Below are 72,089 nucleotides of genomic sequence, written 5' to 3'. Positions count from 1 at the left end.
CATTTCTTCATGTTTGTTCATTCTATTGATGCCAATATACTTGGATTCCATTGACGCTTATGTAAGTTGATACCATTGACGTCCATGGACGTCCAAAATTTTTCCCATTCATTTTCAATGGGAATTTTTTTTTTTTTCCCCAAATCAACAGAAAATGACTAGATATCAATAGGACGTTTCCCCCAAATGTGCCCCATTGCATTGCTGCTTATGGAGGGTGATGCCATTGACGTCCACGGACGTCCAAACTTCCCATTAATTTCCAATGGCATTTCTTCATGTTTGTTCATTCTATTGATGCCAATGTACTTGGATTCCATTGACGCTTATGTAAGTTGATACCATTGACGTCCATGGACGTCCAAAATTTTTCCCATTCATTTTCAATGGGAAGTTTTTTTTTTTCCCCAATTCAACAGAAAATGACTAGATATCATTAGGACGTGTCCCCCAAATGTCCCCGATTGCATTGCCGCTTATGGAGGGTGATGCCATTGACGTCCATGGACGTCCAAACTTCCCATTCATTTCCAATGGCATTTCTTCATGTTTGTTCATTCTATTCATGCCAATGTACTTGGATTCCATTGACGCTTATGTAAGTTGATACCATTGACGTACATGGACGTCCAAAATTTTTCCCATTCATTTTCAATGGTAAATTTTTTTTTTCCCCAAATCAACAGAAAATGACTAGATATCATTAGGACGTGTCCCCCAAACTTCCCCGATTCCATTAACAATTATGAAAGGTGCCGCCATTGACGTCCATGGACGTCCAATTCTCCCATTCATTTCTAATGGCTTTTACTTTGTTTTGTGCCAATGACTGGCATTATGATCCATTCTATTGATAGACCTGAGTGGGGCTAAGATCTGTATCTCCACAGAGGAAAGACCAAGGTGTGTAATTTCTCCCGAAATTGCAGTTTCTAGTTATTATTATTATTCATCTTATTCTCCGCGTTTTTTTGAGCCAACGCACAGCCCAAACCGTAGCACCGATCGGCACCGTTCAAGTATCGGCACGACCGGATTTTTCGTGTGACGATGGGAATTTTTCAAACCGCCACGAAAAATTTTCCGTTCGCCCGTAAACGGCAATTTTCCGAAAAATAAAAAAAGTTTAAAAATGTATCTAGTCCTACAATTTTTGACCAAATCACATAATTTGGGCATCAAAAATTCCGGGACGGTGAGGGGCATAAAAGTTGTATACAGAATTTGGCAAAAATTTACGGTTCCCCGGAAATTTGCCAAAAACTTTCCTATTCATTTTGAACGGAAAAAAAACGCGCGCTTCACAGCCCGAACCGTTAGACCGATCGGCACCGTTCAAGTATCGGCACGACCGGAATTTTCGCGTGACACAGGAAACTTTACAAATGGCCCCGAAAATTTTTCCGTTCGTCTGTAAACGGCAATTTTCCGTGAAAAAAAAAAAAGTTTCAAAATGTATCTAGTCCTACAATTTTTGACCAAATCACATAATTTGGGCATCAAAAATTCCGGGACGGTGAGGGGCATAAAAGTTGTATACAGAATTTGGAAAAAAATTACGCTTCCTCGGAAATTTGCCAAAAACTATCCCATTCATTTCGAATGGGAAAAGTCCCATTCACTTCCAATGGGATTTCCAATGGAATTTACATTGCATTGATGCCATTGACGGCCATGCATGTCGAATCTACTGATGCCAATGTACTTGGATTCAACTGACTATATAGATGTCGATGCCATTGACTGCCATGGACGTCCAAAATTTTTCCCATTCATTTTCAATGGGGAAAAAACAAAATTACCCCAAATCAACAGAAAATGACCAGATATCAATAGGACGTGTCCCCCAAACTTCCCCAATTCCATTGACGCTTATGAAGGGTGCCGCCATTGACTTACATGGACGTCCAAAATTTTTCCCATTCATTTTCAATGGGGAAAAAACTAAATTTCTCCAAATCAACAGAAAATGACCAGATATCAATAGGACGTATATCCCAAACGTCCCCAATTCCATTGACGCTTATGGGGGGTGCTGCCATTGACGTCCATGGACGTCCAAAATTTTACCCATTCATTTTCAATGGGAAATTTTTTTTTTTCCCCAAATCAACAGAAAATGACTAGATATCAATAGGACCTGTCCCCCAAATGTCCCCGATTGCATTGCTACTTATGGAGGGTGATGCCATTGACGTCCAGGGACGTCCAAACTTCCCATTCATTTCCAATGGCATTTCTTCATGTTTGTTCATTCTTTTGATGCCAATGTACTTGGATTCCATTGACGGTTATGTAAGTTGATACCATTGACGTCCATGGACGTCCAAAATTTTTCCCATTCATTTTCAATGGGAATTTTTTTTTTTTCCCCAAATCAACAGAAAATGACTAGATATCATTAGGACGTGTCCCCCAAATGTCCCCGATTGCATTACCGCTTATGGGGGGTGATGCCATTGACGTCCATGGACGTCCAAACTTCCCAATCATTTCCAAAGCCATTTCTTCATGTTTGTTCATTTTATTGATGCCAATGTACTTGGATTCCATTGACGCTTATGTAAGTTGATACCATTGACGTCCATGGACGTCCAAAATTTTTCCCATTCATTTTCAATGGGATTTTTTTTTTTTTTTCCCAAATCAACAGAAAATGACTAGATATCATTAGGACGTTTCCCCCAAATGTCCCCGATTGCATTGCCGCTTATGGAGGGTGATGCCATTGACGTTCATGGACGTCTAAACTTCCCATTCATTTCCAATGGCATTTCTTCATGTTTGTTCATTTTATTGATGCCAATGTACTTGGATTCCATTGACGCTTATGTAAGTTGATACCATTGACGTCCATGGACGTCCAAAATTTTTCCCATTCATTTTCAATGGGAAATTTTTTTTTTTCCCCAAATCAACAGAAAATGACTAGATATCAATAGGACCTGTCCCCCAAATGTCCCCGATTGCATTGCTACTTATGGAGGGTGATGCCATTGACGTCCAGGGACGTCCAAACTTCCCATTCATTTCCAATGGCATTTCTTCATGTTTGTTCATTCTTTTGATGCCAATGTACTTGGATTCCATTGACGGTTATGTAAGTTGATACCATTGACGTCCATGGACGTCCAAAATTTTTCCCATTCATTTTCAATGGGAATTTTTTTTTTTTCCCCAAATCAACAGAAAATGACTAGATATCATTAGGACGTGTCCCCCAAATGTCCCCGATTGCATTACCGCTTATGGGGGGTGATGCCATTGACGTCCATGGACGTCCAAACTTCCCAATCATTTCCAAAGCCATTTCTTCATGTTTGTACATTTTATTGATGCCAATGTACTTGGATTCCATTGACGCTTATGTAAGTTGATACCATTGACGTCCATGGACGTCCAAAATTTTTCCCATTCATTTTCAATGGGATTTTTTTTTTTTTTTCCCAAATCAACAGAAAATGACTAGATATCATTAGGACGTTTCCCCCAAATGTCCCCGATTGCATTGCCGCTTATGGAGGGTGATGCCATTGACGTTCATGGACGTCTAAACTTCCCATTCATTTCCAATGGCATTTCTTCATGTTTGTTCATTTTATTGATGCCAATGTACTTGGATTCCATTGACGCTTATGTAAGTTGATACCATTGACGTCCATGGACGTCCAAAATTTTTCCCATTCATTTTCAATGGGAAATTTTTTTTTTTCCCCAAATCAACAGAAAATGACTAGATATCAATAGGACCTGTCCCCCAAATGTCCCCGATTGCATTGCTACTTATGGAGGGTGATGCCATTGACGTCCAGGGACGTCCAAACTTCCCATTCATTTCCAATGGCATTTCTTCATGTTTGTTCATTCTTTTGATGCCAATGTACTTGGATTCCATTGACGGTTATGTAAGTTGATACCATTGACGTCCATGGACGTCCAAAATTTTTCCCATTCATTTTCAATGGGAATTTTTTTTTTTTCCCCAAATCAACAGAAAATGACTAGATATCATTAGGACGTGTCCCCCAAATGTCCCCGATTGCATTACCGCTTATGGGGGGTGATGCCATTGACGTCCATGGACGTCCAAACTTCCCAATCATTTCCAAAGCCATTTCTTCATGTTTGTTCATTTTATTGATGCCAATGTACTTGGATTCCATTGACGCTTATGTAAGTTGATACCATTGACGTCCATGGACGTCCAAAATTTTTCCCATTCATTTTCAATGGGATTTTTTTTTTTTTTTCCCAAATCAACAGAATATGACTAGATATCATTAGGACGTGTCCCCCAAATGTCCCCGATTGCATTACCGCTTATGGGGGGTGATGCCATTGACGTCCATGGACGTCCAAACTTCCCAATCATTTCCAAAGCCATTTCTTCATGTTTGTTCATTTTATTGATGCCAATGTACTTGGATTCCATTGACGCTTATGTAAGTTGATACCATTGACGTCCATGGACGTCCAAAATTTTTCCCATTCATTTTCAATGGGATTTTTTTTTTTTTTTCCCAAATCAACAGAAAATGACTAGATATCATTAGGACGTTTCCCCCAAATGTCCCCGATTGCATTGCCGCTTATGGAGGGTGATGCCATTGACGTTCATGGACGTCTAAACTTCCCATTCATTTCCAATGGCATTTCTTCATGTTTGTTCATTTTATTGATGCCAATGTACTTGGATTCCATTGACGCTTATGTAAGTTGATACCATTGACTTCCATGGACGTCCAAAATTTTTCCCATTCATTTTCAATGGGAATTTTTTTTTTTCCCCCAAATCAACAGAAAATGACTAGATATCATTAGGACGTGTCCCCCAAACTTCCCCGATTCCATTAACAATTATGAAAGGTGCCGCCATTGACGTCCATGGACGTCCAATTCTCCCATTCATTTCTAACGGCTTTTACTTTGTTTTTTGCCAATGACTGGCATTATGATCCATTCTATTGATAGACCTGAGTGGGGCTAAGATCTGTGTCTCCACAGAGGAAAGACCAAGGTGTGTAATTTCTCCCGAAATTGCAGTTTCTAGTTATTATTATTATTCAATAATTCTCCGCGTTTTTTTGAGCCAACGCACAGCCCAAACCGTAGCACCGATCGGCACCGTTGAAGTATCGGCACGACCGGATTTTTCGCGTGACGATGGGAATTTTTCAAACCGCCACGAAAAATTTTCCGTTCGCCCGTAAACGGCAATTTTCCGAAAAATAAAAAAAGTTTCAAAATGTATCTAGTCCTACAATTTTTGACCAAATCACATAATTTGGGTATCAAAAATTCCGGGACGGTGAGGGGCATAAAAGTTGTATACAGAATTTGGCAAAAATTTACGGTTCCCCGGAAATTTGCCAAAAACTTTCCTATTCATTTTGAATGGAAAAAAAACGCGCGCTTCACAGCCCGAACCGTTAGACCGATCGGCACCGTTCAAGTATCGGCACGACCGGAATTTTCGCGTGACACTGGAAACTTTACAAATGGCCCCGAAAATTTTTCCATTCGTCCGTAAACGGCAATTTTCCGTGAAAAAAAAAAAAGTTTCAAAATGTATCTAGTCCTACAATTTTTGACCAAATCACATAATTTGGGCATCAAAAATTCCGGGACGGTGAGGGGCATAAAAGTTGTATACAGAATTTGGAAAAAAATTACGCTTCCTCGGAAATTTGCCAAAAACTATCCCATTCATTTCGAATGGGAAAAGTCCCATTCACTTCCAATGGGATTTCCAATGGAATTTACATTGCATTGATGCCATTGACGGCCATGCATGTCGAATCTACTGATGCCAATGTACTTGGATTCAATTGACTATATGGATGTCGATGCCATTGACTGCCATGGACGTCCAAAATTTTTCCCATTCATTTTCAATGGGGAAAAAACAAAATTTCCCCAAATAAACAGAAAATGGCCAGATATCAATAGGACGTGTCCCCCAAACTTCCCCAATTCCATTGACGCTTATGGGGGGTGCTGCCATTGACTTCCATGGACGTCCAAAATTTTCCCCATTCATTTTCAATGGGGAAAAAACTAAATTTCTCCAAATCGACAGAAAATGACCAGATATCAATAGGACGTATACCCCAAACGTCCCCAACTCCATTGACGCTTATGGGGGGTGCTGCCATTGACGTCCATGGACGTCCAAAATTTTTCCCATTCATTTTCAATGGGAATTTTTTTTTTTTCCCCAAATCAACAAAAAATGACCAGATATCAATAGGACGTGTACCCCAAATGTCCCCGATTGTATTGCTGCTTATGGAGGGTGATGCCATTGACGTCCATGGACGTCCAAACTTCCCATTAATTTCTAATGGCATTTCTTCATGTTTGTTCATTCTATTGATGCCAATGTACTTGGTATCCATTGACGCTTATGTAAGTTGATACCATTGACGTCCATGGACGTCCAAAATTTTTCCCATTCATTTTCAATGGGAATTTTTTGTATTTCCCCAAATCAACAAAAAATGACCAGATATCAATAGGACGTGTCCCCCAAATGTCCCCGATTGTATTGCTGCTTATGGAGGGTGATGCCATTGACGTCCATGGACGTCCAAACTTCACCATTAATTTCTAATGGCATTTCTTCATGTTTGTTCATTCTATTGATGCCAATGTACTTGGTATCCATTGACGCTTATGTAAGTTGATACCATTGACGTCCATGGACGTCCAAAATTTTTCCCATTCATTTTCAATGGGAATTTTTTTTTTTTTCCCAAATCAACAAAAAATGACCAGATATCAATAGGACGTGTACCCCAAATGTCCCCAATTACAATGATGCTTATGGAGGGTGCTGCCATTGACGGCCATGGACGTCCAACTCTCCCAATCTTTTCTAATGGCATTTCTTCATGTTTGTTCATTCTATTGATGCCAATGTACTTGGTATCCATTGACGCTTATGTAAGTTGATACCATTGACGTCCATGGACGTCCAAAATTTTTCCCATTCATTTTCAATGGGAATTTTTTTTTTTTTTCCCAAATCAACAAAAAATGACCATATATCAATAGGACGTGTACCCCAAATGTCCCCGATTGTATTGCTGCTTATGGAGGGTGATGCCATTGACGTCTATGGACGTCCAAACTTCCCATTAATTTCTAATGGCATTTCTTCATGTTTGTTCATTCTATTGATGCCAATGTACTTGGTATCCATTGACGCTTATGTAAGTTGATACAATTGACGTCCATGGACGTCCAAAATTTTTCCCATTCATTTTAAATGGGAATTTTTTTTTTTTCCCCAAATCAACAAAAAATGACCAGATATCAATAGGACGTGTCCCCCAAATGTCCCCGATTGTATTGCTGCTTATGGAGGGTGATGCCATTGACGTCCATGGACGTCCAAACTTCCCATTCATTTCTAATGGCATTTCTTCATGTTTGTTCATTCTATTGATGCCAATGTACTTGGTATCCATTGACGCTTATGTAAGTTGATACTATTGACGTCCATGGACGTCCAAAATTTTTCCCATTCATTTTCAATGGGAATTTTTTTTTTTTGCCCAAATCAACAAAAAATGACCAGATATCAATAGGACGTGTGCCCCAAATGTCCCCAATTACAATGATGCTTATGGAGGGTGCTGCCATTGACGGCCATGGACGTCCAACTCTCCCAATATTTTCTAATAGCTTTTACTTTGTTTAGTGCCATTGACTGGCATTATGGTCCATTCTATTGATAGACCTGAGTGGGGCTAAGATTTGTATCTCCACAGAGGAAAGACCAAGGTGTAATTTCTCCCGAAATTGCAGTTTCTAGTTGTTCTTATTATTACCTTGGTCTTTCCAAAGGAAAGAACAAGGTAATGATATTCTACAACTTTATTGTACTTATTACCTTGGTCTTTCTGAAAGAAAGAACAAGGTATTGTTATTCTGCAACTTTATTTTTTATTATTATTACCTTGGTCTTTCCTATGGAAAGAACAAGGTATTGTTATTCTGCAACTTTATTCGCCTTATTACCTTGGTCTTTCCTATGGAAAGAACAAGGTATTGTTATTCTGCAACTTTATTCGCCTTATTATTATTATTTATTATATCTTCATCTTATTCTCCGCGTTTTTTCGGCGCGCCGCGCAGCCCGAACCGTACCACCGATCGGCACCGTTGAAGTATCGGCACGACCGGATTTTTCGCGCGACGCAGGGACTTTTTCAAAATCCCCCGAAAAATTTTCCGTTCGCCCGTAAACGGCAATTTTCCGAAAAAAAAAAAAAGTTAAAAAATGTATCTAGTCCTACAATTTTTGACCAAATCACATAATTTGGGTATCAAAAATTCCGGAACGATGAGGGGCATAAAAGTTGTATACAGAATTTGGCAAAAATTTACGGTTCCCCGGAAATTTGCCAAAAACTTTCCTATTCATTTTGAATGAAAAAAAAACGCACGCTGCACAGCCCGAACCGTTTGACCGATCGGCACCGTTCAAATATCGGCACGACCGGAATTTTCGCGCAACGATGGGAATTTTTCAAACGGACCCGAAAAATTTTCCCTTCGCCCGTAAACGGCAATTTTCCGGAAAAAAAAAAAATGTTTCAAAATGTATCTAGTCCTACAATTTTTGACCAAATCACACAATTTGGGCATCAAAAATTCCGGGACGGTGAGGGGCATAAAAGTTGTATACAGAATTTGGAAAAAAATTACGGTTCCTCGGAAATTTGCCAAAAACTATCCCATTCATTTCGAATGGGAAAAGTCCCATTCACTTCCAATGGGATTTCCAATGGAATTTACATTGCATTGATGCCATTGACGGCCATGCATGTCGAATCTACTGATGCCAATGTACTTGGATTCAATTGACTATATGGATGTCGATGCCATTGACTGCCATGGACGTCCAAAATTTTTCCCATTCATTTTCAATGGGGAAAAAACTAAATTACCCCAAATCAACAGAAAATGACCAGATATCAATAGGACGTGTCCCCCAAACTTCCCCAATTCCATTGACGCTTATGAAGGATGCCGCCATTGACTTACATGGACGTCCAAAAATTTTCCCATTCATTTTCAATGGGGAAAAAACTAAATTTCTCCAAATCAACAGAAAATGACCAGATATCAATAGGACATATATCCCAAACGTCCCCAATTCCATTGACGCTTATGGGGGGTGCTGCCATTGACGTCCATGGACGTCCAAAATTTTACCCATTCATTTTCAATGGGAATTTTTTTTTTTTTCCCCAAATCAACAGAAAATGACTAGATATCAATAGGACCTGTCCCCCAAATGTCCCCGATTGCATTGCTGCTTATGGAGGGTGATGCCATTGACGTCCAGGGACGTCCAAACTTCCCATTCATTTCCAATGGCATTTCTTCATGTTTGTTCATTCTATTGATGCCAATGTACTTGGATTCCATTGACGCTTATGTAAGTTGATACCATTGACGTCCATGGACGTCCAAAATTTTTCCCATTCATTTTCAATGGGAATTTTTTTTTTCTTCCCCAAATCAACAGAAAATGACTAGATATCATTAGGACGTGTCCCCCAAATGTCCCCGATTGCATTGCCGCTTATGGGGGGTGATGCCATTGACGTTCATGGACGTCCAAACTTCCCATTCATTTCCAAAGGCATTTCTTCATGTTTGTTCATTTTATTGATGCCAATGTACTTGGATTCCATTGACGCTTATGTAAGTTGATACCATTGACGTCCATGGACGTCCAAAATTTTTCCCATTCATTTTCAATGGGATTTTTTTTTTTTTTCCCAAATCAACAGAAAATGACTAGATATCATTAGGACGTGTCCCCCAAATGTCCCCGATTGCATTGCCGCTTATGGAGGGTGATGCCATTGACGTTCATGGACGTCCAAACTTCCCATTCATTTCCAATGGCATTTCTTCATGTTTGTTCATTTTATTGATGCCAATGTACTTGGATTCCATTGACGCTTATGTAAGTTGATACCATTGACGTCCATGGACGTCCAAAATTTTTCCCATTCATTTTCAATGGGAATTTTTTTTTTTTTCCCAAATCAACAGAAAATGACTAGATATCATTAGGACGTGTCCCCCAAACTTCCCCGATTCCATTAACAATTATGAAAGGTGCCGCCATTGACGTCCATGGACGTCCAATTCTCCCATTCATTTCTAACGGCTTTTACTTTGTTTTTTGCCAATGACTGGCATTATGATCCATTCTATTGATAGACCTGAGTGGGGCTAAGATCTGTATCTCCACAGAGGAAAGACCAAGGTGTGTAATTTCTCCCGAAATTGCAGTTTCTAGTTATTATTATTATTATATCATCAAATTATTCTCCGCGTTTTTTCGGCGCGCCGCGCAGCCCGAACCGTACCACCGATCGGCACCATTCAAGTATTGACACGACCGGATTTTTCGCGCGACGCAGGGACTTTTTCAAAATCCCCCGAAAAATTTTCCGTTCGCCCGTAAATGGCAATTTTCCGAAAAAAATAAAAAGTTAAAAAATGTATCTAGTCCTACAATTTTTGACCAAATCACATAATTTGGGTATCAAAAATTCCGGGACGATGAGGGGCATAAAAGTTGTATACAGAATTTGGCAAAAATTTACGGTTCCCCGGAAATTTGCCAAAAACTTTCCTATTCATTTTGAATGAAAAAAAAACGCACGCTGCACAGCCCGAACCGTTTGACCGATCGGCACCGTTCAAATATCGGCACGACCGGAATTTTCGCGCAACGATGGGAATTTTTCAAACGGACCCGAAAATGTTTCCCTTCGCCCGTAAACGGCAATTTTCCGGGAAAAAAAAAAAGTTTCAAAATGTATCTAGTCCTACAATTTTTGACCAAATCACACAATTTGGGCATCAAAAATTCCGGGACGGTGAGGGGCATAAAAGTTGTATACAGAATTTGGAAAAAAATTACGCTTCCTCGGAAATTTGCCAAAAACTATCCCATTCATTTCGAATGGGAAAAGTCCCATTCACTTCCTATGGGATTTCCAATGGAATTTACATTGCATTGATGCCATTGACGGCCATGCATGTCGAATCTACTGATGCCAATGTACTTGGATTCAATTGACTATATGGATGTCGATGCCATTGACTGCCATGGACGTCCAAAATTTTTCCCATTCATTTTCAATGGGGGAAAAAACAAAATTACCCCAAATCAACAGAAAATGACCAGATATCAATAGGACGTGTCCCCCAAACTTCCCCAATTCCATTGACGCTTATGAAGGGTGCCGCCATTGACTTACATGGACGTCCAAAATTTTTCCCATTCATTTTCAATGGGGAAAAAACTAAATTTCTCCAAATCAACAGAAAATGACCAGATATCAATAGGACGTATATCCCAAACGTCCCCAATTCCATTGACGCTTATGGGGGGTGCTGCCATTGACATCCATGGACGTCCAAAATTTTACCCATTCATTTTCAATGGGAATTTTTTTTTTTTCCTCAAATCAACAGAAAATGACTAGATATCAATAGGACCTGTCCCCCAAATGTCCCCGATTGCATTGCCGCTTATGGAGGGTGATGCCATTGACGTCCACGGACGTCCAAACTTCCCATTAATTTCCAATGGCATTTCTTCATGTTTGTTCATTCTATTGATGCCAATGTACTTGGATTCCATTGACGCTTATGTAAATTGATACCATTGACGTCCATGGACGTCCAAAATTTTTCCCATTCATTTTCAATGGGAATTTTTTTTTTTTTCCCCAAATCAACAGAAAATGACTAGATATCAATAGGACGTTTCCCCCAAATGTGCCCGATTGCATTGCTGCTTATGGAGGGTGATGCCATTGACGTCCACGGACGTCCAAACTTCCCATTAATTTCCAATGGCATTTCTTCATGTTTGTTCATTCTATTGATGCCAATGTACTTGGATTCCATTGACGCTTATGTAAGTTGATACCATTGACGTCCATGGACGTCCAAAATTTTTCCCATTCATTTTCAATGGGAATTTTTTTTTTTTTCCCAAATCAACAGAAAATGACTAGATATCAATAGGACGTGTCCCCCAAACTTCCCCGATTCCATTAACAATTATGGAGGGTGCTGCCATTGACGGACATGGACGTCCAATTCTCCCAATCTTTTCTAATGGCTTTAACTTTGTTTAGTGCCAATGACTGGCATTATGGTCCATTCTATTGATAGACCTGAGTGGGGCTAAGATTTGTATCTCCACAGAGGAAAGACCAAGGTGTGTAATTTCTCCCGAAATTGCAGTTTCTAGTTTCCAATGGCATTTCTTCATGTTTGTTCATTCTATTGATGCCAATGTACTTGGATTCCATTGACGCTTATGTAAGTTGATACCATTGACGTCCATGGACGTCCAAAATTTTTCCCATTCATTTTCAATGGGAAATTTTTTTTTTTCCCCAAATCAACAGAAAATGACTAGATATCATTAGGACGTGTCCCCCAAATGTCCCCGATTGCATTGCCGCTTATGGGGGGTGATGCCATTGACGTCCATGGACGTCCAAACTTCCTATTCATTTCCAAAGGCATTTCTTCATGTTTGTTCATTCTATTGATGCCAATGTACTTGGATTCCATTGACGCTTATGTAAGTTGATACCATTGACGTCCATGGACGTCCAAAAATTTTCCCATTCATTTTCAATGGGATTTTTTTTTTTTTCCCAAATCAACAGAAAATGACTAGATATCATTAGGATGTGTCCCCCAAATGTCCCCGATTGCATTGCCGCTTATGGAGGGTGATGCCATTGACGTTCATGGACGTCCAAACTTCCCATTCATTTCCAATGGCATTTCTTCATGTTTGTTCATTTTATTGATGCCAATGTACTTGGATTCCATTGACGCTTATGTCAGTTGATACCATTGACGTCCATGGACGTCCAAAATTTTTCCCATTCATTTTCAATGGAAATTTATTTTTTTTCCCCAAATCAACAGAAAATGAGTAGATATCATTAGGACGTGTCCCCCAAATGTCCCCGATTGCATTGCTGCTTATGGAGGGTGATGCCATTGACGTCCACGGACGTCCAAACTTCCCATTAATTTCCAATGGCATTTCTTCATGTTTTTTCATTCTATTGATGCCAATGTACTTGGATTCCATTGACGCTTATGTAAGTTGATACCATTGACGTCCATGGACGTCCAAAAATTTTCCCATTCATTTTCAATGGGAAATTTTTTTTTTTTTCCCAAATCAACAGAAAATGACTAGATATCATTAGGACGTGTCCCCCAAACTTCCCCGATTCCATTAACAATTATGAAAGGTACCGCCATTGACGTCCATGGACGTCCAATTCTCCCATTCATTTCTAATTGCTTTTACTTTGTTTTGTGCCAATGACTGGCATTATGATCCATTCTATTGATAGACCTGAGTGGGGCTAAGATCTGTATCTCCACAGAGGAAAGACCAAGGTTTGTAATTTCTCCCGAAATTGCAGTTTCTAGTTATTCAATAATTCTCCGCGTTTTTTTGAGCCAACGCACAGCCCAAACCGTAGCACCGATCGGCACCGTTGAAGTATCGGCACGACCGGATTTTTCGCGTGACGATGGGAATTTTTCAAACCGCCACGAAAAATTTTCCGTTCGCCCGTAAACGGCAATTTTCCGAAAAATAAAAAAAGTTTCAAAATGTATCTAGTCCTACAATTTTTGACCAAATCACATAATTTGGGCATCAAAAATTCCGGGACGGTGAGGGGCATAAAAGTTGTATACAGAATTTGGCAAAAATTTACGGTTCCCCGGAAATTTGCCAAAAACTTTCCTATTCATTTTGAATGGAAAAAAAACGCGCGCTTCACAGCCCGAACCGTTAGACCGATCGGCACCGTTCAAGTATCGGCACGACCGGAATTTTCGCGTGACACAGGAAACTTTACAAATGGCCCCGAAAATTTTTCCGTTCGTCCGTAAACGGCAATTTTCCGTGAAAAAAAAAAAAGTTTCAAAATGTATCTAGTCCTACAATTTTTGACCAAATCACATAATTTGGGCATCAAAAATTCCGGGACGGTGAGGGGCATAAAAGTTGTATACAGAATTTGGAAAAAAATTACGCTTCCTCGGAAATTTGCCAAAAATTATCCCATTCATTTCGAATGGGAAAAGTCCCATTCACTTCCAATGGGATTTCCAATGGAATTTACATTGCATTGATGCCATTGACGGCCATGCATGTCGAATCTACTGATGCCAATGTACTTGGATTCAATTGATTATATGGATGTCGATGCCATTGACTGCCATGGACGTCCAAAATTTTTCCCATTCATTTTCAATGGGGAAAAAACAAAATTACCCCAAATCAACAGAAAATGACCAGATATCAATAGGACGTGTCCCCCAAACTTCCCCAATTCCATTGACGCTTATGAAGGGTGCCGCCATTGACTTACATGGACGTCCAAAATTTTTCCCATTCATTTTCAATGGGGAAAAAACTACATTTCTCCAAATCAACAGAAAATGACCAGATATCAATAGGACGCATACCCCAAACGTCCCCAACTCCATTGACGCTTATGGGGGGTGCTGCCATTGACGTCCATGGACGTCCAAAATTTTACCCATTCATTTTCAATGGGAAATTTTTTTTTTTCCCCAAATCAACAGAAAATAACTAGATATCAATAGGACCTGTCCCCCAAATGTCCCCGATTGCATTGCTGCTTATGGAGGGTGATGCCATTGACGTCCAGGGACGTCCAAACTTCCCATTCATTTCCAATGGCATTTCTTCATGTTTGTTCATTCTTTTGATGCCAATGTACTTGGATTCCATTGACGCTTATGTAAGTTGATACCATTGACGTCCATGGACGTCCAAAATTTTTCCCATTCATTTTCAATGGGAATTTTTTTTTTTTTCCCCAAATCAACAGAAAATGACTAGATATCAATAGGACGTTTCCCCCAAATGTGCCCGATTGCATTGCTGCTTATGGAGGGTGATGCCATTGACGTCCACGGACGTCCAAACTTCCCATTCATTTCCAATGGCATTTCTTCATGTTTGTTCATTCTATTGATGCCAATGTACTTGGATTCCATTGACGCTTATGTAAGTTGATACCATTGACGTCCATGGACGTCCAAAATTTTTCCCATTCATTTTCAATGGGAAATTTTTTTTTTTCCCCAAATCAACAGAAAATGACTAGATATCATTAGGACGTGTCCCCCAAATGTCCCCGATTGCATTGCCGCTTATGGGGGGTGATGCCATTGACGTCCATGGACGTCCAAACTTCCCATTCATTTCCAAAGGCATTTCTTCATGTTTGTTCATTCTATTGATGCCAATGTACTTGGATTCCATTGACGCTTATGTAAGTTGATACCATTGACGTCCATGGACGTCCAAAATGTTTCCCATTCATTTTCAATGGGATTTTTTTTTTTTTTCCCAAATCAACAGAAAATGACTAGATATCATTAGGACGTGTCCCCCAAATGTCCCCGATTGCATTGCCGCTTATGGAGGGTGATGCCAATGACGTTCATGGACGTCCAAACTTCCCATTCATATTCCAATGGCATTTCTTCATGTTTGTTCATTTTATTGATGCCAATGTACTTGGATTCCATTGACGCTTATGTAAGTTGATACCATTGACGTCCATGGACGTCCAAAATTTTTCCCATTCATTTTCAATGGGAAATTTTTTTTTTTCCCAAATCAACAGAAAATGACTAGATATCAATAGGAAGTGTCCCCCAAACTTCCCCGATTCCATTAACAATTATGGAGGGTGCTGCCATTGACGGACATGGACGTACAATTCTCCCAATCTTTTCTAATGGCTTTAACTTTGTTTAGTGCCAATGACTGGCATTATGGTCCATTCTATTGATAGACCTGAGTGGGGCTAAGATTTGTATCTCCACAGAGGAAAGACCAAGGTGTGTAATTTCTCCCGAAATTGCAGTTTCTAGTTATTATTATTATTATTATTTATTCATCTTATTCTCCGCGTTTTTTTGAGCCAACGCACAGCCTAAACCGTAGCCCCGATCGGCACCGTTCAAGTATCGGCATGACCGGAATTTTCGCGTGACGATGGGAATTTTTCAAAACGCCACGAAAAATTTTCCGTTCGCCCGTAAACGGCAATTTTCCGAAAAAAAAAAAAAGTTTCAAAATGTATCTAGTCCTACAATTTTTGACCAAATCACATAATTTGGGTATCAAAAATTCCGGGACGGTGAGGGGCATAAAAGTTGTATACAGAATTTGGAAAAAACTTACGGTTCCCCAGAAATTTGCCAAAAACTATCCCATTCATTTCTAATGGGAAAAGTTCTCATTCACTTTCAATAGGATTTCCAATGGACTTTACATTGCATTGCCATTGACGGCCATGCATGTCGAATCTATTGATGCCAATGTTCTTGGATTCAATTGACTATATGGATGTCGATGCCATTGACGGCCATGGACGTCCAAAATTTTTCCCATTCATTTTCAATGGGGAAAAAACTACATTTCCCCAAATCAACAGAAAATGACCAGATATCAATAGGACGTGTCCCCCAAACGTCCCCAACTCCATTGACGCTTATAGGGGGTGCTGCCATTGACGTCCATGGACGTCCAAAATTTTTCCCATTCATTTTCAATGGGGAAAAAACTACATTACTCCAAATCAACAGAAAATGACCAGATATCAATAGGACGTATACCCCAAACGTCCCCAACTCCATTGACGCTTATGGGGGGTGCTGCCATTGACGTCCATGGACGTCCAAAATTTTACCCATTCATTTTCAATGGGAAATTTTTTTTTTTCCCCAAATCAACAGAAAATGACTAGATATCAATAGGACGTGTCCCCCAAATTTCCCCAATTGCATTGCTGCTTATGGAGGGTGATGCCATTGACGTCCTGGGACGTTCAAACTTCCCATTCATTTCCAATGGCATTTCTTCATGTTTGTTCATTCTATTGATGCCAATGTACTTGGATTCCATTGACGCTTATGTAAATTGATACCATTCACGTCCATGGACGTCCAAAATTTTTCCCATTCATTTTCAATGGGAATTTTTTTTTTTTCCCCCCAAATCAACAGAAAATGACTAGATATCATTAGGACGTGTCCCCCAAATGTCCCTGATTGGATTGCCGCTTATGGAGGGTGATGCCATTGACGGCCATGGACGTCCAATTCTCCCAATCTTTTCTAATGGCTTTTACTTTGTTTAGTGCTATTGACTGGCATTATGGTCCATTCTATTGATAGACCTGAGTGGGGCTAAGATCTGTATCTCCACAGAGGAAAGACCAAGGTGTGTAATTTCTCCCGAAATTGCAGTTTCTAGTTATTATTCATCTTATTCTCCGCGTTTTTTCGGCGCGCCGCACAGCCCGAACCGCTGCACCGATCGGCACCGTTCAAATATCGAAACGTCCGGAATTTTTGCGCGACGATGGCTTTTTTAAAAACGGCCCCGAAAAATTTTCCGTTTTCCCGCAAACGGCAATTTTCCAGAATTTTTTTTTTTTTTCAAAATGTATCTAGTCCTACAATTTTTGACCAAATCACATAATTTGGGTATCAAAAATTCCGGGACGATGAGGGGCATAAAAGTTGTATACAGAATTTGGCAAAAATTTACGGTTCCCCGGAAATTTGCCAAAAACTTTCCTATTCATTTTGAATGAAAAAAAAACGCACGCTGCACAGCCCGAACCGTTTGACCGATCGGCACCGTTCAAATATAGGCACGACCGGAATTTTCACGCAACGATGGGAATTTTTCAAACGGACCCGAAAAATTTTCCCTTCGCCCGTAAACGGCAATTTTCCGGAAAAAAAAAAAAGTTTCAAAATGTATCTAGTCCTACAATTTTTGACCAAATCACATAATTTGGGTATCAAAAATTCCGGGACGGTGAGGGGCATAAAAGTTGTATACAGAATTTGGCAAAACTTTACGGTTCCCCGGAAATTGGCCAAAAACTCTCCCATTCATTTCTAATGGGAAAAGTTCCCATTCACTTACAATGGGATTTCAATGGAATTTACATTGCATTGATGCCATTGACGGCCATGCATGTCAAATCTATTGATGCCAATGTACTTGGATTCTATTGACTATATGGATGTCGATGCCATTGACTGCCATGGACGTCCAAAATTTTTCCCATTCATTTTCAATGGGGAAAAAACAAAATTTCCCCAAATCAACAGAAAATGACCAGATATCAATAGGACGTGTCCCCCAAACTTCCCCAATTCCATTGATGCTTATGAAGGGTGCCGCCATTGACTTCCATGGACGTCCAAAATTTTTCCCAATCATTTTCAATGGGGAAAAAACTAAATTTCTCCAAATCAACAGAAAATGACCAGATATCAATAGGACGTATACCCCAAACGTCTCCAACTCCATTGACGCTTATGGGGGGTGCTGCCATTGACGTCCATGGACGTCCAAAATTTTTCCCATTCATTTTCAATGGGAAATTTTTTTTTTTCCCCAAATCAACAGAAAATGACTAGATATCAATAGGACGTGGCCCCCAAATGTCCCCGATTGCATTGCTGCTTATGGAGGGTGATGCCATTGACGTCCAGGGACGTCCAAACTTCCCATTCATTTCCAATGGCATTTCTTCATGTTTGTTCATTTTATTGATGCCAATGTACTTGGATTCCATTGACGCTTATGTAAATTGATACCATTGACGTCCATGGACGTCCAAAATTTTTCCCATTCATTTTCAATGGGAATTTTTTTTTTTTCCCCAAATCAACAGAAAATGACTAGATATCATTAGGACTTGTCCCCCAAATGTCCCCGATTGCATTTCCGCTTATGGGGGGTGATGCCATTGACGTCCATGGACGTCCAAACTTCCCAATCATTTCCAAAGCCATTTCTTCGTGTTTGTTCATTCTATTGATGCCAATGTACTTGGATTCCATTGACGCTTATGTAAGTTGATACCATTGACGTCCATGGACGTCCAAAATTTTTCCCATTCATTTTCAATGGGATTTTTTTTTTTTTCCCAAATCAACAGAAAATTACTAGATATCATTAGGACGTGTCCCCCAAATGTCCCTGATTGCATTGCCGCTTATGGAGGGTGATGCCATTGACGTTCATGGACGTCCAAACTTCCCATTCATTTCCAATGGCATTTCTTCATGTTTGTTCATTTTATTGATGCCAATGTACTTGGATTCCATTGACGCTTATGTAAGTTGATACCATTGACGTCCATGGACGTCCAAAATTTTTCCCATTCATTTTCAATGGGAATTTTTTTTTTTTCCCAAATCAACAGAAAATGACTAGATATCATTAGGACGTGTCCCCCAAACTTCCCCGATTCCATTAACAATTATGAAAGGTGCCGCCATTGACGTCCATCGACGTCCAATTCTCCCATTCATTTCTAACGGCTTTTACTTTGTTTTTTGCCAATGACTGGCATTATGATCCATTCTATTGATAGACCTGAGTGGGGCTAAGATCTGTATCTCCACAGAGGAAAGACCAAGGTGTGTAATTTCTCCCGAAATTGCAGTTTCTAGTTACCTTGGTCTTTCCAAGGGAAAGAACAAGGTATTGTTATTGTGCAACTTTATTATTATAATAATTATTATTATTACCTTGGTCTTTCTGAAAGAAAGAACAAGGTATTGTTATTGTGCAACTTTATTGTACTTATTATTTATTCATCTTATTCTCCGCGTTTTTTTGAGCCAACGCACAGCCCAAACCGTAGCACCGATCGGCACAGTTCAAGTATCGGCACGACCGGAATTTTCGCGTGACGATGGGAATTTTTCAAACCGCCACGAAAAATTTTCCGTTCGCCCGTAAACGGCAATTTTCCGAAAAATAAAAAAAGTTTCAAAATGTATCTAGTCCTACAATTTTTGACCAAATCACATAATTTGGGCATCAAAAATTCCGGGACGGTGAGGGGCATAAAAGTTGTATACAGAATTTGGCAAAAATTTACGGTTCCCCGGAAATTTGCCAAAAACTTTCCTATTCATTTTGAATGGAAAAAAAACGCGCGCTTCACAGCCCGAACCGTTAGACCGATCGGCACCGTTCAAGTATCGGCACGACCGGAATTTTCGCGTGACACAGGAAACTTTACAAATGGCCCCGAAAAATTTTCCGTTCGTCCGTAAACGGCAATTTTCCGTGAAAAAAAAAAAAGTTTCAAAATGTATCTAGTCCTACAATTTTTGACCAAATCACATAATTTGGGCATCAAAAATTCCGGGACGGTGAGGGGCATAAAAGTTGTATACAGAATTTGGAAAAAAATTACGCTTCCTCGGAAATTTGCCAAAAACTATCCCATTCATTTCGAATGGGAAAAGTCCCATTCACTTCCAATGGGATTTCCAATGGAATTTACATTGCATTGATGCCATTGACGGCCATGCATGTCGAATCTACTGATGCCAATGTACTTGGATTCAACTGACTATATAGATGTCGATGCCATTGACTGCCATGGACGTCCAAAATTTTTCCCATTCATTTTCAATGGGGAAAAAACAAAATTACCCCAAATCAACAGAAAATGACCAGATATCAATAGGACGTGTCCCCCAAACTTCCCCAATTCCATTGACGCTTATGAAGGGTGCCGCCATTGACTTACATGGACGTCCAAAATTTTTCCCATTCATTTTCAATGGGGAAAAAACTACATTTCTCCAAATCAACAGAAAATGACCAGATATCAATAGGACGTATATCCCAAACGTCCCCAATTCCATTGACGCTTATGGGGGGTGCTGCCATTGACGTCCATGGACGTCCAAAATTTTACCCATTCATTTTCAATGGGAAATTTTTTTTTTTCCCCAAATCAACAGAAAATGACTAGATATCAATAGGACCTGTCCCCCAAATGTCCCCGATTGCATTGCTACTTATGGAGGGTGATGCCATTGACGTCCAGGGACGTCCAAACTTCCCATTCATTTCCAATGGCATTTCTTCATGTTTGTTCATTCTTTTGATGCCAATGTACTTGGATTCCATTGACGGTTATGTAAGTTGATACCATTGACGTCCATGGACGTCCAAAATTTTTCCCATTCATTTTCAATGGGAATTTTTTTTTTTTCCCCAAATCAACAGAAAATGACTAGATATCATTAGGACGTTTCCCCCAAATGTCCCCGATTGCATTGCCGCTTATGGAGGGTGATGCCATTGACGTTCATGGACGTCTAAACTTCCCATTCATTTCCAATGGCATTTCTTCATGTTTGTTCATTTTATTGATGCCAATGTACTTGGATTCCATTGACGCTTATGTAAGTTGATACCATTGACGTCCATGGACGTCCAAAATTTTTCCCATTCATTTTCAATGGGATTTTTTTTTTTTTTTCCCAAATCAACAGAAAATGACTAGATATCATTAGGACGTGTCCCCCAAATGTCCCCGATTGCATTACCGCTTATGGGGGGTGATGCCATTGACGTCCATGGACGTCCAAACTTCCCAATCATTTCCAAAGCCATTTCTTCATGTTTGTTCATTTTATTGATGCCAATGTACTTGGATTCCATTGACGCTTATGTAAGTTGATACCATTGACGTCCATGGACGTCCAAAATTTTTCCCATTCATTTTCAATGGGATTTTTTTTTTTTTTCCCCAAATCAACAGAAAATGACTAGATATCATTAGGACGTTTCCCCCAAATGTCCCCGATTGCATTGCCGCTTATGGAGGGTGATGCCATTGACGTTCATGGACGTCTAAACTTCCCATTCATTTCCAATGGCATTTCTTCATGTTTGTTCATTTTATTGATGCCAATGTACTTGGATTCCATTGACGCTTATGTAAGTTGATACCATTGACGTCCATGGACGTCCAAAATTTTTCCCATTCATTTTCAATGGGAATTTTTTTTTTTTCCCCAAATCAACAGAAAATGACTAGATATCATTAGGACGTGTCCCCCAAACTTCCCCGATTCCATTAACAATTATGAAAGGTGCCGCCATTGACGTCCATGGACGTCCAATTCTCCCATTCATTTCTAACGGCTTTTACTTTGTTTTTTGCCAATGACTGGCATTATGATCCATTCTATTGATAGACCTGAGTGGGGCTAAGATCTGTGTCTCCACAGAGGAAAGACCAAGGTGTGTAATTTCTCCCGAAATTGCAGTTTCTAGTTATTATTATTATTATTCAATAATTCTCCGCGTTTTTTTGAGCCAACGCACAGCCCAAACCGTAGCACCGATCGGCACCGTTGAAGTATCGGCACGACCGGATTTTTCGCGTGACGATGGGAATTTTTCAAACCGCCACGAAAAATTTTCCGTTCGCCCGTAAACGGCAATTTTCCGAAAAATAAAAAAAGTTTCAAAATGTATCTAGTCCTACAATTTTTGACCAAATCACATAATTTGGGCATCAAAAATTCCGGGACGGTGAGGGGCATAAAAGTTGTATACAGAATTTGGCAAAAATTTACGGTTCCCCGGAAATTTGCCAAAAACTTTCCTATTCATTTTGAATGGAAAAAAAACGCGCGCTTCACAGCCCGAACCGTTAGACCGATCGGCACCGTTCAAGTATCGGCACGACCGGAATTTTCGCGTGACACAGGAAACTTTACAAATGGCCCCGAAAATTTTTCCGTTCGTCCGTAAACGGCAATTTTCCGTGAAAAAAAAAAAAGTTTCAAAATGTATCTAGTCCTACAATTTTTGACCAAATCACATAATTTGGGCATCAAAAATTCCGGGACGGTGAGGGGCATAAAAGTTGTATACAGAATTTGGAAAAAAATTACGCTTCCTTGGAAATTTGCCAAAAACTATCCCATTCATTTCGAATGGGAAAAGTCCCATTCACTTCCAATGGGATTTCCAATGGAATTTACATTGCATTGATGCCATTGAAAGCCATGCATGTCGAATCTACTGATGCCAATGTACTTGGATTCAATTGACTATATGGATGTCGATGCCATTGTCTGCCATGGACGTCCAAAATTTTTCCCATTCATTTTCAATGGGGAAAAAACAAAATTACCCCAAATCAACAGAAAATGACCAGATATCAATAGGACGTGTCCCCCAAACTTCCCCAATTCCATTGACGCTTATGAAGGGTGCCGCCATTGACTTACATGGACGTCAAAAATTTTTCCCATTCATTTTCAATGGGGAAAAAACTAAATTTCTCCAAATCAACAGAAAATGACCAGATATCAATAGGACGTATATCCCAAACGTCCCCAATTCCATTGACGCTTATGGGGGGTGCTGCCATTGACGTCCATGGACGTCCAAAATTTTACCCATTCATTTTCAATGGGAAATTTTTTTTTTTCCCAAAATCAACAGAAAATTACTAGATATCAATAGGACCTGTCCCCCAAATGTCCCCGATTGCATTGCTGCTTATGGAGGGTGATGCCATTGACGTCCAGGGACGTCCAAACTTCCCATTCATTTCCAATGGCATTTCTTCATGTTTGTTCATTCTTTTGATGCCAATGTACTTGGATTCCATTGACGCTTATGTAAGTTTATACCATTGACGTCCATGGACGTCCAAAATTTTTCCCATTCATTTTCAATGGGATTTTTTTTTTTTTCCCCAAATCAACAGAAAATGACTAGATATCATTAGGACGTGTCCCCCAAATGTCCCCGATTGCATTGCCGCTTATGGAGGGTGATGCCATTGACGTTCATGGACGTCCAAACTTCCCATTCATTTCCAATGGCATTTCTTCATGTTTGTTCATTTTATTGATGCCAATGTACTTGGATTCCATTGACGCTTATGTAAGTTGATACCATTGACGTCCATGGACGTCCAAAATTTTTCCCATTCATTTTCAATGGGAATTTTTTTTTTTTCCCAAATCAACAGAAAATGACTAGATATCAATAGGACGTGTCCCCCAAACTTCCCCGATTCCATTAACAATTATGGAGGGTGCTGCCATTGACGGACATGGACGTCCAATTCTCCCAATCTTTTCTAATGGCTTTAACTATGTTTAGTGCCAATGACTGGCATTATGATCCATTCTATTGATAGACCTGAGTGGGGCTAAGATCTGTATCTCCACAGAGGAAAGACCAAGGTGTGTAATTTCTCCCGAAATTGCAGTTTCTAGTTATTACCTTGGTCTTTCCAAGGGAAAGAACAAGGTATTGTTATTGTGCAACTTTATTATTATTATAATAATTATTATTACCTTGGTCTTTCTGAAAGAAAGAACAAGGTATTGTTATTGTGCAACTTTATTGTACTTATTATTACCTTGGTCTTTCCAAGGGAAAGAACAAGGTTATGTTGTTGTACAACTTTATTGTACTTCTTTATTATTATTCTTTATTATTATTATTATTCAATAATTGTTGACGTTTTTTTCGGCGCGCCGCGCAGCCCGAACCGTAGCACCGATCGGCACCGTTCAAGTATCGGCACGACCGGAATTTTCGCGCGACGATGGGAATTTTTCAAACGGCCCCGAAAAATTTTCCGTTCGCCCGTAAACGGCAAATTTCCGAAAAAAAAAAAAAGTTTCAAAACGCTACTTGTCCTACAATTTTTGACCAAATCACATAATTTGGGTATCAAAAATTCCGGGACGGTGAGGGGCATAAAAGTTGTATACAGAATTTGACAAAAATTTACGGTTCCCCGGAAATTTGCCAAAAACTTTCCTATTCATTTTGAATGGAAAAAAAACGTGCGCTTCACAGCCCGAACCATAGCACCGATCGCCATCGTTCAAGTTTTGGCATGACCGGAATTTTCGTGCGACGCAGGGTCTTTTTCAAACGGCCCCGAAAAATTTTCCGTTTGCCCGTAAACGGCAATTTTCCGTAAAAAAAACAAAAGTTTCAAAACGCTACTTGTCCTACAATTTTTGACCAAATCACATAAATTGGACATCAAAAATTCCGGGACGGTGGGGGGCATAAAGATTGTATACAGAATTTGGAAAAAAATTACGGTTCCCCGGATATTTGCCAAAAACTATCCCATTCATTTCTAATGGGAAAATTTCCCATTCACTTCCAATGGGATTTCCATTGGAATTTACATCATTGATGCCATTGACGGCCATAAATGTCGAATCTATTGATGCCAATGTACTTGGATTCAATTGACTATATGGATGTCGATGCCAATGACGGCCATGGACGTCCAAAATTTTTCCCATTCATTTTCAATGGGGAAAAAACTACATTTCCCCAAATCAACAGAAAATGACCAGATATCAATAGGACGTGTCCCCCAAACGTCCCCAACTCCATTGACGCTTATAGGGGGTTCTGCCATTGACGGCCATGGACGTCCAAAATTTTTCCCATTCATTTTCAATGGGGAAAAAACTAAATTTCCCCAAATCAACAGAAAATGACCAGATATTAATAGGACGTATACCCCAAACGTCCCCAACTCCATTGACGCTTATGGGGGGTGCTGCCATTGACGTCCATGGACGTCCAAAATTTTTCCCATTCATTTTCAATGGGGAAAAAACTAAATTTCCCCAAATCAACAGAAAATGACTAGATGTCAATAGGACGTGTCCCCCAAACTTCCCCAATTCCATTTACGCTTATGGAGGGTGATGCCATTGACGTTCATGGACGTCCAAACTTCCCATTCATTTCCAATGGCATTTCTTCATGTTTGTTCATTCTATTGATGCCAATGTACTTGGATTCAATTGACGCTTATGTAAGTTGATACCATTGACGTCCATGGACGTCCAAAATTTTTCCCATTCATTTTCAATGGGAATTTTTTTTTTTCCCCAAATCAACAGAAAATGACTAGATATCATTAGGACGTGTCCCCCAAATGTCCCCGATTGCATTGCCGCTTATGGAGGGTGATGCCATTGACGTCCATGGACGTCCAAACTTCCCATTCATTTTTCCAATGGCATTTCTTCATGTTTGTTCATTCTATTGATGCCAATGTACTTGGATTCTATTGACGCTTATGTAAGTTGATACCATTGACGTCCATGGACGTCCAAAATTTTTCCCATTCATTTTCAATGGGAATTTTTTTTTTTTTCCCCAAATCAATAAAATATGACCAGATATCAATAGGACGTGTCCCCCAAACTTCCCCAATTCCATTGAAGCTTATGGCGGGTACCGCCATTGACGGCCATGGACGTCCAAATGTCCCATTCATTTCTAATGGCTATAAATTATGTTTTTTCATTCTCTTGATGCCAATGTACTTGGATTCCATTGACGCCTCTATAAGTTGATACCATTGACGTCCATGGACGTCCAAAATTTTTCCCATTCATTTTCAATGGGAATTTTTTTTTTTTCCCCAAATCAACAGAAAATGACTAGATATCATTAGGCCGTGTCCCCCAAATGTCCCCGATTGCATTGCCGCTTATGGAGGGTGATGCCATTGATGTCCATGGACGTCCAAATGTCCCATTCATTTCTAATGGCATTTAATTATATTTTTTCATTCTATTGATGCCAATGTACTTGGATTCCATTGACGCCTATGTAAGTTGATACCGTTGACGTCCATGGACGTCCAAATTTTTTCCCATTCATTTTCAATGGGAATTTTTTTTTTCCCCCAAATCAACAGAAAATGACAAGATATCAATAGGACGTGTCCCCCAAACTTCCCCAATTCCATTAACAATTATGAAGGGTGCCGCCATTGACGTCCATGGACGTCCAATTCTCCCATTCATTTCTAATGGCTTTTACTTTGTTTCGTGCCATTGACTGGCATTATGGTCCATTCTATTGATAGACCTAAGTGGGGCTAAGATCTGTATCTCCACAGAGGAAAGACCAAGGTGTAATTTCTCAAGAAATTGCAGTTTCTAGTTTATTCATCTTATTCTCCGCGTTTTTTTGAGCCAACGCACAGCCCAAACCGTAGCACCGATCGGCACAGTTCAAGTATCGGCACGACCGGAATTTTCGCGTGACGATGGGAATTTTTCAAACCGCCACGAAAAATTTTCCGTTCGCCCGTAAACGGCAATTTTCCGAAAAACAAAAAAAGTTTCAAAATGTATCTAGTCCTACAATTTTTGACCAAATCACATAATTTGGGCATCAAAAATTCCGGGACGGTGAGGGGCATAAAAGTTGTATACAGAATTTGGCAAAAATTTACGGTTCCCCGGAAATTTGCCAAAAACTTTCCTATTCATTTTGAATGGAAAAAAAACGCGCGCTTCACAGCCCGAACCGTTAGACCGATCGGCACCGTTCAAGTATCGGCACGACCGGAATTTTCGCGTGACACAGGAAACTTTACAAATGGCCCCGAAAATTTTTCCGTTCGTCCGTAAACGGCAATTTTCCGTGAAAAAAAAAAAAGTTTCAAAATGTATCTAGTCCTACAATTTTTGACCAAATCACATAATTTGGGCATCAAAAATTCCGGGACGGTGAGGGGCATAAAAGTTGTATACAGAATTTGGAAAAAAATTACGCTTCCTCGGAAATTTGCCAAAAACTATCCCATTCATTTCGAATGGGAAAAGTCCCATTCACTTCCAATGGGATTTCCAATGGAATTTACATTGCATTGATGCCATTGACGGCCATGCATGTCGAATCTACTGATGCCAATGTACTTGGATTCAATTGACTATATGAATGTCGATGCCATTGACGGCCATGGACGTCCAAAATTTTTCCCATTCATTTTCAATGGGGAAAAAACAAAATTTCCCCAAATCAACAGAAAATGACCAGATATCAATAGGACGTGTCCCCCAAACTTCCCCAATTCCATTGACGCTTATGAAGGGTGCCGCCATTGACTTCCATGGACGTCCAAAATTTTTCCCATTCATTTTCAATGGGGAAAAAACTACATTTCTCCAAATCAACAGAAAATGACCAGATATCAATAGGACGTATATCCCAAACGTCCCCAATTCCATTGACGCTTATGGGGGGTGCTGCCATTGACGTCCATGGACGTCCAAAATTTTACCCATTCATTTTCAATGGGAAATTTTTTTTTTTCCCCAAATCAACAGAAAATGACTAGATATCAATAGGACCTGTCCCCCAAATGTCCCCGATTGCATTGCTGCTTATGGAGGGTGATGCCATTGACGTCCAGGGACGTCCAAACTTCCCATTCATTTCCAATGGCATTTCTTCATGTTTGTTCATTCTATTGATGCCAATGTACTTGGATTCCATTGACGCTTATGTAAGTTGATACCATTGACGTCCATGGACGTCCAAAATTTTTCCCATTCATTTTCAATGGGAAATTTTTTTTTTTCCCCAAATCAACAGAAAATGACTAGATATCATTAGGACGTGTCCCCCAAATGTCCCCGATTGCATTGCCGCTTATGGGGGGTGATGCCATTGACGTCCATGGACGTCCAAACTTCCCATTCATTTCCAAAGGCATTTCTTCATGTTTGTTCATTCTATTGATGCCAATGTACTTGGATTCCATTGACGCTTATGTAAGTTGATACCATTGACGTCCATGGACGTCCAAAATTTTTCCCATTCATTTTCAATGGGATTTTTTTTTTTTTCCCAAATCAACAGAAAATGACTAGATATCATTAGGACGTGTCCCCCAAATGTCCCCGATTGCATTGCCGCTTATGGAGGGTGATGCCATTGACGTTCATGGACGTCCAAACTTCCCATTCATTTCCAATGGCATTTCTTCATGTTTGTTCATTTTATTGATGCCAATGTACTTGGATTCCATTGACGCTTATGTAAGTTGATACCATTGACGTCCATGGACGTCCAAAATTTTTCCCATTCATTTTCAATGGGAAATTTTTTTTTTTTTCCCAAATCAACAGAAAATGACTAGATATCAATAGAACGTGTCCCCCAAACTTCCCCGATTCCATTAACAATTATGGAGGGTGCTGCCATTGACGGACATGGACGTCCAATTCTCCCAATCTTTTCTCATGGCTTTTACTTTGTTTAGTGCCATTGACTGGCATTATGGTCCATTCTATTGATAGACCTGAGTGGGGCTAAGATCTGTATCTCCACAGAGGAAAGACCAAGGTGTGTAATTTCTCCCGAAATTGCAGTTTCTAGTTATTATTATTATTTATTCATCTTATTCTCCGCGTTTTTTTGAGCCAACGCACAGCCTAAACCGTAGCCCCGATCGGCACCGTTCAAGTATCGGCATGACCGGAATTTTCGCGTGACGATGGGAATTTTTCAAAACGCCACGAAAAATTTTCCGTTCGCCCGTAAACGGCAATTTTCCGAAAAAAAAAAAAAGTTTAAAAATGTATCTAGTCCTACAATTTTTGACCAAATCACATAATTTGGGTATCAAAAATTCCGGGACGGTGAGGGGCATAAAAGTTGTATACAGAATTTGGCAAAAATTTACGGTTCCCCGGAAATTTGCCAAAAACTTTCCTATTCATTTTGAATGGAAAACAAAACGCGCGCTTCACAGCCCGAACCGTTAGACCGATCGGCACCGTTCAAGTATCGGCACGACCGGAATTTTTGCGTGACACAGGAAACTTTACAAATGGCCCCGAAAATTTTTCCGTTCGTCCGTAAACGGCAATTTTCCGTGAAAAAAAAAAAAGTTTCAAAATGTATCTAGTCCTACAATTTTTGACCAAATCAAATAATTTGGGCATCAAAAATTCCGGGACGGTGAGGGGCATTAAAGTTGTATACAGAATTTGGGAAAAAATTACGCTTCCTCGGAAATTTGCCAAAAACTATCCCATTCATTTCGAATGGGAAAAGTCCCATTCACTTCCAATGGGATTTCCAATGGAATTTACATTGCATTGATGCCATTGACGGCCATGCATGTCGAATCTACTGATGCCAATGTACTTGGATTCAACTGACTATATAGATGTCGATGCCATTGACTGCCATGGACGTCCAAAATTTTTCCCATTCATTTTCAATGGGGAAAAAACAAAATTACCCCAAATCAACAGAAAATGACCAGATATCAATAGGACGTGTCCCCCAAACTTCCCCAATTCCATTGACGCTTATGAAGGGTGCCGCCATTGACTTACATGGACGTCCAAAATTTTTCCCATTCATTTTCAATGGGGAAAAAACTACATTTCTCCAAATCAACAGAAAATGACCAGATATCAATAGGACGTATATCCCAAACGTCCCCAATTCCATTGACGCTTATGGGGGGTGCTGCCATTGACGTCCATGGACGTCCAAAATTTTACCCATTCATTTTCAATGGGAAATTTTTTTTTTTCCCCAAATCAACAGAAAATGACTAGATATCAATAGGACCTGTCCCCCAAATGTCCCCGATTGCATTGCTGCTTATGGAGGGTGATGCCATTGACGTCCAGGGACGTCCAAACTTCCCATTCATTTCCAATGGCATTTCTTCATGTTTGTTCATTCTTTTGATGCCAATGTACTTGGATTCCATTGACGGTTATGTAAGTTGATACCATTGACGTCCATGGACGTCCAAAATTTTTCCCATTCATTTTCAATGGGAAATTTTTTTTTTTCCCCAAATCAACAGAAAATGACTAGATATCATTAGGACGTGTCCCCCAAATGTCCCCGATTGCATTGCTGCTTATGGAGGGTGATGCCATTGACGTCCAGGGACGTCCAAACTTCCCATTAATTTCCAATGGCATTTCTTCATGTTTGTTCATTCTATTGATGCCAATGTACTTGGATTCCATTGACGCTTATGTAAGTTGATACCATTGACGTCCATGGACGTCCAAAAATTTTCCCATTCATTTTCAATGGGATTTTTTTTTTTTCCCAAATCAACAGAAAATGACTAGATATCATTAGGACGTGTCCCCCAAATGTCCCCGATTGCATTGCCGCTTATGGAGGGTGATACCATTGACGTTCATGGACGTCCAAACTTCCCATTCATTTCCAATGGCATTTCTTCATGTTTGTTCATTTTATTGATGCCAATGTACTTGGATTCCATTGACGCTTATGTAAGTTGATACCATTGACGTCCATGGACGTCCAAAATTTTTCCCATTCATTTTCAATGAGATTTTTTTTTTTTTTCCCAAATCAACAGAAAATGACTAGATATCAATAGGACGTGTCCCCCAAACTTCCCCGATTCCATTAACAATTATGGAGGGTGCTGCCATTGACGGACATGGACGTCCAATTCTCCCAATCTTTTCTAATGGCTTTAACTTTGTTTAGTGCCAATGACTGGCATTATGATCCATTCTATTGATAGACCTGAGTGGGGCTAAGATTTGTATCTCCACAGAGGAAAGACCAAGGTGTGTAATTTCTAATGGCTTTTACTTTGTTTAGTGCCATTGACTGGCATTATGGTCCATTCTATTGATAGACCTGAGTGGGGCTAAGATCTGTATCTCCACAGAGGAAAGACCAAGGTGTAATTTCTCCCGAAATTGCAGTTTCTAGTTATTATTATTATTATTCAATAATTGTCGACGTTTTTTTCGGCGCGCCGCGCAGCCCGAACCGTACCTCCGATCGGTACCGTTCAAGTATCGGCACGTCCGGAATTTTCGCGCGACGATGGGAATTTTTCAAACGGCCACGAAAAATTTTCCGTTCGCCCGTAAACGGCAATTTTCCGGAAAAAAAAAAAAAGTTTCAAAATGTATCTAGTCCTACAATTTTTGACCAAATCACATAATTTGGGCATCAAAAATTCCGGGACGGTGAGGGGCATAAAAGTTGTATACAGAATTTGGAAAAAAATTACGCTTCCTCGGAAATTTGCCAAAAACTATCCCATTCATTTCGAATGGGAAAAGTTCCCATTCACTTCCAATGGGATTTCCAATGGAATTTACATTGCATTGATGCCATTGACGGCCATGCATGTCGAATCTACTGATGCCAATGTACTTGGATTCAATTGACTATATGGATGTCGATGCCATTGACTGCCATGGACGTCCAAAATTTTTCCCATTCATTTTCAATGGGGAAAAAACAAAATTTCCCCAAATCAACAGAAAATGACCAGATATCAATAGGACGTGTCCCCCAAACTTCCCCAATTCCATTGACGATTATGAAGGGCGCCGCCATTGACTTCCATGGACGTCAAAAATTTTTCCCATTCATTTTCAATGGGGAAAAAACTAAATTTCTCCAAATCAACAGAAAATGACCAGATATCAATAGGACGTATATCCCAAACGTCCCCAACTCCATTGACGCTTATGGGGGGTGCTGCCATTGACGTCCATGGACGTCCAAAATTTTTCCCATTCATTTTCAATGGGAATTTTTTTTTTTTCCCCCAAATCAACAGAAAATGACTAGATATCAATAGGACGTGTCCCGCAAATGTCCCCAATTGCATTGCTGCTTATGGAGGGTGATGCCATTGACATCCAGGGACGTCCAAACTTCCCATTCATTTCCAATGGCATTTCTTCATGTTTGTTCATTCTATTGATGCCAATGTACTTGGATTCCATTGACGCTTATGTAAGTTGATACCATTGACGTCCATGGACGTCCAAAATTTTTCCCATTCATTTTCAATGGGAATTTTTTTTTTTTCCCCAAATCAACAGAAAATGACTAGATATCAATAGGACGTTTCCCCCAAATGTGCCCGATTGCATTGCTGCTTATGGAGGGTGATGCCATTGACGTCCACGGACGTCCAAACTTCCCATTAATTTCCAATGGCATTTCTTTATGTTTGTTCATTCTATTGATGCCTATGTACTTGGATTCCATTGACGCTTATGTAAGTTGATACCATTGACGTCCATGGACGTCCAAAATTTTTCCCATTCATTTTCAATGGGAAATTTTTTTTTTTCCCCAAATCAACAGAAAATGACTAGATATCATTAGGACGTGTCCCCCAAATGTCCCCGATTGCATTGCCGCTTATGGGGGGTGATGCCATTGACGTCCATGGACGTCCAAACTTCCCATTCATTTCCAAAGGCATTTCTTCATGTTTGTTCATTCTATTGATGCCAATGTACTTGGATTCCATTGACGCTTATGTAAGTTGATACCATTGACGTCCATGGACGTCCAAAATTTTTCCCATTCATTTTCAATGGGATTTTTTTTTTTTTCCCAAATCAACAGAAAATGACTAGATATCATTAGGACGTGTCCCCCAAATGTCCCCGATTGCATTGCCGCTTATGGAGGGTGATGCCATTGACGTTCATGGACGTCCAAACTTCCCATTCATTTCCAATGGCATTTCTTCATGTTTGTTCATTTTATTGATGCCAATGTACTTGGATTCCATTGACGCTTATGTAAGTTGATACCATTGACGTCCATGGACGTCCAAAATTTTTCCCATTCATTTTCAATGGGAAATTTTTTTTTTTTCCCCAAATCAACAGAAAATGACTAGATATCAATAGGACGTGTCCCCCAAACTTCCCCGATTCCATTAACAATTATGGAGGGTGCTGCCATTGACGGACATGGACGTCCAATTCTCCCAATCTTTTCTAATGCCTTTAACTTTGTTTAGTGCCAATGACTGGCATTATGGTCCATTCTATTGATAGACCTGAGTGGGGCTAAGATTTGTATCTCCACAGAGGAAAGACCAAGGTGTGTAATTTCTCCCGAAATTGCAGTTTCTAGTTATTATTATTATTATTATTCAATAATTCTCCGCGTTTTTTTGAGCCAACGCACAGCCCAAACCGTAGCACCGATCGGCACCGTTGAAGTATCGGCACGACCGGATTTTTCGCGTGACGATGGGAATTTTTCAAACCGCCACGAAAAATTTTCCGTTCGCCCGTAAACGGCAATTTTCCGAAAAATAAAAAAAGTTTCAAAATGTATCTAGTCCTACAATTTTTGACCAAATCACATAATTTGGGCATCAAAAATTCCGGGACGTTGAGGGGCATAAAAGTTGTATACAGAATTTGGCAAAAATTTACGGTTCCCCGGAAATTTGCCAAAAACTTTCCTATTCATTTTGAATGGAAAAAAAACGCGCGCTTCACAGCCCGAACCGTTAGACCGATCGGCACCGTTCAAGTATCGGCACGACCGGAATTTTCGCGTGACACAGGAAACTTTACAAATGGCCCCGAAATTTTTTCCGTTCGTCCGTAAACGGCAATTTTCCATGAAAAAAAAAAAAGTTTCAAAATGTATCTAGTCCTACAATTTTTGACCAAATCACATAATTTGGGCATCAAAAATTCCGGGACGGTGAGGGGCATAAAAGTTGTATACAGAATTTGGAAAAAAATTACGCTTCCTCGGAAATTTGCCAAAAACTATCCCATTCATTTCGAATGGGAAAAGTCCCATTCACTTCCAATGGGATTTCCATAGAATTTACATTGCATTGATGCCATTGACGGCCATGCATGTCGAATCTACTGATGCCAATGTACTTGGATTCAATTGACTATATGGATGTCGATGCCATTGACTGCCACGGACGTCCAAAATTTTTCCCATTCATTTTCAATGGGGAAAAAACAAAATTTCCCCAAATAAACAGAAAATGGCCAGATATCAATAGGACGTGTCCCCCAAACTTCCCCAATTCCATTGACGCTTATGGGGGGTGCTGCCATTGACTTCCATGGACGTCCAAAATTTTCCCCATTCATTTTCAATGGGGAAAAAACTAAATTTCTCCAAATCGACAGAAAATGACCAGATATCAATAGGACGTATACCCCAAACGTCCCCAACTCCATTGACGCTTATGGGGGGTGCTGCCATTGACATCCATGGACGTCCAAAATTTTTCCCATTCATTTTCAATGGGGAAAAAACTAAATTTCTCCAAATCGACAGAAAATGACCAGATATCAATAGGACGTATACCCCAAACGTCCCCAACTCCATTGACGCTTATGGGGGGTGCTGCCATTGACATCCATGGACGTCCAAAAATTTTCCCATTCATTTTCAATGGGAAATTTTTTTTTTTCCCCCAAGTCAACAGAAAATGACTAGATATCAATAGGACGTGTCCCCCAAATGTCCCCGATTGCATTGCTGCTTATGGAGGGTGATGCCATTGACGTCCAGGGACGTCCAAACTTCCCAATCATTTCCAATGGCATTTCTTCATGTTTGTTCATTCTATTGATGCCAATGTACTTGGATTCCATTGACGCTTATGTAAGTTGACACCATTGACGTCCATGGACGTCCAAAATTTTTCCCATTCATTTTCAATGGGAAATTTTTTTTCTTCTCCCAAATCAAAAGAAAATGACTAAATATCAATAGGACGTGTCCCCCAAATGTCCCCGATTGTATTGCTGCTTATGGAGGGTGATGCCATTGACGTCCATGGACGTCCAAACTTCCCATTAATTTCTAATGGCATTTCTTCATGTTTGTTCATTCTATTGATGCCAATGTACTTGGTATCCATTGACGCTTATGTAAGTTGATACCATTGACGTCCATGGACGTCCAAAATTTTTCCCATTCATTTTCAATGGGAATTTTTTTTTTTTCCCCAAATCAACAGAAAATGACTAGATATCAATAGGACGTGTCCCCCAAATGTCCCCGATTGTATTGCTGCTTATGGAGGGTGATGCCATTGACGTCCATGGACGTCCAAACTTCCCATTAATTTCTAATGGCATTTCTTCATGTTTGTTCATTCTATTGATGCCAATGTACTTGGTATCCATTGACGCTTATGTAAGTTGATACCATTGACGTCCATGGACGTCCAAAATTTTTCCCATTCATTTTCAATGGGAATTTTTTTTTTTTCCCCAAATCAACAAAAAATGACCAGATATCAATAGGACGTGTACCCCAAATGTCCCCGATTGTATTGCTGCTTATGGAGGGTGATGCCATTGACGTCCATGGACGTCCAAACTTCCCATTAATTTCTAATGGCATTTCTTCATGTTTGTTCATTCTATTGATGCCAATGTACTTGGTATCCATTGACGCTTATGTAAGTTGATACCATTGACGTCCATGGACGTCCAAAATTTTTCCCATTCATTTTCAATGGGAATTTTTTTTTTTTGCCCAAATCAACAAAAAATGACCATATATCAATAGGACGTGTACCCCAAATGTCCCCGATTGTATTGCTGCTTATGGAGGGTGATGCCATTGAGGTCTATGGACGTCCAAACTTCCCATTAATTTCTAATGGCATTTCTTCATGTTTGTTCATTCTATTGATGCCAATGTACTTGGTATCCATTGACGCTTATGTAAGTTGATACAATTGACGTCCATGGACGTCCAAAATTTTTCCCATTCATTTTCAATGGGAATTTTTTTTTTTTCCCCAAATCAACAAAAAATGACCAGATATCAATAGGACGTGTCCCCCAAATGTCCCCGATTGTATTGCTGCTTATGGAGGGTGATGCCATTGACGTCCATGGACGTCCAAACTTCCCATTAATTTCTAATGGCATTTCTTCATGTTTGTTCATTCTATTGATGCCAATGTACTTGGTATCCATTGACGCTTATGTAAGTTGATACCATTGACGTCCATGGACGTCCAAAATTTTTCCCATTCATTTTCAATGGGAATTTTTTTTTTTTGCCCAAATCAACAAAAAATGACCAGATATCAATAGGACATGTACCCCAAATGTCCCCAATTACAATGATGCTTATGGAGGGTGCTGCCATTGACGGCCATGGACGTCCAACTCTCCCAATCTTTTCTAATGGCATTTCTTCATGTTTGTTCATTCTATTGATGCCAATGTACTTGGTATCCATTGACGCTTATGTAAGTTGATACCATTGACGTCCATGGACGTCCAAAATTTTTCCCATTCATTTTCAATGGGAATTTTTTTTTTTTGCCCAAATCAACAAAAAATGACCATATATCAATAGGACGTGTACCCCAAATGTCCCCGATTGTATTGCTGCTTATGGAGGGTGATGCCATTGACGTCTATGGACGTCCAAACTTCCCATTAATTTCTAATGGCATTTCTTCATGTTTGTTCATTCTATTGATGCCAATGTACTTGGTATCCATTGACGCTTATGTAAGTTGATACAATTGACGTCCATGGACGTCCAAAATTTTTCCCATTCATTTTCAATGGGAATTTTTTTTTTTTCCCCAAATCAACAAAAAATGACCAGATATCAATAGGACGTGTCCCCCAAATGTCCCCGATTGTATTGCTGCTTATGGAGGGTGATGCCATTGACGTCCATGGACGTCCAAACTTCCCATTAATTTCTAATGGCATTTCTTCATGTTTGTTCATTCTATTGATGCCAATGTACTTGGTATCCATTGACGCTTATGTAAGTTGATACCATTGACGTCCATGGACGTCCAAAATTTTTCCCATTCATTTTCAATGGGAATTTTTTTTTTTTGCCCAAATCAACAAAAAATGACCAGATATCAATAGGACGTGTACCCCAAATGTCCCCAATTACAATGATGCTTATGGAGGGTGCTGCCATTGACGGCCATGGACGTCCAACTCTCCCAATCTTTTCTAATAGCTTTTACTTTGTTTAGTGCCATTGACTGGCATTATGGTCCATTCTATTGATAGACCTGAGTGGGGCTAAGATTTGTATCTCCACAGAGGAAAGACCAAGGTGTAATTTCTCCCGAAATTGCAGTTTCTAGTTATTATTATTCAATAATTCTCCGCGTTTTTTTGAGCCAACGCACAGCCCAAACCGTAGCACCGATCGGCACCGTTGAAGTATCGGCACGACCGGATTTTTCGCGTGACGATGGGAATTTTTCAAACCGCCACGAAAAATTTTCCCTTCGCCCGTAAACGGCAATTTTCCGAAAAATAAAAAAAGTTTCAAAATGTATCTAGTCCTACAATTTTTGACCAAATCACATAATTTGGGCATCAAAAATTCCGGGACGGTGAGGGGCATAAAAGTTGTATACAGAATTTGGCAAAAATTTACGGTTCCCCGGAAATTTGCCAAAAACTTTCCTATTCATTTTGAATGGAAAAAAAACGCGCGCTTCACAGCCCGAACCTTTAGACCGATCGGCACCGTTCAAGTATCGGCACGACCGGAATTTTCGCGTGACACAGGAAACTTTACAAATGGCCCCGAAAATTTTTCCGTTCGTCCGTAAACGGCAATTTTCCGTGAAAAAAAAAAAAGTTTCAAAATGTATCTAGTCCTACAATTTTTGACCAAATCACATAATTTGGGCATCAAAAATTCCGGGACGGTGAGGGGCATAAAAGTTGTATACAGAATTTGGAAAAAAATTACGCTTCCTCGGAAATTTGCCAAAAACTATCCCATTCATTTCGAATGGGAAAAGTCCCATTCACTTCCAATGGGATTTCCAATGGAATTTACATTGCATTGATGCCATTGACGGCCATGCATGTCGAATCTACTGATGCCAATGTACTTGGATTCAATTGACTATATGGATGTCGATGCCATTGACTGCCATGGACGTCCAAAATTTTTCCCATTCATTTTCAATGGGGAAAAAACAAAATTACCCCAAATCAACAGAAAATGACCAGATATCAATAGGACGTGTCCCCCAAACTTCCCCAATTCCATTGACGCTTATGAAGGGTGCCGCCATTGACTTACATGGACGTCCAAAATTTTTCCCATTCATTTTCAATGGGGAAAAAACTACATTTCTCCAAATCAACAGAAAATGACCAGATATCAATAGGACGTATATCCCAAACGTCCCCAATTCCATTGACGCTTATGGGGGGTGCTGCCATTGACGTCCATGGACGTCCAAAATTTTACCCATTCATTTTCAATGGGAATTTTTTTTTTTCCCCAAATCAACAGAAAATGACTAGATATCAATAGGACCTGTCCCCCAAATGTCCCCGATTGCATTGCTGCTTATGGAGGGTGATGCCATTGACGTCCAGGGACGTCCAAACTTCCCATTCATTTCCAATGGCATTTCTTCATGTTTGTTCATTCTTTTGATGCCAATGTACTTGGATTCCATTGACGCTTATGTAAGTTGATACCATTGATGTCCATGGACGTCCAAAATTTTTCCCATTCATTTTCAATGGGAATTTTTTTTTTTTTCCCCAAATCAACAGAAAATGACTAGATATCAATAGGACGTTTCCCCCAAATGTGCCCGATTGCATTGCTGCTTATGGAGGGTGATGCCATTGACGTCCACGGACGTCCAAACTTCCCATTAATTTCCAATGGCATTTCTTCATGTTTGTTCATTCTATTGATGCCAATGTACTTGGATTCCATTGACGCTTATGTAAGTTGATACCATTGACGTCCATGGACGTCCAAAATTTTTCCCATTCATTTTCAATGGGAAATTTTTTTTTTTTCCCAAATCAACAGAAAATGACTAGATATCATTAGGACGTGTCCCCCAAATGTCCCCGATTGCATTGCCGCTTATGGAGGGTGATGCCATTGACGTTCATGGACGTCCAAACTTCCCATTCATTTCCAATGGCATTTCTTCATGTTTGTTCATTTTATTGATGCCAATGTACTTGGATTCCATTGACGCTTATGTAAGTTGATACCATTGACGTCCATGGACGTCCAAAATTTTTCCCATTCATTTTCAATGGGAATTTTTTTTTTTTTTCCAAATCAACAGAAAATGACTAGATATCAATAGGACGTGTCCCCCAAACTTCCCCGATTCCATTAACAATTATGGAGGGTGCTGCCATTGACGGACATGGACGTCCAATTCTCCCAATCTTTTCTAATGGCTTTAACTTTGTTTAGTGCCAATGACTGGCATTATGGTCCATTCTATTGATAGGCCTGAGTGGGGCTAAGATTTGTATCTCCACAGAGGAAAGACCAAGGTGTGTAATTTCTCCCGAAATTGCAGTTTCTAGTTATTATTATTACCTTGGTCTTTCCTATGGAAAGAACAAGGTATTGTTATTCTGCAACTTTATTCGCCTTATTATTATTATTTATTATATCTTCATCTTATTCTCCGCGTTTTTTCGGCGCGCCGCGCAGCCCGAACCATACCACCGATCGGCACCGTTGAAGTATCGGCACGACCGGATTTTTTGCGCGACGCAGGGACTTTTTCAAAATCCCCCGAAAAATTTTCCGTTCGCCCGTAAACGGCAATTTTCCGGAAAAAAAAAAAAGTTAAAAAATGTATCTAGTCCTACAATTTTTGACCAAATCACATAATTTGGGTATCAAAAATTCCGGGACGATGAGGGGCATAAAAGTTGTATACAGAATTTGGCAAAAATTTACGGCTCCCCGGAAATTTGCCAAAAACTTTCCTATTCATTTTGAATGAAAAAAAAACGCACGCTGCACAGCCCGAACCGTTTGACCGATCGGCACCGTTCAAATATCGGCACGACCGGAATTTTCGCGCAACGATGGGAATTTTTCAAACGGACCCGAAAACTTTTCCCTTCGCCCGTAAACGGCAATTTTCCGGAAAAAAAAAAAAGTTTCAAAATGTATCTAGTCCTACAATTTTTGACCAAATCACACAATTTGGGCATCAAAAATTCCGGGACGGTGAGGGGCATAAAAGTTGTATACAGAATTTGGAAAAAAATTACGCTTCCTCGGAAATTTGCCAAAAACTATCCCATTCATTTCAAATGGGAAAAGTCCCATTCACTTCCAATGGGATTTCCAATGGAATTTACATTGCATTGATGCCATTGACGGCCATGCATGTCGAATCTACTGATGCCAATGTACTTGGATTCAATTGACTATATGGATGTCGATGCCATTGACGGCCATGGACGTCCAAAATTTTTCCCATTCATTTTCAATGGGGAAAAAACAAAATTACCCCAAATCAACAGAAAATAACCAGATATCCATAGGACGTGTCCCCCAAACTTCCCCAATTCCATTGACGCTTATGAAGGGTGCCGCCATTGACTTACATGGACGTCCAAAATTTTTCCCATTCATTTTCAATGGGGAAAAAACTAAATTTCTCCAAATCAACAGAAAATGACCAGATATCAATAGGACGTATATCCCAAACGTCCCCAATTCCATTGACGCTTATGGGGGGTGCTGCCATTGACGTCCATAGACGTCCAAAATTTTACCCATTCATTTTCAATGGGAATTTTTTTTTTTTTCCCCAAATCAACAGAAAATGACTAGATATCAATAGGACCTGTCCCCCAAATGTCCCCGATTGCATTGCTGCTTATGGAGGGTGATGCCATTGACGTCCAGGGACGTCCAAACTTCCCATTCATTTCCAATGGCATTTCTTCATGTTTGTTCATTCTTTTGATGCCAATGTACTTGGATTCCATTGACGCTTATGTACGTTGATACCATTGACGTCCATGGACGTCCAAAATTTTTCCCATTCATTTTCAATGGGAATTTTTTTTTTTTTCCCCAAATCAACAGAAAATGACTAGATATCAACAGGACGTTTCCCCCAAATGTCCCCGATTGCATTGCCGCTTATGGAGGGTGATGCCATTGACGTTCATGGACGTCCAAACTTCCCATTCATTTCCAATGGCATTTCTTCATGTTTGTTCATTTTATTGATGCCAATGTACTTGGATTCCATTGACGCTTATGTAAGTTGATACCATTGACGTCCATGGACGTCCAAAATTTTTCCCATTCATTTTCAATGGGATTTTTTTTTTTTTCCCAAATCAACAGAAAATGACTAGATATCATTAGGACGTGTCCCCCAAATGTCCCCGATTGCATTGCCGCTTATGGAGGGTGATGCCATTGACGTTCATGGACGTCCAAACTTCCCATTCATTTCCAATGGCATTTCTTCATGTTTGTTCATTTTATTGATGCCAATGTACTTGGATTCCATTGACTCTTATGTAAGTTGATACCATTGACGTCCATGGACGTCCAAAATTTTTCCCATTCATTTTCAATGGGAATTTTTTTTTTTTCCCAAATCAACAGAAAATGACTAGATATCAATAGGACGTGTCCCCCAAACTTCCCCGATTCCATTAACAATTATGGAGGGTGCTGCCATTGACGGACATGGACGTCCAATTCTCCCAATCTTTTCTAATGGCTTTAAGTTTGTTTAGTGCCAATGACTGGCATTATGGTCCATTCTATTGATAGACCTGAGTGGGGCTAAGATTTGTATCTCCACAGAGGAAAGACCAAGGTGTGTAATTTCTCCCGAAATTGCAGTTTCTAGTTACCTTGGTCTTTCCAAGGGAAAGAACAAGGTATTGTTATTGTGCAACTTTATTATTATAATAATTATTATTACCTTGGTCTTTCTGAAAGAAAGAACAAGGTATTGTTATTGTGCAACTTTATTGTACTTATTATTTATTCATCTTATTCTCCGCGTTTTTTTGAGCCAACGCACAGCCCAAACCGTAGCACCGATCGGCACAGTTCAAGTATCGGCACGACCGGAATTTTCGCGTGACGATGGGAATTTTTCAAACCGCCACGAAAAATTTTCCGTTCGCCCGTAAACGGCAATTTTCCGAAAAATAAAAAAAGTTTCAAAATGTATCTAGTCCTACAATTTTTGACCAAATCACATAATTTGGGCATCAAAAATTCCGGGACGGTGAGGGGCATAAAAGTTGTATACAGAATTTGGCAAAAATTTACGGTTCCCCGGAAATTTGCCAAAAACTTTCCTATTCATTTTGAATGGAAAAAAAACGCGCGCTTCACAGCCCGAACCGTTAGACCGATCGGCACCGTTCAAGTATCGGCACGACCGGAATTTTCGCGTGACACAGGAAACTTTACAAATGGCCCCGAAAATTTTTCCGTTCGTCCGTAAACGGCAATTTTCCGTGAAAAAAAAAAAAGTTTCAAAATGTATCTAGTCCTACAATTTTTGACCAAATCACATAATTTGGGCATCAAAAATTCCGGGACGGTGAGGGGCATAAAAGTTGTATACAGAATTTGGAAAAAAATTACGCTTCCTCGGAAATTTGCCAAAAACTATCCCATTCATTTCGAATGGGAAAAGTCCCATTCACTTCCAATGGGATTTCCAATGGAATTTACATTGCATTGATGCCATTGACGGCCATGCATGTCTAATCTACTGATGCCAATGTACTTGGATTCAATTGATTATATGGATGTCGATGCCATTGACTGCCATGGACGTCCAAAATTTTTCCCATTCATTTTCAATGGGGAAAAAACAAAATTACCCCAAATCAACAGAAAATGACCAGATATCAATAGGACGTGTCCCCCAAACTTCCCCAATTCCATTGACGCTTATGAAGGGTGCCGCCATTGACTTCCATGGACGTCCAAAATTTTTCCCATTCATTTTCAATGGGGAAAAAACTAAATTTCTCCAAATCAACAGAAAATGACCAGATATCAATAGGACGTATACCCCAAACGTCCCCAACTCCATTGACGCTTATGAAGGGTGCTGCCATTGACGTCCATGGACGTCCAAAATTTTTCCCATTCATTTTCAATGGGAATTTTTTTTTTTTCCCCAAATCAACAGAAAATGACTAGATATCATTAGGACGTGTCCCCCAAATGTCCCCGATTGCATTGCCGCTTATGGGGGGTGATGCCATTGACGTCCATGGACGTCCAAACTTCCCATTAAATACCAATGGCATTTCTTCATGTTTGTTCATTCTTTTGATGCCAATGTACTTGGATTCCATTGACGCTTATGTAAGTTTATACCATTGACGTCCATGGACGTCCAAAATTTTTCCCATTCATTTTCAATGGGAATTTTTTTTTTTTCCCCAAATCAACAGAAAATGACTAGATATCAATAGGACGTTTCCCCCAAATGTGCCCGATTGCATTGCTGCTTATGGAGGGTGATGCCATTGACGTCCACGGACGTCCAAACTTCCCATTCATTTCCAATGGCATTTCTTCATGTTTGTTCATTCTATTGATGCCAATGTACTTGGATTCCATTGACGCTTATGTAAGTTGATACCATTGACGTCCATGGACGTCCAAAATTTTTCCCATTCATTTTCAATGGGAATTTTTTTTTTTTTCCCCAAATCAACAGAAAATGACTAGATATCATTAGGACGTGTCCCCCAAATGTCCCCGATTGCATTGCCGCTTATGGGGGGTGATGCCATTGACGTCCATGGACGTCCAAACTTCCCATTCATTTCCAAAGGCATTTCTTCATGTTTGTTCATTCTATTGATGCCAATGTACTTGGATTCCATTCACGCTTATGTAAGTTGATACCATTGACGTCCATGGACGTCCAAAATTTTTCCCATTCATTTTCAATGGGATTTTTTTTTTTTTCCCCAAATCAACAGAAAATGACTAGATATCATTAGGACGTGTCCCCCAAATGTCCCCGATTGCATTGCCGCTTATGGAGGGTGATGCCATTGACGTTCATGGACGTCCAAACTTCCCATTCATTTCCAATGGCATTTCTTCATGTTTGTTCATTTTATTGATGCCAATGTACTTGGATTCCATTGACGCTTATGTAAGTTGATACCATTGACGTCCATGGACGTCCAAAATTTTTCCCATTCATTTTCAATGGGAATTTTTTTTTTTTCCCAAATCAACAGAAAATGACTAGATATCAATAGGACGTGTCCCCCAAACTTTCCCGATTCCATTAACAATTATGGAGGGTGCTGCCATTGACGGACATGGACGTCCAATTCTCCCAATCTTTTCTAATGGCTTTAACTATGTTTAGTGCCAATGACTGGCATTATGATCCATTATATTGATAGACCTGAGTGGGGCTAAGATCTGTATCTCCACAGAGGAAAGACCAAGGTGTGTAATTTCTCCCGAAATTGCAGTTTCTAGTTATTATTATTATTTATTCATCTTATTCTCCGCGTTTTTTTGAGCCAACGCACAGCCTAAACCGTAGCCCCGATCGGGACCGTTCAAGTATCGGCATGACCGGAATTTTCGCGTGACGATGGGAATTTTTCAAAACGCCACGAAAAATTTTCCGTTCGCCCGTAAACGGCAATTTTCCGAAAAAAAAAAAAAGTTTAAAAATGTATCTAGTCCTACAATTTTTGACCAAATCACATAATTTGGGTATCAAAAATTCCGGGACGGTGAGGGGCATAAAAGTTGTATACAGAATTTGGAAAAAACTTACGGTTCCCCAGAAATTTGCCAAAAACTCTCCCATTCATTTCTAATGGGAAAAGTTCCCATTCACTTTCAATGGAATTTACATTGCATTGATGCCATTGACGGCCATGCATGTCGAATCTACTGATGCCAATGTACTTGGATCCTATTGACTATATGGATGTCGATGCCATTGACGGCCATGGACGTCCAAAAATTTTCCCATTCATTTTCAATGGGGAAAAAACAAAATTTCACCAAATCAACAGAAAATGACCAGATATCAATAGGACATGTCCCCCAAACTTCCCTGCTTCCATTGACGCTTATGGGGGGTGCTGCCATTGACGTCTATGGACGTCCAAATTTTTTCCCATTCATTTTCAATGGGATTTTTTTTTTTTTCCCAAAATCAAAAGAAAATGACTACATATCAATAGGACGTGTCCCCCAAACTTCCCCAATTACATTGACGCTTATGGAGGGTGCTGCCATTAACGGACATGGACGTCCAATTCTCCCAATCTTTTCTAATGGCTTTTACTTTGTTTAGTGCCATTGACTGGCATTATGGTCCATTCTATTGATAGACCTGAGTGGGGCTAAGATTTGTATCTCCACAGAGGAAAGACCAAGGTGTAATTTCTCCCGAAATTGCAGTTTCTAGTTATTATTATTATTACCTTGGTCTTTCCTATGGAAAGAACAAGGTATTGTTATTCTGCAACTTTATTCGCCTTATTACCTTGGTCTTTCCAAGGGAAAGAACAAGGTTATGTTGTTGTACAACTTTATTGTACTTTTTTTTATTACCTTGGTCTTTCCAAGGGAAAGAACAAGGTTATGTTGTTGTACAACTTTATTGTACTTCTTTATTTTTTATTATTATTATTCAATAATTGTTGACGTTTTTTTCGGCGCGCCGCGCAGCCCTAACCGTACCTCCGATCGGTACCGTTCAAGTATCGGCACGACCGGAATTTTCGCGCGACGATGGGAATTTTTCAAACGGCCCCGAAAAATTTTCCGTTCGCCCGTAAACGGCAATTTTCCGAAAAATAAAAAAAGTTTAAAAATGTATCTAGTCCTACAATTTTTGACCAAATCACATAATTTGGGCATCAAAAATTCCGGGACGTTGAGGGGCATAAAAGTTGTATACAGAATTTGGCAAAAATTTACGGTTCCCCGGAAATTTGCCAAAAACTTTCCTATTCATTTTGAATGGAAAAAAAACGCGCGCTTCACAGCCCGAACCGTTAGACCGATCGGCACCGTTCAAGTATCGGCACGACCGGAATTTTCGCGTGACACAGGAAACTTTACAAATGGCCCCGAAAATTTTTCCGTTCGTCCGTAAACGGCAATTTTCCATGAAAAAAAAAAAAGTTTCAAAATGTATCTAGTCCTACAATTTTTGACCAAATCACATAATTTGGGCATCAAAAATTCCGGGACGGTGAGGGGCATAAAAGTTGTATACAGAATTTGGAAAAAAATTACGCTTCCTCGGAAATTTGCCAAAAACTATCCCATTCATTTCGAATGGGAAAAGTCCCATTCACTTCCAATGGGATTTCCATAGAATTTACATTGCATTGATGCCATTGACGGCCATGCATGTCGAATCTACTGATGCCAATGTACTTGGATTCAATTGACTATATGGATGTCGATGCCATTGACTGCCACGGACGTCCAAAATTTTTCCCATTCATTTTCAATGGGGAAAAAACAAAATTTCCCCAAATAAACAGAAAATGGCCAGATATCAATAGGACGTGTCCCCCAAACTTCCCCAATTCCATTGACGCTTATGGGGGGTGCTGCCATTGACTTCCATGGACGTCCAAAATTTTCCCCATTCATTTTCAATGGGGAAAAAACTAAATTTCTCCAAATCGACAGAAAATGACCAGATATCAATAGGACGTATACCCCAAACGTCCCCAACTCCATTAACGCTTATGGGGGGTGCTGCCATTGACATCCATGGACGTCCAAAATTTTTCCCATTCATTTTCAATGGGGAAAAAACTAAATTTCTCCAAATCGACAGAAAATGACCAGATATCAATAGGACGTATACCCCAAACGTCCCCAACTCCATTGACGCTTATGGGGGGTGCTGCCATTGACATCCATGGACGTCCAAAAATTTTCCCATTCATTTTCAATGGGAATTTTTTTTTTTTCCCCCAAATCAACAGAAAATGACTAGATATCAATAGGACGTGTCCCCCAAATGTCCCCGATTGCATTGCTGCTTATGGAGGGTGATGCCATTGACGTCCAGGGACGTCCAAACTTCCCATACATTTCCAATGGCATTTCTTCATGTTTGTTCATTCTATTGATGCCAATGTACTTGGATTCCATTGACGCTTATGTAAGTTGACACCATTGACGTCCATGGACGTCCAAAATTTTTCCCATTCATTTTCAATGGGAATTTTTTTTTCTTCTCCCAAATCAAAAGAAAATGACTAAATATCAATAGGACGTGTCCCCCAAATGTCCCCGATTGTATTGCTGCTTATGGAGGGTGATGCCATTGACGTCCATGGACGTCCAAACTTCCCATTAATTTCTAATGGCATTTCTTCATGTTTGTTCATTCTATTGATGCCAATGTACTTGGTATCCATTGACGCTTATGTAAGTTGATACCATTGACGTCCATGGACGTCCAAAATTTTTCCCATTCATTTTCAATGGGAATTTTTTTTTTTTCCCCAAATCAACAGAAAATGACTAGATATCAATAGGACGTGTCCCCCAAATGTCCCCGATTGTATTGCTGCTTATGGAGGGTGATGCCATTGACGTCCATGGACGTCCAAACTTCCCATTAATTTCTAATGGCATTTCTTCATGTTTGTTCATTCTATTGATGCCAATGTACTTGGTATCCATTGACGCTTATGTAAGTTGATACCATTGACGTCCATGGACGTCCAAAAATTTTCCCATTCATTTTCAATGGGATTTTTTTTTTTTTTTACAAAATCAACAGAAAATGACTAGATATCAATAGGACGTGTCCCCCAAATGTCCCCGATTGCATTGCCTCTTATGGAGGGTTATGCCATTGACGTCCACGGACGTCCAAACTTCCCATTCATATCCAATGGCATTTCTTCATGTTTGTTCATTCTATTGATGCCAATGTACTTGGTATCCATTGACGCTTATGTAAGTTGATACCATTGACGTCCATGGACGTCCAAAATTTTTCCCATTCATTTTCAATGGGATTTTTTTTTTTTCCCCAAATCAACAAAAAATGACCAGATATCAATAGGACGTGTCCCCCAAACTTCTCCAATTCCATTGACGCTTATGAAGGGTGCCGCCATTGACGGCCATGGACGTCCAATTCTCCCAATCTTTTCTAATGGCTTTTACTTTGTTTAGTGCCATTGACTGGCATTATGGTCCATTCTATTGATAGACCTGAGTGGGGCTAAGATTTGTATCTCCACAGAGGAAAGACCAAGGTGTAATTTCTCCCGAAATTGCAGTTTCTAGTTGTACTTATTATTATTCATCTTATTCTCCGCGTTTTTTTGAGCCAACGCACAGCCCAAACCGTAGCACCGATCGGCACCGTTGAAGTATCGGCACGACCGGAATTCTCGCGTGACGATGGGAATTTTTCAAACCGCCACGAAAAATTTTCCGTTCGCCCGTAAACGGCAATTTTCCGAAAAATAAAAAAAGTTTCAAAATGTATCTAGTCCTACAATTTTTGACCAAATCACATAATTTGGGCATCAAAAATTCCGGGACGGTGAGGGGCATAAAAGTTGTATACAGAATTTGGCAAAAATTTACGGTTCCCCGGAAATTTGCCAAAAACTTTCCTATTCATTTTGAATGGAAAAAAAACGCGCGCTTCACAGCCCGAACCGTTAGACCGATCGGCACCGTTCAAGTATCGGCACGACCGGAATTTTCGCGTGACACAGGAAACTTTACAAATGGCCCCGAAAATTTTTCCGTTCGTCCGTAAACGGCAATTTTCCGTGAAAAAAAAAAAAGTTTCAAAATGTATCTAGTCCTACAATTTTTGACCAAATCACATAATTTGGGCATCAAAAATTCCGGGACGGTGAGGGGCACAAAAGTTGTATACAGAATTTGGAAAAAAATTACGCTTCCTTGGAAATTTGCCAAAAACTATCCCATTCATTTCAAATGGGAAAAGTCCCATTCACTTCCAATGGGATTTCCAATGGAATTTACATTGCATTGATGCCATTGACGGCCATGCATGTCGAATCTACTGATTGATTATATGGATGTCGATGCCATTGACTGCCATGGACGTCCAAAATTTTTCCCATTCATTTTCAATGGGGAAAAAACAAAATTACCCCAAATCAACAGAAAATGACCAGATATCAATAGGACGTGTCCCCCAAACTTCCCCAATTCCATTGACGCTTATGAAGGGTGCCGCCATTGACTTACATGGACGTCCAAAATTTTTCCCATTCATTTTCAATGGGGAAAAAACTACATTTCTCCAAATCAACGGAAAATGACCAGATATCAATAGGACGTATACCCCAAATGTGCCCGATTGCATTGCTGCTTATGGAGGGTGATGCCATTGACGTCCACGGACGTCCAAACTTCCCATTCATTTCCAATGGCATTTCTTAATGATTGTTCATTCTATTGATGCCAATATACTTGGATTCCATTGACGCCTATGTAAGTTGATACCATTGACGTCCATGGACGTCCAAAATTTTTCCCATTCATTTTCAATGGGAATTTTTTTTTTTTCCCCAAATCAACAGAAAATGACTAGATATCAATAGGACGTTTCCCCCAAATGTGCCCCATTGCATTGCTGCTTATGGAGGGTGATGCCATTGACGTCCACGGACGTCCAAACTTCCCATTAATTTCCAATGGCATTTCTTCATGTTTGTTCATTCTATTGATGCCAATGTACTTGGATTCCATTGACGCTTATGTAAGTTGATACCATTGACGTCCATGGACGTCCAAAATTTTTCCCATTCATTTTCAATGGGAATTTTTTTTTTTTCCCCAAATCAACAGAAAATGACTAGATATCAATAGGACGTGTCCCCCAAATGTCCCCGATTGCATTGCCTCTTATGGAGGGTGATGCCATTGACGGCCACGGACGTCCAAACTTCCCATTCATTTCCAATGGCATTTCTTCATGTTTGTTCATTCTATTGATGCCAATGTGTTTGGATTCCATTGACGCTTATTACCTTGGTCTTTCCAAGGGAAAGAACAAGGTTATGTTGTTGTACAACTTTATTGTACTTCTTTATTATTATTCTTTATTACCTTGGTCTTTCTGAAAGAAAGAACAAGGTATTGTTATTGTGCAACTTTATTGTACTTATTATTTATTCATCTTATTCTCCGCGTTTTTTTGAGCCAACGCACAGCCCAAACCGTAGCACCGATCGGCACAGTTCAAGTATCGGCACGACCGGAATTTTCGCGTGACGATGGGAATTTTTCAAACCGCCACGAAAAATTTTCCGTTCGCCCGTAAACGGCAATTTTCCGAAAAATAAAAAAAGTTTCAAAATGTATCTAGTCCTACAATTTTTGACCAAATCACATAATTTGGGCATCAAAAATTCCGGGACGGTGAGGGGCATAAAAGTTGTATACAGAATTTGGCAAAAATTTACGGTTCCCCGGAAATTTGCCAAAAACTTTCCTATTCATTTTGAATGGAAAAAAAACGCGCGCTTCACAGCCCGAACCGTTAGACCGATCGGCACCGTTCAAGTATCGGCACGACCGGAATTTTCGCGTGACACAGGAAACTTTACAAATGGCCCCGAAAAATTTTCCGTTCGTCCGTAAACGGCAATTTTCCGTGAAAAAAAAAAAAGTTTCAAAATGTATCTAGTCCTACAATTTTTGACCAAATCACATAATTTGGGCATCAAAAATTCCGGGACGGTGAGGGGCATAAAAGTTGTATACAGAATTTGGAAAAAAATTACGCTTCCTCGGAAATTTGCCAAAAACTATCCCATTCATTTCGAATGGGAAAAGTTCCCATTCACTTCCAATGGGATTTCCAACGGAATTTACATTGCATTGATGCCATTGACAGCCATGCATGTCGAATCTACTGATGCCAATGTACTTGGATTCAATTGACTATATAGATGTCGATGCCATTGACTGCCATGGACGTCCAAAATTTTTCCCATTCATTTTCAATGGGGAAAAAACAAAATTACCCCAAATCAACAGAAAATGACCAGATATCAATAGGACGTGTCCCCCAAACTTCCCCAATTCCATTGACGCTTATGAAGGGTGCCGCCATTGACTTACATGGACGTCCAAAATTTTTCCCATTCATTTTCAATGGGGAAAAAACTAAATTTCTCCAAATCAACAGAAAATGACCAGATATCAATAGGACGTATATCCCAAACGTCCCCAATTCCATTGACGCTTATGGGGGGTGCTGCCATTGACGTCCATGGACGTCCAAAATTTTACCCATTCATTTTCAATGGGAAATTTTTTTTTTTCCCCAAATCAACAGAAAATGACTAGATATCATTAGGACCTGTGCCCCAAATGTCCCCGATTGCATTACCGCTTATGGAGGGTGATGCCATTGACGTCCATGGACGTCCAAACTTCCCATTCTTTTCCAATGGCATTTCTTCATGTTTGTTCATTCTATTGATGCCAATGTACTTGGATTCCATTGACGGTTATGTAAGTTGATACCATTGACGTCCATGGACGTCCAAAATTTTTCCCATTCATTTTCAATGGGAATTTTTTTTTTTTTTCCCAAATCAACAGAAAATGACTAGATATCATTAGGACGTGTCCCCCAAATGTCCCCGATTGCATTGCCGCTTATGGAGGGTGATGCCATTGACGTTCATGGACGTCCAAACTTCCCATTCATTTCCAATGGCATTTCTTCATGTTTGTTCATTTTATTGATGCCAATGTACTTGGATTCCATTGACGCTTATGTAAGTTGATACCATTGACGTCCATGGACGTCCAAAATTTTTCCCATTCATTTTCAATGGCATTTTTTTTTTTTCCCAAATCAACAGAAAATGACTAGATATTATTAGGAGGTGTCCCCCAAATGTCCCCGATTGCATTGCCGCTTATGGAGGGTGCTGCCATTGACGGACATGGACGTCCAATTCTCCCAATCTTTTCTAATGGCTTTAACTTTGTTTAGTGCCAATGACTGGCATTATGGTCCATTCTATTGATAGACCTGAGTGGGGCTAAGATTTGTATCTCCACAGAGGAAAGACCAAGGTGTGTAATTTCTCCCGAAATTGCAGTTTCTAGTTATTCTTATTATTATTTATTCATCTTATTCTCCGCGTTTTTTTGAGCCAACGCACAGCCCAAACCGTAGCCCCGATCGGCACCGTTCAAGTATCGGCATGACCGGAATTTTCGTGTGACGATGGGAATTTTTCAAAACGCCACGAAAAATTTTCCGTTCACCCGTAAACGGCAATTTTCCGAAAAAAAAAAAAAGTTTAAAAATGTATCTAGTCCTACAGTTTTTGACCAAATCACATAATTTGGGTATCAAAAATTCCGGGACGGTGAGGGGCATAAAAGTTGTATACAGAATTTGGCAAAAATTTACGGTTCCCCAGAAATTTGCCAAAAACTTTCCTATTCATTTTGAATGGAAAAAAAACGCGCGCTTCACAGCCCGAACCGTTAGACCGATCGGCACCGTTCAAGTATCGGCATGACCGGAATTTTCGCGTGACACAGGAAACTTTACAAATGGCCCCGAAAATTTTTCCGTTCGTCCGTAAACGGCAATTTTCCGTGAAAAAAAAAAAAGTTTCAAAATGTATCTAGTCCTACAATTTTTGACCAAATCAAATAATTTGGGCATCAAAAATTCCGGGACGGTGAGGGGCATAAAAGTTGTATACAGAATTTGGAAAAAAATTACGCTTCCTCGGAAATTTGCCAAAAACTATCCCATTCATTTCGAATGGGAAAAGTCCCATTCACTTCCAATGGGATTTCCAATGGAATTTACATTGCATTGATGCCATTGACGGCCATGCATGTCGAATCTACTGATGCCAATGTACTTGGATTCAACTGACTATATAGATGTCGATGCCATTGACTGCCATGGACGTCCAAAATTTTTCCCATTCATTTTCAATGGGGAAAAAACAAAATTACCCCAAATCAACAGAAAATGACCAGATATCAATAGGACGTGTCCCCCAAACTTCCCCAATTCCATTGACGCTTATGAAGGGTGCCGCCATTGACTTACATGGACGTCCAAAATTTTTCCCATTCATTTTCAATGGGGAAAAAACTAAATTTCTCCAAATCAACAGAAAATGACCAGATATCAATAGGACGTATATCCCAAACGTCCCCAATTCCATTGACGCTTATGGGGGGTGCTGCCATTGACGTCCATGGACGTCCAAAATTTTACCCATTCATTTTCAATGGGAAATTTTTTTTTTTCCCCAAATCAACAGAAAATGACTAGATATCAATAGGACCTGTCCCCCAAATGACCCCGATTGCATTGCTTCTTATGGAGGGTGATGCCATTGACGTCCAGGGACGTCCAAACTTCCCATTCATTTCCAATGGCATTTCTTCATGTTTGTTCATTCTTTTGATGCCAATGTACTTGGATTCCATTGACGGTTATGTAAGTTGATACCCTTGACGTCCATGGACGTCCAAAATTTTTCCCATTCATTTTCAATGGGAATTTTTTTTTTTTTCCCAAATCAACAGAAAATGACTAGATATCATTAGGACGTGTCCCCCAAATGTCCCCGATTGCATTGCCGCTTATGGGGGGTGATGCCATTGACGTCCACGGACGTCCAAACTTCCCATTCATTTCCAAAGGCATTTCTTCATGTTTGTTCATTCTATTGATGCCAATGTACTTGGATTCCATTGACGCTTATGTAAGTTGATACCATTGACGTCCATGGACGTCCAAAATTTTTCCCATTCATTTTCAATAGGATTTTTTTTTTTTTTTCCCAAATCAACAGAAAATGACTAGATATCATTAGGACGTGTCCCCCAAATGTCCCCGATTGCATTGCCGCTTATGGAGGGTGATGCCATTGACGTTCATGGACGTCCAAACTTCCCATTCATTTCCAATGGCATTTCTTCATGTTTGTTCATTTTATTGATGCCAATGTACTTGGATTCCATTGACGCTTATGTAAGTTGATACCATTGACGTCCATGGACGTCCAAAATTTTTCCCATTCATTTTCAATGGGAAATTTTTTTTTTTTCCCAAATCAACAGAAAATGACTAGATATCAATAGGACGTGTCCCCCAAACTTCCCCGATTCCATTAACAATTATGGAGGGTGCTGCCATTGACGGACATGGACGTCCAATTCTCCCAATCTTTTCTAATGGCTTTAACTTTGTTTAGTGCCAATGACTGGCATTATGGTCCATTCTACTGATAGACCTGAGTGGGGCTAAGATTTGTATCTCCACAGAGGAAAGACCAAGGTGTGTAATTTCTCCCGAAATTGCAGTTTCTAGTTATTATTATTATTCAATAATTGTTGACGTTTTTTTCGGCGCGCCGCGCAGCCCGAACCGTAGCACCGATCGGCACCGTTCAAGTATCGGCACGACCGGAATTTTCGCGCGACGATGGGAATTTTTCAAACGGCCCCGAAAAATTTTCCGTTCGCCCGTAAACGGCAAATTTCCGAAAAAAAAAAAAAGTTTCAAAACGCTACTTGTCCTACAATTTTTGACCAAATCACATAATTTGGGTATCAAAAATTCCGGGACGGTGAGGGGCATAAAAGTTGTATACAGAATTTGACAAAAATTTACGGTTCCCCGGAAATTTGCCAAAAACTTTCCTATTCATTTTGAATGGAAAAAAAACGTGCGCTTCACAGCCCGAACCATAGCACCGATCGCCATCGTTCAAGTTTTGGCATGACCGGAATTTTCGTGCGACGCAGGGTCTTTTTCAAACGGCCCCGAAAAATTTTCCGTTTGCCCGTAAACGGCAATTTTCCGTAAAAAAAACAAAAGTTTCAAAACGCTACTTGTCCTACAATTTTTGACCAAATCACATAAATTGGACATCAAAAATTCCGGGATGGTGGGGGGCATAAAGATTGTATACAGAATTTGGAAAAAAATTACGGTTCCCCGGATATTTGCCAAAAACTATCCCATTCATTTCTAATGGGAAAATTTCCCATTCACTTCCAATGGGATTTCCATTGGAATTTACATCATTGATGCCATTGACGGCTATAAATGTCGAATCTATTGATGCCAATGTACTTGGATTCAATTGACTATATGGATGTCGATGCCAATGACGGCCATGGACGTCCAAAATTTTTCCCATTCATTTTCAATGGGGAAAAAACTACATTTCCCCAAATCAACAGAAAATGACCAGATATCAATAGGACGTGTCCCCCAAACGTCCCCAACTCCATTGACGCTTATAGGGGGTTCTGCCATTGACGGCCATGGACGTCCAAAATTTTTCCCATTCATTTTCAATGGGGAAAAAACTAAATTTCCCCAAATCAACAGAAAATGACTAGATGTCAATAGGACGTGTCCCCCAAACTTCCCCAATTCCATTTACGCTTATGGAGGGTGATGCCATTGACGTTCATGGACGTCCAAACTTCCCATTCATTTCCAATGGCATTTCTTCATGTTTGTTCATTCTATTGATGCCAATGTACTTGGATTCAATTGACGCTTATGGGGGGTGCTGCCATTGACGTCCATGGACGTCCAAAAATTTTCCCATTCATTTTCAATGGGAATTTTTTTTTTTCCCCAAATCAACAGAAAATGACTAGATATCATTAGGACGTGTCCCCCAAATGTCCCCGATTGCATTGCCGCTTATGGAGGGTGATGCCATTGACGTCCATGGACGTCCAAACTTCCCATTCATTTTTCCAATGGCATTTCTTCATGTTTGTTCATTCTATTGATGCCAATGTACTTGGATTCTATTGACGCTTATGTAAGTTGATACCATTGACGTCCATGGACGTCCAAAATTTTTCCCATTCATTTTCAATGGGAATTTTTTTTTTTTTCCCCAAATCAATAAAATATGACCAGATATCAATAGGACGTGTCCCCCAAACTTCCCCAATTCCATTGAAGCTTATGGCGGGTACCGCCATTGACGGCCATGGACGTCCAAATGTCCCATTCATTTCTAATGGCTATAAATTATGTTTTTTCATTCTCTTGATGCCAATGTACTTGGATTCCATTGACGCCTCTATAAGTTGATACCATTGACGTCCATGGACGTCCAAAATTTTTCCCATTCATTTTCAATGGGGAAAAAACAAAATTTCCCCAAATCAACAGAAAATGACCAGATATCAATAGGACGTGTCCCCCAAACTTCCCCAATTCCATTGACGCTTATGAAGGGTGCCGCCATTGACTTCCATGGACGTCCAAAATTTTTCCCAATCATTTTCAATGGGGAAAAAACTAAATTTCTCCAAATCAACAGAAAATGACCAGATATCAATAGGACGTATACCCCAAACGTCTCCAACTCCATTGACGCTTATGGGGGGTGCTGCCATTGACGTCCATGGACGTCCAAAATTTTTCCCATTCATTTTCAATGGGAAAATTTTTTTTTTCCCCAAATCAACAGAAAATGACTAGATATCAATAGGACGTGGCCCCCAAATGTCCCCGATTGCATTGCTGCTTATGGAGGGTGATGCCATTGACGTCCAGGGACGTCCAAACTTCCCATTCATTTCCAATGGCATTTCTTCATGTTTGTTCATTCTATTGATGCCAATGTACTTGGATTCCATTGACGCTTATGTAAGTTGATACCATTGACGTCCATAGACGTCCAAAATTTTTCCCATTCATTTTCAATGGGAAATTTTTTTTTTTCCCCAAATCAACAGAAAATGACTAGATATCATTAGGACGTGTCCCCCAAATGTCCCCGATTGCATTGCCGCTTATGGAGGGTGATGCCATTGACGTTCATGGACGTCCAAACTTCCCATTAAATCCCAATGGCATTTCTTCATGTTTGTTAGTTCTATTGATGCCAATGTACTTGGATTCCATTGACGCTTATGTAAGTTGATACCATTGACGTCCATGGACGTCCAAAATTTTTCCCATTCATTTTCAATGGGAATTTTTTTTTTTTCCCCAAATCAACAGAAAATGACTAGATATCAATAGGACGTGTCCCCCAAATGTCCCCGATTGCATTGCCTCTTATGGAGGGTGATGCCATTGACGGCCACGGACGTCCAAACTTCCCATTCATTTCCAATGGCATTTCTTCATGTTTGTTCATTCTATTGATGCCAATGTACTTGGATTCCATTGACGCTTATGTAAATTGATACCATTGACGTCCATGGACGTCCAAAAATTTTCCCATTCATTTTCAATGGGAATTTTTTTTTTCCCCCAAATCAACAGAAAATGACTAGATATCATTAGGACTTGTCCCCCAAATGTCCCCGATTGCATTGCCGCTTATGGGGGGTGATGCCATTGACGTCCATGGACGTCCAAACTTCCCAATCATTTCCAAAGCCATTTCTTCATGTTTGTTCATTTAATTGATGCCAATGTACTTGGATTCCATTGAAGCTTATGGAGGTTGATACCATTGACGTCCATGGACGTCCAAAATATTTCCCATTCATTTTCAATGGGATTTTTTTTTTTTTTCCCAAATCAACAGAAAATGACTAGATATCATTAGGACGTGTCCCCCAAATGTCCCCGATTGCATTGCCGCTTATGGAGGGTGATGCCATTGACGTTCATGGACGTCCAAACTTCCCATTAATTTCCAATGGCATTTCTTCATGTTTGTTCATTTTATTGATGCCAATGTACTTGGATTCCATTGACGCTTATGTAAGTTGATACCATTGACGTCCATGATCGTCCAAAATTTTTCCCATTCATTTTCAATGGGAATTTTTTTTTTTTTCCCAAATCAACAGAAAATGACTAGATATCATAGGACGTGTCCCCCAAACTTCCCCGATTCCATTAACAATTATGAAAGGTGCCGCCATTGACGTCCATCGACGTCCAATTCTCCCATTCATTTCTAACGGCTTTTACTTTGTTTTTTGCCAATGACTGGCATTATGATCCATTCTATTGATAGACCTGAGTGGGGCTAAGATCTGTATCTCCACAGAGGAAAGACCAAGGTGTGTAATTTCTCCCGAAATTGCAGTTTCTAGTGTAAATTGATACCATTGACGTCCATGGACGTCCAAAATTTTTCCCATTCATTTTCAATGGGATTTTTTTTTTTTTCCCCAAATCAACAGAAAATGACTAGATATCATGAGGACGTGTCCCCCAAATGTCCCTGATTGGATTGCCGCTTATGGAGGGTGATGCCATTGACGGCCATGGACGTCCAATTCTCCCAATCTTTTCTAATGGCTTTTACTTTGTTTAGTGCCATTGACTGGCATTATGGTCCATTCTATTGATAGACCTGAGTGGGGCTAAGATTTGTATCTCCACAGAGGAAAGACCAAGGTGTGTAATTTCTCCCGAAATTGCAGTTTCTAGTTATTATTATTATTCAATAATTGTTGACGTTTTTTTCGGCGCGCCGCGCAGCCCGAACCGTACCTCCGATCGGTACCGTTCAAATATCGGCACGACCGGAATTTTCGCGCGACGATGGGAATTTTTCAAACGGCCCCGAAAAATTTTCCGTTCGCCCGTAAACGGCAATTTTCCGGAAAAAAAAAAAACTTTAAAAATGTATCTAGTCCTACAATTTTTGACCAAATCACGTAATTTGGGTATCAAAAATTCCGGGATGGTGAGGGGCATAAAAGTTGTATACAGAATTTGGCAAAAATTTACGGTTCCCCGGAAATTTGCCAAAAACTTTCCTATTCATTTTGAATGGAAAAAAAACGCGCGCTTCACAGCCCGAACCGTTAGACCGATCGGCACCGTTCAAGTATCGGCACGACCGGAATTTTCGCGTGACACAGGAAACTTTACAAATGGCCCCGAAAATTTTTCCGTTCGTCCGTAAACGGCAATTTTCCGTGACAAAAAAAAAAGTTTCAAAATGTATCTAGTCCTACAATTTTTGACCAAATCACATAATTTGGGCATCAAAAATTCCGGGACGGTGAGGGGCATAAAAGTTGTATACAGAATTTGGAAAAAATTTACGGTTCCCCGGATATTTGCCAAAAACTATCCCATTCATTTCTAATGGGAAAAGTTCCCATTCACTTTCAATAGGATTTCCAATGCACTTTACATTGCATTGCCATTGACGGCCATGCATGTCGAATCTATTGATGCCAATGTTCTTGGATTCAATTGACTATATGGATGTCGATGCCATTGACTGCCATGGACGTCCAAAATTTTTCCCATTCATTTTCAATGGGGAAAAAACTACATTTCCCCAAATCAACAGAAAATGACCAGATATCAATAGGACGTGTCCCCCAAACGTCCCCAACTCCATAGACGCTTATAGGGGGTGCTGCCATTGACGTCCATGGACGTCCAAAATTTTTCCCATTCATTTTCAATGGGGAAAAAACTACATTTCCCCAAATCAACAGAAAATGACCAGATATCAATAGGACGTATACCCCAAACGTCCCCAACTCCATTGACGCTTATGGGGGGTGCTGCCATTGACGTCCATGGACGTCCAAAATTTTTCCCATTCATTTTCAAAGGGATTTTTTTTTTTTTCCCCAAATCAACAGAAAATGACTAGATATCAAGAGGACGTGTCCCCCAAATGTCCCCGATTGCATTGCTGCTTATGGAGGGTGATGCCATTGACGTCCACGGACGTCGAAACTTCCCATTCATTTCCGATGGCATTTCTTCATGTTTGTTCATTCTATTGATGCCAATGTACTTGGATTCCATTGACGCTCATGTAAGTTGATACCATTGACGTCCATGGACGTCCAAAATTTTTCCCATTCATTTTCAATGGGAAAATTTTTTTTTTCCCTAAATCAACAGAAAATGACTAGATATCATTAGGACGTGTCCCCCAAATGTCCCCGATCGCATTGCCGCTTATGGAGGGTGATGCCATTGACGTCCATGGACGTCCAAACTTACCATTCATTTCCAATGTCATTTCTTCATGTTTGTTCATTCTATTGATTCCAATGTACTTGGATTCCATTGACGCTTATGTAAGTTGATACCATTGACGTCCATGGACGTCCAAAATTTTTCCCATTCATTTTCAATGGGAATTTCTTCTTTTTTCCCCAAATCAACAATAAATGACCAGATATCAATAGGACGTGTCCCCCAAACTTCCCCAATTCCTTTGACGCTTGTGAAGAGTGATGCCATTGACGTCCATGGACGTCCAAATTTCCCATTCATTTCTAATGGCATTTAATTATGTTTTTTCATTTTATTGATGCCAATGTACTTGGATTCCATTGACGCCTATGTAAGTTGATACCATTGACGTCCATGGACGTCCAAAATTTTTCCCATTCATTTTCAATGGGAATTTATGGGACGTCGGCGTCATCCGCACGTTGGACTTCGTCGACTGGACGTCGGCGTCATCCGCATGTTGGACGTCGGCGACGTTTGCTAGTTGGACGTCGTCACCGTCCGCTCATTGGACGTCGGCGCCGTCCGCTCGTTGGAAGTCGGCGCCGTCTTTATGTTGGATGTCGGCAGCGTCAGCACTTTGGACGTCGGAAGCGACAGCAATTAGGACGTCGGTGACGTCCGCTCGTTGGACGTCGCCAAACTTTGGACGTCGGCGTCGTCCACTCTTTTGACATCGTCACCATCCGCTCGTTGGACGTAAGACGGCGCATTCTGCACTTTTGACGTTTGCTTGTTGAACGTCGTCATTGTCCCACGTTGGACGTCGGCACCGTCCGCTTGATGGACGTCGGCAGCGTAAGCACTTTGGACGTCGGTGACGTCCGCTCGTTGGACGTCGGCGCCGTCAGCAGTTTGGAAGTCGGTGATGTCGGCTCGTTGGACGGCGCATTCTGCACTTTGGACGCCGGTGACGTCCGCTCGTTAGACGGCGCATTCTGCACTTTTGACGTTTGCTTGTTGAACGTCGTCACTGTTCCACGTGAGATGTCGGCACCGTGCGCTCGATGGACGTCGGCGTCATCTGCTCTTTTGAGGTCTTGGACGTCGGTGACGTCCGCTCGTTGGACATCGTATTCTGCACTTTTGACTTTTGCTTGTTGAACGTTGTCACTGTCCCACATGGGATGTCGGCGTTATCTGCTCTTTTGACGTCGATGACGTCGGCCTCTCACGCTAACTTTTGACGTCGGCGCCGTTTGCTCGTTGGACGTCGTCACCATCCGTTTGTTGATCGTCGGGGACGTCGGCGTCATCTGCTCTTTTGACGTCTTGGACGTCGGCTCGTTGGACATCGCATTCTGCACTTTTGACGTTTGCTTGTTGAATGTTGTCACTGTCCCACGTGGGATGTCGGCATCATCTGCTCTTTTGACGTCGGTGACGTCAGCCTCTCGCGCTAACTTTTGACGTCGGCGCCGTTTGCTCGCTGGACGTCGTCACCATCCGTTCGTTGATCGTCGGCGCTGTCCTCTCGATGGACGTTGGCGTCATCCGCTCTTTTTACGTCGGCGACGTCCAATCCACTCTGAGGTATACGCATAAAGTAGGAAACTGACCGGGGATCGAACCACCATCCTCTCGTACCATGGTCAGCGATATTAACACTGAGCTATCCATCTGCTAAATGCAGTGTTGTGTGATATGTATATAAAGTTATCATGTATGTGATACAGGCATTGACAAAAGCTAACTTGGTATTGACAGAGGTTCGATCCTGCGACCTCCCGCATCAAAGTCATTTTCAATTGGAATTTTTTTTTTTCCAAAAATCAAAAGAAAATGACTAGATATCAATAGGACGTGTCCCCCAAACTTCCCCAATTCCATTTACACTTATGGAGGGTGATGCCATTGACGTCCATGGACGTCCAAAATTCCCATTTATTTTTAATTATGTTTTTTCATTCTATTGATGCCAATGTACTTGGATTCCATTGTAAGTTGATACCATTGACGTCAATGGACGTCCAAAATTTTTCCCATTCATTTTCAATGGGAATTTTCCCCCCCCCCAAATCAACAAAAAAACGACCTGATATCAATAGGACGTGTCCCCCAAACTAGTCCAATTCCATTGACGCTTATGAAGGGCGCCGCCATTGATGGCCATGGACGTCCAAATTTCCCATTCATTTCTAATGCCATTTAATTATGTTTTTTCATTCTATTGATGCAAATGTACTTGGATTCTATTGACGCTTATGTAAGTTGATACCATTGACGTCCATGGACGTCCAAAATTTTTCCCATTCATTTTCAATGGGAATTTTTTTTTTTTCCCCAAATCAACAGAAAATGACTAGATATCAATAGGACGTGTCCCCCAAATGTCCCCGATTGCATTGCTGCTTATGGAGGGTGATGCCATTGACGTTCATGGACGTCCAAACTTCCCATTCATTTCCAATGGCATTTCTTCATGTTTGTTCATTCTATTGATGCCAATGTACTTGGATTCCATTGACGCTTATGTAAGTTGATACCATTGACGTCCATGGACGTCCAAAATTTTTCCCATTCATTTTCAATGGGAATTTTTTTTTTTTCCCCAAATCAACAGAAAATGACTAGATATCATTAGGACGTGTCCCCCAAATGTCCCTGATTGGATTGCCGCTTATGGAGGGTGATGCCATTGACGGCCATGGACGTCCAATTCTCCCAATCTTTTCTAATGGCTTTTACTTTGTTTAGTGCCATTGACTGGCATTATGGTCCATTCTATTGATAGACCTGAGTGGGGCTAAGATCTGTATCTCCACAGAGGAAAGACCAAGGTGTGTAATTTCTCCCGAAATTGCAGTTTCTAGTTACCTTGGTCTTTCTGAAAGAAAGAACAAGGTATTGTTATTGTGCAACTTTATTACCTTGGTCTTTCTGAAAGAAAGAACAAGGTATTGTTATTGTGCAACTTTATTGTACTTATTATTTATTCATCTTATTCTCCGCGTTTTTTTGAGCCAACGCACAGCCCAAACCGTAGCACCGATCGGCACAGTTCAAGTATCGGCACGACCGGAATTTTCGCGTGACGATGGGAATTTTTCAAACCGCCACGAAAAATTTTCCGTTCGCCCGTAAACGGCAATTTTCCGAAAAATAAAAAAAGTTTCAAAATGTATCTAGTCCTACAATTTTTGACCAAATCACATAATTTGGGCATCAAAAATTCCGGGACGGTGAGGGGCATAAAAGTTGTATACAGAATTTGGCAAAAATTTACGGTTCCCCGGAAATTTGCCAAAAACTTTCCTATTCATTTTGAATGGAAAAAAAACGCGCGCTTCACAGCCCGAACCGTTAGACCGATCGGCACCGTTCAAGTATCGGCACGACCGGAATTTTCGCGTGACACAGGAAACTTTACAAATGGCCCCGAAAATTTTTCCTTTCGTCCGTAAACGGCAATTTTCCGTGAAAAAAAAAAAAGTTTCAAAATGTATCTAGTCCTACAATTTTTGACCAAATCACATAATTTGGGCATCAAAAATTCCGGGACGGTGAGGGGCATAAAAGTTGTATACAGAATTTGGAAAAAAATTACGCTTCCTCGGAAATTTGCCAAAAACTATCCCATTCATTTCGAATGGGAAAAGTCCCATTCACTTCCAGTGGGATTTCCAATGGAATTTACATTGCATTGATGCCATTGACGGCCATGCATGTCGAATCTACTGATGCCAATGTACTTGGATTCAATTGATTATATGGATGTCGATGCCATTGACTGCCATGGACGTCCAAAATCTTTCCCATTCATTTTCAATGGGGAAAAAACAAAATTACCCCAAATCAACAGAAAATGACCAGATATCAATAGGACGTGTCCCCCAAACTTCCCCAATTCCATTGACGCTTATGAAGGGTGCCGCCATTGACTTACATGGACGTCCAAAATTTTTCCCATTCATTTTCAATGGGGAAAAAACTAAATTTCTCCAAATCAACAGAAAATGACCAGATATCAATAGGACGTATATCCCAAACGTCCCCAATTCCATTGACGCTTATGGGGGGTGCTGCCATTGACGTCCATGGACGTCCAAAATTTTACCCATTCATTTTCAATGGGAATTTTTTTTTTTCCCCAAATCAACAGAAAATGACTACATATCAATAGGACCTGTCCCCCAAATGTCCCCGATTGCATTGCTGCTTTTGGAGGGTGATGCCATTGACGTCCAGGGACGTCCAAACTTCCCATTCATTTCCAATGGCATTTCTTCATGTTTGTTCATTCTTTTGATGCCAATGTACTTGGATTCCATTGACGCTTATGTAAGTTGATACCATTGACGTCCATGGACGTCCAAAATTTTTCCCATTCATTTTCAATGGGAAATTTTTTTTTTTCCCCAAATCAACAGAAAATGACTAGATATCATTAGGACGTGTCCCCCAAATGTCCCCGATTGCATTGCCGCTTATGGGGGGTGATGCCATTGACGTCCATGGACGTCCAAACTTCCCATTCATTTCCAATGCCATTTCTTCATGTTTGTTCATTCTATTGATGCCAATGTACTTGGATTCCATTGACGCTTATGTAAGTTGATACCATTGACGTCCATGGACGTCCAAAAATTTTCCCATTCATTTTCAATGGGATTTTTTTTTTTTTCCCAAAATCAACAGAAAATGACTAGATATCATTAGGACGTGTCCCCCAAACTTCCCCGATTCCATTAACAATTATGAAAGGTGCCGCCATTGACGTCCATGGACGTCCAATTCTCCCATTCATTTCTAACGGCTTTTACTTTGTTTTTTGCCAATGACTGGCATTATGATCCATTCTATTGATAGACCTGAGTGGGGCTAAGATCTGTATCTCCACAGAGGAAAGACCAAGGTGTGTAATTTCTCCCGAAATTGCAGTTTCTAGTTGTACTTATTATTTATTCATCTTATTCTCCGCGTTTTTTTGAGCCAACGCACAGCCCAAACCGTAGCACCGATCGGCACAGTTCAAGTATCGGCACGACCGGAATTTTCGCGTGACGATGGGAATTTTTCAAACCGCCACGAAAAATTTTCCGTTCGCCCGTAAACGGCAATTTTCCGAAAAATAAAAAAAGTTTCAAAATGTATCTAGTCCTACAATTTTTGACCAAATCACATAATTTGGGCATCAAAAATTCCGGGACGGTGAGGGGCATAAAAGTTGTATACAGAATTTGGCAAAAATTTACGGTTCCCCGGAAATTTGCCAAAAACTTTCCTATTCATTTTGAATGGAAAAAAAACGCGCGCTTCACAGCCCGAACCGTTAGACCGATCGGCACCGTTCAAGTATCGGCACGACCGGAATTTTCGCGTGACACAGGAAACTTTACAAATGGCCCCGAAAAATTTTCCGTTCGTCCGTAAACGGCAATTTTCCGTGAAAAAAAAAAAAGTTTCAAAATGTATCTAGTCCTACAATTTTTGACCAAATCACATAATTTGGGCATCAAAAATTCCGGGACGGTGAGGGGCATAAAAGTTGTATACAGAATTTGGAAAAAAATTACGCTTCCTCGGAAATTTGCCAAAAACTATCCCATTCATTTCGAATGGGAAAAGTCCCATTCACTTCCAATGGGATTTCCAATGGAATTTACATTGCATTGATGCCATTGACGGCCATGCATGTCGAATCTACTGATGCCAATGTACTTGGATTCAACTGACTATATAGATGTCGATGCCATTGACTGCCATGGACGTCCAAAATTTTTCCCATTCATTTTCAATGGGGAAAAAACAAAATTACCCCAAATCAACAGAAAATGACCAGATATCAATAGGACGTGTCCCCCAAACTTCCCCAATTCCATTGACGCTTATGAAGGGTGCCGCCATTGACTTACATGGACGTCCAAAATTTTTCCCATTCATTTTCAATGGGGAAAAAACTAAATTTCTCCAAATCAACAGAAAATGACCAGATATCAATAGGACGTATATCCCAAACGTCCCCAATTCCATTGACGCTTATGGGGGGTGCTGCCATTGACGTCCATGGACGTCCAAAATTTTTCCCATTCATTTTCAATGGGATTTTTTTTTTTTCCCCAAATCAACAGAAAATGACTAGATATCATTAGGACGTGTCCCCCAAATGTCCCCGATTGCATTACCGCTTATGGGGGGTGATGCCATTGACGTCCATGGACGTCCAAACTTCCCAATCATTTCCAAAGCCATTTCTTCATGTTTGTACATTTTATTGATGCCAATGTACTTGGATTCCATTGACGCTTATGTAAGTTGATACCATTGACGTCCATGGACGTCCAAAATTTTTCCCATTCATTTTCAATGGGATTTTTTTTTTTTTTTCCCAAATCAACAGAAAATGACTAGATATCATTAGGACGTTTCCCCCAAATGTCCCCGATTGCATTGCCGCTTATGGAGGGTGATGCCATTGACGTTCATGGACGTCTAAACTTCCCATTCATTTCCAATGGCATTTCTTCATGTTTGTTCATTTTATTGATGCCAATGTACTTGGATTCCATTGACGCTTATGTAAGTTGATACCATTGACGTCCATGGACGTCCAAAATTTTTCCCATTCATTTTCAATGGGAAATTTTTTTTTTTCCCCAAATCAACAGAAAATGACTAGATATCAATAGGACCTGTCCCCCAAATGTCCCCGATTGCATTGCTACTTATGGAGGGTGATGCCATTGACGTCCAGGGACGTCCAAACTTCCCATTCATTTCCAATGGCATTTCTTCATGTTTGTTCATTCTTTTGATGCCAATGTACTTGGATTCCATTGACGGTTATGTAAGTTGATACCATTGACGTCCATGGACGTCCAAAATTTTTCCCATTCATTTTCAATGGGAATTTTTTTTTTTTCCCCAAATCAACAGAAAATGACTAGATATCATTAGGACGTGTCCCCCAAATGTCCCCGATTGCATTACCGCTTATGGGGGGTGATGCCATTGACGTCCATGGACGTCCAAACTTCCCAATCATTTCCAAAGCCATTTCTTCATGTTTGTTCATTTTATTGATGCCAATGTACTTGGATTCCATTGACGCTTATGTAAGTTGATACCATTGACGTCCATGGACGTCCAAAATTTTTCCCATTCATTTTCAATGGGATTTTTTTTTTTTTTTTCCCAAATCAACAGAAAATGACTAGATATCATTAGGACGTGTCCCCCAAATGTCCCCGATTGCATTACCGCTTATGGGGGGTGATGCCATTGACGTCCATGGACGTCCAAACTTCCCAATCATTTCCAAAGCCATTTCTTCATGTTTGTTCATTTTATTGATGCCAATGTACTTGGATTCCATTGACGCTTATGTAAGTTGATACCATTGACGTCCATGGACGTCCAAAATTTTTCCCATTCATTTTCAATGGGATTTTTTTTTTTTTTTCCCAAATCAACAGAAAATGACTAGATATCAATAGGACGTTTCCCCCAAATGTCCCCGATTGCATTGCCGCTTATGGAGGGTGATGCCATTGACGTCCATGGACGTCCAAACTTCCCATTCATTTCCAATGGCATTTCTTCATGTTTGTTCATTCTATTGATGCCAATGTACTTGGATTCCATTGACGCTTATGTAAGTTGATACCATTGACGTCCATGGACGTCCAAAATTTTTCCCATTCATTTTCAATGGGAATTTTTTTTTTTTCCCCCAAATCAACAGAAAATGACTAGATATCATTAGGACGTGTCCCCCAAATGTCCCCGATTGCATTGCCGCTTATGGGGGGTGATGCCATTGACGTCCATGGACGTCCAAACTTCCCATTAAATACCAATGGCATTTCTTCATGTTTGTTCATTCTTTTGATGCCAATGTACTTGGATTCCATTGACGCTTATGTAAGTTTATACCATTGACGTCCATGGACGTCCAAAATTTTTCCCATTCATTTTCAATGGGAATTTTTTTTTTTTCCCCAAATCAACAGAAAATGACTAGATATCAATAGGACGTTTCCCCCAAATGTGCCCGATTGCATTGCTGCTTATGGAGGGTGATGCCATTGACGTCCACGGACGTCCAAACTTCCCATTCATTTCCAATGGCATTTCTTCATGTTTGTTCATTCTATTGATGCCAATGTACTTGGATTCCATTGACGCTTATGTAAGTTGATACCATTGACGTCCATGGACGTCCAAAATTTTTCCCATTCATTTTCAATGGGAAATTTTTTTTTCTCCCCCAAATCAACAGAAAATGACTAGATATCATTAGGACGTGTCCCCCAAATGTCCCCGATTGCATTGCCGCTTATGGGGGGTGATGCCATTGACGTCCATGGACGTCCAAACTTCCCATTCATTTCCAAAGGCATTTCTTCATGTTTGTTCATTCTATTGATGCCAATGTACTTGGATTCCATTCACGCTTATGTAAGTTGATACCATTGACGTCCATGGACGTCCAAAATTTTTCCCATTCATTTTCAATGGGAAATTTTTTTTTTTCCCCAAATCAACAGAAAATGACTAGATATCATTAGGACGTGTCCCCCAAATGTCCCCAATTGCATTGCTGCTTATGGAGGGTGATGCCATTGACGTCCAGGGACGTCCAAACTTCCCATTCATTTCCAATGGCATTTCTTCATGTTTGTTCATTCTATTGATGCCAATGTACTTGGATTCCATTGACGCTTATGTAAGTTGATACCATTGACGTCCATGGACGTCCAAAATTTTTCCCATTCATTTTCAATGGGGAAAAAACAAAATTACCCCAAATCAACAGAAAATGACCAGATATCAATAGGACGTGTCCCCCAAACTTCCCCAATTCCATTGACGCTTATGAAGGGTGCCGCCATTGACTTACATGGACGTCAAAAATTTTTCCCATTCATTTTCAATGGGGAAAAAACTAAATTTCTCCAAATCAACAGAAAATGACCAGATATCAATAGGACGTATATCCCAAACGTCCCCAATTCCATTGACGCTTATGGGGGGTGCTGCCATTGACGTCCATGGACGTCCAAAATTTTACCCATTCATTTTCAATGGGAAATTTTTTTTTTTCCCCAAATCAACAGAAAATTACTAGATATCAATAGGACCTGTCCCCCAAATGTCCCCGATTGCATTGCTGCTTATGGAGGGTGATGCCATTGACGTCCAGGGACGTCCAAACTTCCCATTCATTTCCAATGGCATTTCTTCATGTTTGTTCATTCTTTTGATGCCAATGTACTTGGATTCCATTGACGCTTATGTAAGTTTATACCATTGACGTCCATGGACGTCCAAAATTTTTCCCATTCATTTTCAATGGGAATTTTTTTTTTTTTCCCCAAATCAACAGAAAATGACTAGATATCAATAGGACGTTTCCCCCAAATGTGCCCGATTGCATTGCTGCTTATGGAGGGTGATGCCATTGACGTCCACGGACGTCCAAACTTCCCATTCATTTCCAATGGCATTTCTTCATGTTTGTTCATTCTATTGATGCCAATGTACTTGGATTCCATTGACGCTTATGTAAGTTGATACCATTGACGTCCATGGACGTCCAAAATTTTTCCCATTCATTTTCAATGGGAATTTTTTTTTTTTCCCCAAATCAACAGAAAATGACTAGATATCATTAGGACGTGTCGCCCAAATGTGCCCGATTGCATTGCTGCTTATGGAGGGTGATGCCATTGACGTCCACGGACGTCCAAACTTCCCATTCATTTCCAATGGCATTTCTTCATGTTTGTTCATTCTATTGATGCCAATGTACTTGGATTCCATTGACGCTTATGTAAGTTGATACCATTGACGTCCATGGACGTCCAAAATTTTTCCCATTCATTTTCAATGGGAAATTTTTTTTTTTCCCCAAATCAACAGAAAATGACTAGATATCATTAGGACGTGTCCCCCAAATGTCCCCGATTGCATTGCCGCTTATGGGGGGTGATGCCATTGACGTCCATGGACGTCCAAACTTCCCATTCATTTCCAAAGGCATTTCTTCATGTTTGTTCATTCTATTGATGCCAATGTACTTGGATTCCATTCACGCTTATGTAAGTTGATACCATTGACGTCCATGGACGTCCAAAATTTTTCCCATTCATTTTCAATGGGATTTTTTTTTTTTTCCCCAAATCAACAGAAAATGACTAGATATCATTAGGACGTGTCCCCCAAATGTCCCCGATTGCATTGCCGCTTATGGAGGGTGATGCCATTGACGTTCATGGACGTCCAAACTTCCCATTCATTTCCAGTGGCATTTCTTCATGTTTGTTCATTTTATTGATGCCAATGTACTTGGATTCCATTGACGCTTATGTAAGTTGATACCATTGACGTCCATGGACGTCCAAAATTTTTCCCATTCATTTTCAATGGGAATTTTTTTTTTTTCCCAAATCAACAGAAAATGACTACATATCAATAGGACGTGTCCCCCAAACTTCCCCGATTCCATTAACAATTATGGAGGGTGCTGCCATTGACGGACATGGACGTCCAATTCTCCCAATCTTTTCTAATGGCTTTAACTATGTTTAGTGCCAATGACTGGCATTATGATCCATTCTATTGATAGACCTGAGTGGGGCTAAGATCTGTATCTCCACAGAGGAAAGACCAAGGTGTGTAATTTCTCCCGAAATTGCAGTTTCTAGTTATTATTATTATTATTATTCAATAATTCTCCGCGTTTTTTTGAGCCAACGCACAGCCCAAACCGTAGCACCGATCGGCACCGTTGAAGTATCGGCACGACCGGATTTTTCGCGTGACGATGGGAATTTTTCAAACCGCCACGAAAAATTTTCCGTTCGCCCGTAAACGGCAATTTTCCGAAAAATAAAAAAAGTTTCAAAATGTATCTAGTCCTACAATTTTTGACCAAATCACATAATTTGGGCATCAAAAATTCCGGGACGGTGAGGGGCATAAAAGTTGTATACAGAATTTGGCAAAAATTTACGGTTCCCCGGAAATTTGCCAAAAACTTTCCTATTCATTTTGAATGGAAAAAAAACGCGCGCTTCACAGCCCGAACCGTTAGACCGATCGGCACCGTTCAAGTATCGGCACGACCGGAATTTTCGCGTGACACAGGAAACTTTACAAATGGCCCCGAAAATTTTTCCGTTCGTCCGTAAACGGCAATTTTCCGTGAAAAAAAAAAAAGTTTCAAAATGTATCTAGTCCTACAATTTTTGACCAAATCACATAATTTGGGCATCAAAAATTCCGGGACGGTGAGGGGCATAAAAGTTGTATACAGAATTTGGAAAAAAATTACGCTTCCTCGGAAATTTGCCAAAAATTATCCCATTCATTTCGAATGGGAAAAGTCCCATTCACTTCCAATGGGATTTCCAATGGAATTTACATTGCATTGATGCCATTGACGGCCATGCATGTCGAATCTACTGATGCCAATGTACTTGGATTCAATTGATTATATGGATGTCGATGCCATTGACTGCCATGGACGTCCAAAATTTTTCCCATTCATTTTCAATGGGGAAAAAACAAAATTACCCCAAATCAACAGAAAATGACCAGATATCAATAGGACGTGTCCCCCAAACTTCCCCAAATCCATTGACGCTTATGAAGAGTGCCGCCATTGACTTACATGGACGTCCAAAATTTTTCCCATTCATTTTCAATGGGGAAAAAACTACATTTCTCCAAATCAACAGAAAATGACCAGATATC

This window comes from Corythoichthys intestinalis, chromosome 3 (genome assembly GCF_030265065.1).
Source record: "Corythoichthys intestinalis isolate RoL2023-P3 chromosome 3, ASM3026506v1, whole genome shotgun sequence".
Lineage (NCBI taxonomy): Eukaryota > Metazoa > Chordata > Actinopteri > Syngnathiformes > Syngnathidae > Corythoichthys > Corythoichthys intestinalis.
Note: the sequence above shows the minus strand (reverse complement) of the source record.